The sequence below is a fragment of the Schistocerca cancellata genome, chromosome 2 (assembly GCF_023864275.1).
Source record: "Schistocerca cancellata isolate TAMUIC-IGC-003103 chromosome 2, iqSchCanc2.1, whole genome shotgun sequence".
Lineage (NCBI taxonomy): Eukaryota > Metazoa > Arthropoda > Insecta > Orthoptera > Acrididae > Schistocerca > Schistocerca cancellata.
The window spans coordinates 388975232-389047320 of NC_064627.1; the positions used below are offsets into that span (position 1 = coordinate 388975232).

Below are 72089 nucleotides of genomic sequence, written 5' to 3' on the forward strand. Positions count from 1 at the left end.
ATTTGAGAGAGAGCTGTTCTGTACCGAAGCAGATGTTTGTAAGTTCCAGCCACTGGGTGCCTCAGTATCATGCAGGCAGTCCACAGACACATGTACATTGTGTACATACTACCTCAGGAGAAATGAAACAATAATATTAGAAAACTTAGATTCACTGCATGATAATAACACTGAACAGTAACTGATCACTCAATCAATATTACACTGTCACTTGTCTGCAGTCGTGGCTCCCACTTATTTCATCACTTACAACACAGTTCATGTAATCTCATGTTAACTGCATCATCAGGCCACTTGGGACAAAGAATTTAAAAACCAGCTACTGCTTATGCCACCAAATAGAATTGTACAGAGGCTAACATCTGCAGCTGGTTGATGGGCACAGAAGCAATAAGGTTGCAAAGCATGTGGTAAAAAATAGAGCCATTCTTTTCTCATTGTGATTAGGTTTCATTAGCTACAAATTTTATGCCATGTATGGGTGCTCCCATATAACCATTTGGTCTAGTATCAGATTACTTATCAAGATAGCAAAGATGCTTATCAACAACATAGTTTACCCACTCATCATGTGCACACATACAGAGGGTAACTGTTCACATCTGTCAAGTGCAAGTAGTGTAAAAGAGGGTGAAGTCGACCAAATTTTATGATTTTTTTTATTGATTTTGAGGTTATGTTACAAAGTCAATGGGTTAGAAATTTAATATTGTATTACAGTATTCTTTCTTTATCAGGTGCCTTAAAGAAAAACAGAATTGCTGTTTTCAAAGAGTTTAATTCGTATCTTTAAATGTGATCAAAGTTATCTGCCTAAGTATGGTAAATTCAATCACAGATTAAATGTAATTGGAGATAGACTTTAGAATATTATAAAAGTAAAGTCAATCAGTAAAATTTAAAAACTGAATAAATATATTATTTATCTATATTTTATAAGTTTCATTATATGTAGTTTATTAATTATTTAATTGAAGTCAAGTACAAAAACAATATTTGAATGTTTATTTTAATACAGAGGACACTGTTACAACTATTATTCATATAGTTAATGTGAAGTTAGCATTTGTTGTCATTAATAAAATGAACAAAAAATTGTTAGTTGCTAATGCTTTACACACTATACAAACAATGACTGTTAATGTAAATGAAATGATGGGCACAGAAGCAATAAGGTTGCTTTTTTTTATTCAACATCTTTTAAATTAAGCTTAGAAATTAATTCAACTCTTCCTCGTCTTACATCCCTAGCTACCACTCGTAACACTATCACTTGGGTTGACAATTGCATCAATTGACATGAGTTAGGACAAAATATGTTCCCTTATGAAGATAGCAAAGATGCTTATCAACAACATAGTTTAACCCTCTCATCATGTGCACACATACAGAGGGTAACTGTTCACATCTGTCAAGTGCAAGTAGCGTAAAAGAGGGTGAAGTCAATCAAATTTTACGATTTTTTTTAAATTGATTTTGAGGTTATGTTACAAAGTCAATGGATTAGAAATTTAATATTGTATTACAGTATTCTTTCTTTATCAGGTGCCTTAAAGAAAAACAGAATTGCTGTTTTCAAAGAGTGTGATTTCTTTCTTTAAATGTGATCGAAGTTATCCGCCTAAGTAGGGTAAAGTCAATCACAGATTAAATTTAATGGGAGATAGACTTTAGAATATTATAAAACTAAAGTCAATCAGTAAAATTTAAAAAAGTGAATAAATATATTATTTATCTATATTTTATAATTTTCATTCTATGTAGTTTATTAATTATTTAATTGAAGTCACAGTACAAAAAGAATATTTGAATGTTTATTTTAATACAGAGGACACTGATACAACTATTATTCATATAATTAATGTGAAGTTAGCATGTGTTGTCATTAATAAAATGAACAAAAAATTGTTAGTTGCTAATACTTTACACAATATACAAAAAATGACTGTTAATGTAAATTAAATGAACGTGAAAATTTTTTTATTCAACATATTTTAAATTAATCTTAGAAATTACAATGAAATGAACACCCTTAGCTGCTTACAGGCAGCATATGTCAACAGGGACAGATGAAAATGTGTGCCCCGACCGGGACTCGAACCCTGGATCTCATGCTTACATGGTAGACACTCTATCCATCTGAGCCACTGAGGACACAGAGGATAGTGTGACTGCATGGATTTATCTCTGGCACGCCGCCCGCGAAACCCATATTCTTGACGTATTGTCCCGCACTACATTTGTAGTGCCCCCCGCCCATTATACTCATTACTTGCGGTGCATTGCCGATTCCCATAAGAGTTCGGGCACTGTTTGTGCATTCGCTTAGAAGAAAAAGAAGATGGTTACGAGGCCGGTGAGCCTTAACTATATATATACTAAGATGGTAACTCTTCTTTCGGACATGTCCGAAAGAACAGATACCATCGGTGATCATGCAGCTCGTTAGAATGAAATTACAACGAAATGAACACCCTTAGCTGCTTACAGGCATTGACATACGTCAGCAGGGACAGATGAAAATGTGTGCCCTGACCGAGACTCGAACCCAGGATCTCCTGCTTACATTGCAGATGCTTTATCCATCTGAGCCACCGAGGACACAGAGGATAGTGCGACTGCAGGGATTTATCTCTGGCACGCTTCCCTCGAAACCCACATTCTAAACGTATTGTCCCTCTAACAAGTTGCATGATCCCCGATGGTGTCTGTTCTTTCGGATATGTCCGAAATACAGATACCATCTTAGTATATATATATAGTTAAGGCTCACTGGCCACTTGACCATTTTATTTCAGTCTCTCCGTTTTGGGTTTTAATGTGACCAAAACCAAAATGCCAACCTTGTACATATTTTTGTTCTGTGGTTCTTGATTTTTGTTCTGTGGTTCTTGATTTCCTTCCGCATCACTGGAATCTTGACTTTTGCTTCCTTCATCTGTTGCCTCTGAAAACTGTTTATCACCAGGTTCCAACCGCAGAGGGCTCCCAATTCTTCCATCTTCTCTGTTTTCGACATCAAAACCTTAGACATATTTTCCTGGAACAACATTGAATCCCTTTTTTTTATGTTTTTTTTTCGGCTTCTCTTCAGATGCTCAGTAAAGATTCCTAATCAGGAAGAGTCTGCAGAGCTTTCCTTTCCCTCATCACCAGGAATTTTACTTAACACCTTGTCTGGATTGAAGGGTACTATACCAGATCCACGAAATCCAGGCTTCACATTTTCTTGAGTTCTGGTATCAACTTCATCAAAGGCTGATCTCAGCTTGTGAGGGAACTTGGTCTTTGGCAGTGTCCTTCTGTTCTTCTTCCAAGTGTTCAAAGCTTTCTGCTATGCAGTCTTCAAAGGGAAAAAAAGGCAACATAAAGGGGTTGGCAAATATGTGTTGTGTTTGGCAGAAGTAGCACAAAACTTGTGTAGTTTCCTTCGCAGGATTCTATGTCAATGGACATGTGGCTTCATAAGTTATCACTAGAGACTGGATTATATGCATCATAAAAACATTAAAATATGCATGCAAATGTGCATGAAAAATGCTTAAAATGCATGAAAAGTGTCGAAATATGCAAGATCAAGTAATAAAAAAAAACATAGTAGTTACTGCGTGCATTATATCTCAAAGTCAAACCTGGCATATCAATTACGAGGAAGAACATCGGCCACATGAAAAATCAGTATATTTAGAATGCTGATATCATTTTCTGAATACTTTCTGGCAGAGGTTAGGAAGGGGGTCTTTCTGGGATTATTTTCTACAAATTTGCAACATGGGGGACGCATACCGTGTTTCAACAATTACTCCTTCTTTGCTATTGCTGAGAGACATCACACGCAGAGGGGCACACTCAAAAACTCCATAATATTTTATTTAAAAACATACAATCATGAATTGTTTTGAACAGCAATAACTTTTAATTAATACTATTGGACCAAAGCAACATTTACAATTTATTTTACATTTTTCTACTATTGCAAACACAAATGACCAAGTACTATTCCAAATGTTTGGTAGTAAGATTATGTCTTTGATCACTCAAAACATTTTTATAAACAGAAAAGGACCATACTACATCAACTGAGGTAAGTGGGCAGTATTCGAATTTGGGTGCTATGTTAGCACTTATTGTTTCTGGTAAAAGTTCACCTGTCCCATTAATAAAACTTTGGCGTGCAGTGTAGCTGTTTTACTAACGGCGTGGCAGAGTTGCAGGACCTAATTCATTTACACTGCGGCTGAAGTGGTAACCCCAATGTGATATCAACATGCAACCTTTTGACTGTAGTCGCAGTGTTAATGAATTAGGTCCTGCTGTGCTGTTAGTAAAACAGCTACACTGCACGCCAAAATGCCTGCTAGATTGCCATTCTCCCATCAGCCGACAGCACATCCAAGGGGCATTTTGGTGCACAGTGTAGCTGTTAGTGAGCATTTTAGCACATAGTATAGCTGTTTTACTAAAAGCATGGCACAGTTGCAGGACCTAATTCATTTACACTGCAGCTAAAAAACTATCAGTCTGGCACAAGGATTCAAAGGCTGGGTTATTTTTTGAGGTGTTTCCAAATTTTTTAAAAGTTTTCTTGGGAATACTCTGATGATGAGTTCAGTAGAATAATTTTATTCATTGACTGAATAGATTCATTCAACACCAAACCTTGCGTTTCAAGCTTTTGAATACTTGCAGGTATATGAGAAAAATGAGTGCTAATCAGAGCAATGTCTTTTTTATACTGGAATCATTAAAAGCTTTCTTGCACTGGCAAACTACCAAAGCCTCTGCACTGTCAAAGTTGTTTACTATCCCTCTAATGGTGTCAAAATGATCATTGTATAAACAACACAGCTTCACCCCAGGTACCCCAACGAGTTACCACTGGTTCAGGAGGTAAAGGCACATAATGTAGTGCCCCCAGAATTTTACGAAAGTCTGGAGACACTTGTGTTCCAGCCGCTTCGAACACGCATTATTTTAAAGCAGGGTGTAAGGATGAGCATGGGATACTGCACCCATTTATTGTTTGTGCAGGCGAAACTGGAAGGGAGATAATTTGTCGGCACTGGCAAGTGTTCAGCGCGACCTGCCAAGAATAAACACATACGGCCCGGAAGCTCTGTGGCCGGCTGAAAAAAGTAATGTAGCTTTGTATTGTTGAAAAACAAATGGAGTGACTCAAGATAGTGACTGTTTTAGTAGACGTTGAACTGCTGTTGAGAGTACGTGGACTGGACGTGGATAGTCAGCCACAATAAAAGCTTATGTGTTAATTGTGTTAAAAAATGTGTAATTAACTGATCTTGGGTGCCCGGTAATGTGTGGGATTGTCATAAAGTTTAGTTGTTTTTTTTTTGTACAAAGTGGAAATAAATATGTTCTGGTGCATTGAATGATATTCCACGATTGCTGTATTTTTAAATAAGGTTTTTAAATAAGGGGGGGGGGAGAGAGAGAGAGAGAGAGAGAGAGAGAGAGAGAGAGAGAGAGAAAATTTCCCCTTCCTAGCAGTGAAATCTTCAGAGAAGTGTCCAGTGTTAGTAGCAGAAGACATTGGCGCTGCAAGAAAGCAGAAACAGCATTCTTCAACAAGTAAGTCCACGAAAATGCTTAAGCTGTATAGAAGGAGCTTAATATTACACCGGGCCACCGCACTATCCCTCTAATGGTGTCAAAATGTTCATTGTTAAAACAACACAGCTTCAACCTATGTACCCCAACGAGTTACCACTGCTTCAGGAGGTAAAGTCACATTTGGTAGTTGTGTCGGTCTTGATGCAAGCAGGAGCCTTTAGGAACAATTTCTTTGTGGATGAAATCAGTTTATTTACATTCACAAATGTGGAATGTTCTTCTTCAGCAAGCCAATGTACTCCATGAGAAAAACATGTCACATGAGTCAAATTGAGATAAAATACTCGGGAGAGCTTTTCCTGCTTTGACCATGTATCTGAAATAAACACAAACTCCCTTTCATCTTCAGAAGATTCTGGAAATATTTTTCTAATGCCCTCATTCACAAATCTGGCCATCGTAGAACGATTTACTTTTTCAAATTCTTTGCAGGCCACAAAAGAGGAAAAAGAAGGCTCTTCTTTTAAAGCATCAATGATTAAATTTGCAATGTAACAGCCACAAGTGCCTGTAGTTTTGTCAACTGAAAGCCAGATAATGCTGTCCATGAGTTCATTGCATATTTCTTCCAGAACATTTATGTAAATTGTCAGTATGTAACTTTTATGCAATGCTGATTCATCTGGTATATTTTGATTTAAGCAATATCTCTGCAGGAAGTCTTTGAGGATAAGGTTTGTAAGTTTGTGAAGAGGAATATTGCTTGCAACGAACACTTCACATAGATCTGTGTTAAACCAATTTTTTTTTTAGTTACCTTTGGGCAAATCCCTGTACTGTGTTATGAAGACTTGTCTTGACATGCTGGTCTATTTGAAACTTTTTTTGCATGAAACGTTTTTCTCAAAAACAAGTCTGTCATGTGTAAATGTTCCAAAATGGTCAGCTATCCATGAAACGATATTTCTTTTTTAGGGCAGCATGGTGCACAACATGTTCAACTGTGTGCAAGTAAAAAGAAAGCTAAACTGAAACAATGGATGTGGAACTAAAAGCTTGCATAGTTTAATTGAATTGTTGCCAATGAGTACGGTATGACAGCGGAGGGGATTAACCAAGGGCACAGGCATAGAAGCATTGACTCTGTCTGCCTGTTCCTGTTGCTCTTCTGGAATGATTTCACTAGGCAGTGGCCTCTCGGTTAGCAACTGCATGCAGTTCTAGGTCACGATCAAAACTAGATGGTACTAGAGACCACCCGTGTAAATTTTTAAAATACAGTGTGTTTGAAAAAGAACTCCCTAGTTTAATGTGTCCTAGAATCTGTACAAAGTGACATCCACTGTTCTAATTTCTGGTGTTTGACTCATCAACTCTGCAACTTTGGTTCTCCTGCAGTTGGCAGGTCTGCTTGATCTTGAGACAGCACCAGTGCTGTTTTTTTTCTTTTGTTCCCTCAGTTCAGTCCAGGCATGGCATGTGTGCAGTGGAGAGCAACTCAACAACAATGTGTACTCTGCAACGGAAAGCGCAGTGTGTTATTTGGCTTGTGAAAACTGAGTCAGTTATAACAGCGCAACATAATTTTAGATGTCAGTATGGTGGTGAATCACCTACAGCAAAAACTATCTATCATTTGCTTAAGTCTTTCAAGGAAACCAGTAGTGTTTTAAAAGAAAAATCACCAGGTAGACCAATAACTTCTGAAGATGATGTTGAACAGATCTGTGGTTTCGTGTGTTTGGAGCCCGAAGAAGTCATTGGCCAGACCTAGTCACTCAATTGAAGGTTAGGCATGCACAACTACTCGCCAGTTGCACTGCACACATTCTTAGTTCTTCTGAGCATCCGAATTGCCGTCTCCTTTTCCCATCCATGGCGGTTCATATCCCACATCAGAGGCCCAGGTCAGGGCTTAAGATTGCGGTTCGCATCCAATCTCTTCTGTCTGAAGATCTCAAGCCCTAATCTGGGCCTCTGATGTGGGATATGAACCGCCATGGATGGGAAAAGAAGACGGCAATTTGGATGCTCAGAAGAACTATGAATGTGTCCAACGTAACTGGTGAGTAGTTGTGCATGCCTACCTTCAATTGAGGGACTCTGGCCTCCACCGGTACGCTGGTCACTGGACTTGTCCTAAAAGCTCCTGTTGCCAGTCAAACGCCACAGTGGTGCACTGGTTCGAGTAAACGCAATGCTGAGGGCACCGCCGAACCATAAAACAGACTCCCATAGTCAAGGCGGGTATGAACAAGGGCTCTGCTGAGCTGCATCAGTGTAGAGCAATCTGCACTCCAATTGGTGTTGCTCAGGCAGCAGAGGGCATTGGGGTACTGCCAGCACTTCCACTTCATCTGATGAAGATGGGGAAGCCATGTCAATCGGGCGTCTAAGACCAGTCCCAAGAATAGATATGTCTCCACTTCAGTGAGTGGATCGTAATTAAGGTAAAGTTCTGGTTCCAGATGAACGGTACAACGCCGACAGAAGGGTATGACACACAACTTCGTGCCTGAAAACTGGAAGCTGTGGGCTAGAGCACATGACAGCGCCTTGTGGATGGCTCCCTGTAGGCACCGCTTGGCAACACGAGCACTGGCGGAGCAGTACAAAATACAGAAGTCATCTGCATAGAGAGAAGGTGAGATGGACGGCCCGACAGCTGCTGCTAGGCCGTTAATGGCCAATAGAAATAGAGATACACTCAATACAGAGCCCTGTGGGACCCCACCCTCCTGAATATAGGGGGAACTATGGAAGGCAACAACTTAGAAATGGAAAGTACGTAGCGACAGGAATTTTTGAAAAAAAATCAGGAGCGGGACCTGGAGACCCCACTCGTATAATGTGGAAGGATATGATCTCGCCCGGTTCTGTCATAAGCTTTTCGTAAATCAAAAAAGACAGCAACCCAGTGTTGGCATCTGAGAAGGCTCTTTGGATGGCACACTCGAGGGAAACTAGATTATCAGTGGTAGAGCGACCCTGATGGAAACCGCCCTGGCATGGAGCCAGTGGACCACGTGACTCCAGGATCCAACACAACTGCTGACACACCATAAGTTTCGACTTTGGTGAGGCTGGTGGTCCGACAGATATCCACATCAACTGGGTTTTAACACTGAAATGATGGTGCTCTCCCGCCATTGCGACGGAAAGACACTATTGCACCAGATTCAGTTGAAGATGATGATGATGATGATGATGATATGCCGCTTGTAGTCGGACAAGAGATGTTTGATCATCTGACTGTGGATCCAATCTGGCCCAGTACCTGTGTCAGGGCAATGTGCAAGGACGCTGAGGAGCTCCCACTTTGTAAATGGAACATTATACAGTTAACTGTGATGTTCAGTAAATGAGAGGGCTTTCCTTCCCATCCACTGTTTCAGGGTGCGAAATGCTGGGGCATAATTCTCTGATGCAGAGCCTCGAGCAAAGTGCTTGGCAATTGTGTTTGCTTCAGTAGATAACACGCCATTGATACTAATGCCACTAACACCTGTCGGGGTCTGGTACCCACAAACACATCTGATCTTCATCCAGACTTGGGAAGGTGATGTATGGCACCCAATGGTCGAGACGTACCTCTCCCAACACGTCTGTTTCCATCTTTTTATAAGCTGGTGAATGCGGGCACGGTGCCATTTAAAAACTATTACGTGCTCTAAGGCAGGGTGCGACTTATGTCGCTGTAGAGCTCGTCGATGTTCTTTAATGCCCTCAGCGATTTCTGGTGACCACCAAGGTACTGACTTCCACCGGGGGCACCGTAAAGAACAAGGGATCATGTTTTCTGCTGCAGAAACAATCGTTCTAGTCACCTGCTCCACTACCACATCAATGGCACCATGTGGGGGTGATTCATTGGTGACAGCAGAGGTGAAAGTTCCCCAGTCCACCTTGTTTAAAGCCCATCTTGGTAGACGTCTGGGGAAATGGCACTGGGGGACTGACAGGAAGATGGGCAAGTGGTCACTTCCACACAAGTCATCGTGGGCTTTCCAGTTGACAGATGGGAGAAGTCCTGGGCTGCAGAGGGATAAATCAATGGCTGAGTATGTGCCATGAGCCACACTGAAATGTGTGAGGGCTCCAGTATTTAAGAGGCACAGGTTGAGTTGAGACAGGAAAGTTTCAACATCTCTGCCTCGGCCAGTAAGCACAGCGCCACCCCACAAGGGGTTATTGGCGTTAAAATCTCCCAAAAGTAAAAAAGGTTTAGAGAGTTAACGAATCAGTGCCGCCAATGCGTTCAGGGATACTGCACCATCTGGAGGAATATATGCATTGGGTTGGGGTTGATTTGGGGGAAGAGACCAAACTGCGAGGTCATCGGTCTCATCGGATTAGGGAAGGAAGTCGGCCGTGCCCTTTCAAAGGAACCATCCCGGCATTTGCCTGAAGCAATTTAGAGAAATCACGGAAAACCTAAATCAGGATGGCCAGATGCGGTATTGAACCGTCGTCCTCCCGAATGCGAGTCCAGTGTGTGAACCACTGTGCCACCTCGCTCGGTAAAGATATGCACTGCAGACAGTTATTTCCTGTGTAGTCCTTATCCTGATAGCCACAGCTTCAAGAGTTTCACTGTATACTGAGTTCAGGACATAGACACAGACTCCACATGACACTCTATTATAGACACTATGGGTCTTGTAATATCCCCTATTCCGCAAAGGGCAGGGGTCCGCTTTGCCAGGTATCAGGTTTCCTGGAGGCCAATACAGAAAGCAGGTGTAAAGCTTAACATTTGCTGTAGCTCAGCCAGGTGGTGGAAAAAACCGCAGCAATTCCACTGGAATATGACATCGTGAGGCTGGGAAGGCATGAAGAATGCGAGGAGGGAGGGTATGCCTCAGGGTCACCATTCCTATTGCGGATGAGGCATCAGTGAGATCCAGGTCCTCAAAGGACGCTGAGATTTCCACCTCATCCGCAGGTGCAGAATTGATAGGGAGTGGTGGTTTTGGGGCCACTGGAGGGTCCTTTTTCTTAGCAGACTTCTTTGCTTGCCCTCTCGCTTTTTTTATGGGGCTTGCTGGGAGGACTTCTCTGAAGTAGCTTCAGGCACGGAGAAAGACCGTGAAGCTCTCCATCCAGCAGCTTTGGGCTCCTTTAACCAGTGGCGAGTGTCCACTGTGATATTAGTGGAGACCTTGGGAGAGAGGGTCCCAAGGGACCCCTTCCACATGAGAGGAGCCAGAGGAGGCTGTTGCTTCCCGAGCTGGGGGGAGGGGAGAGATGTCCCCTTGTGGGGGGCGGGGGTGGCTTGCTCCTGAAGTAGGTACTCTGGGAGCAATGGAAGAAAATTTCCCCGCCACCACCAAGGGGGCAGATGTATTCTAAGAGGCCGGGAGCATCCATTGTTCATGGTACAGTGTGTGGTACGACTGGTGTGATGGCAATGGTAATGTAGCTGCAGTGTATGTGGACGTCAACCGAACAGGGTGTAATCATTCAAATTTATGTTTAGCCTCTTGGTAAGTCAACCCGGCTAGCACTCCGTGATTTTCCGCTGCTTTTGGAGTACTGTGCAGTCTGGCGAGCAGGGGGAGTGCTGCTCTCCCTAGTTGATACAAGTGGGAGGAGGTGCACAGGGAGTATCTGGATGCAGTAATGTCCGCAGTCTTGACATGTGGCGTTGGAAGTGCAGCAGGTAGACATGTGCCCGAATTTCCAGCACTTAAAACACTGCATAGGGGGAGGAATGTATGGTTTAACGTCATAATGGTAAACCATCACCTTGACCTATTCAGGCAATGAATCACCCTCAAAGGCCAAGATGAAGGCAACGGTAGCAACCCTGTTGTCTTTGGGTTCCCTGTAAATTTCCCGGATGAAATGGACACCACACCGTTCTAGATTGGTGCAGAGCTCGTCCTCAGACTGCAAGAAGAAGTCATGATGGAAAATAATCCCCTGGACCATGTTCAGGCTTTTATGGGGAGTGACGGAAACAGGAATATCATCCAGCTAGTCACAAGTGAGTAACGTCTGGGATTGGGCTGGGGATGCTGTCTGAATCAAGACTGCATCACTTCTCATCTTGGACAGCACTGTCACTTCTCCAAACTTATCCTCAAGAAGTTCAACAAAAAATTGAGGCTTCATAGGTAGAAAGGGGTCCCCGTCCATTCTGCTACAGACTAAATACCGAGGCAAATGTGGCTCTCTTCTTTCTGTAGCCCTCTGTTCCTCTCATGGTGTAGCGAGGGAGGGAGACAATTTAGGATCATATCTGTCAGCTTTGTACTCGATCTTGCCCTTCTTAGAGAGTGCTGGCGCCGTACGGTCACCAGTAGATGATGACTTAGTCTGCTTCATTGCAGGTCATCCGCCTGATGGCACTCACTCTGATCGGGGGCTCTCACCATGGGCACCACGCAGCCACAGCAAAGGCCACCTGGCATGATGGCCGTTGCTGGGAGTCCTGATGACAGGCATCTACTCCTTGGCATATGTGGGGAGTTTACAGCTCATACGTCAGCAATGCGATCCCTGTGTTGTCAGGGGGCTACCACCAAATGGGTACATAAACAGCCCCACCACAATGGACTGGCTACCGTGCTGGATTCGGACGCAGAGAAATCCAGTACTGTCAAGGGGGCAAAAGAGGACAGGAGACAACGGAAGAAGATGACATACCCCGGAAAGTGTCCTTGCCCAAATAGTTGAATTGCTGGTGGAGATGCAAAGCCATACCAAGAGGTTCAGGAAATCGAACCAAAGGGCGCTATGGATAACTCATGCACTACGTTAGGCGTCCTTCCCCATATGGCCCACACTTCTGTAGAATTTGGAAAGTGGCACACCAAACCTTAAAATGGGGCCTGAACTTTTAGAACCGAAAAGTGAGACTCCTTTTAGTCGCCTCTTACGACAGGCAAGGATACCTCAGGCCTATTCTATCTCCTGAACCCACAGGGGGACCTCTGAAGGTCTTGCTCTATGGCGGTACAACATGCAAAGTGTGGTTTTCATGAGCAGTAAAAAGGGCGGAAATGATGTTTATGTTGATCTCTATTCCAATTTTCTGTACAGGTTCTGGAACTCTTGGAACCGAGGTGATGCAAAACTTTTTTTATTTGTGTGTGATACTTTACAGTTGTCTTGCTCCACAATGGAAAGTGTACCCCAAATTGTCTAGAAGAATTCAAGGAGCCATGTGCACAAATCTGAAAATAGATATGAGCAAAGAGCCTACTGTCTTGGCATTGCAATACAACCGTTGTTGCTCCAAGTTGACTATGATAGCAGCAGCGAAACATCGAACAGCCTGAAAGCGATTAAGGTAGGCTTCACTTCATAAATAATTCTTTCCTGCGAACCTATTCAAGCTAATCGATTTTCCATTTATTATTAGAATGTTTCTAGAATTTGTAGACTTAGAGAAAGCTTTTGATAATGTTGACTGGAATACTCTCTTTCAAATTCTGAAGTTGGCACGGGTAAAATACAGGAAGCGAAAGGCTATTTACAATTTGTACAGAAACCAGGTGGCAGTTATAAGAGTCGAGGGACATGAAAGGGAAGCAGTGGTTGGGAAGGGAGTGAGACAGGGTTGTAGCCTCTCCTCGATGTGATTTAATCTGTATATTGAGCAAGCAGTGAAGGAAACAAAAGAAAAATTCAGAGTAGGTATTAAAATCCATGGAGAAGAAAAAAAACCTTTAAGGTTCGCCGACGACATTGTAATTATGTCAGAGACAGCAAAGGACTTGGAAGAGCAGTTGAATGGAATGGATAGTGTCTTGAAAGGAGGGTATAAGATGAACATCAACAAAAGCAAAACAAGGATAATGGAATGTAGTCGAATTAAGTCGGGTGATGCGAGGGAATTAGATTACGAAATGAGACAGTAAAGTAATAAAGGAATTTTGCTATTTGGGGAGCAAAATAACTGATGATGGTCAAAGCAGACTGGCAATGGCAACGAAAGTATTTCTGAAGAAGAGAAATTTATTAACATCGAGTATAGATTTAAGTGTCAGGAAGTCATTTCTGAAAGTATTTGTATGGAGTGTGGCCATGTATCTAAGTAAAACATGGATGATAAATGGTTTGGACAAGAAGAGAATAGAAGCTTTTGAAATGTGGTGCTACAGAAGAATGTTGAAAATTAGATGGGTAGATCACATAACTAATGAGGAAGTATTGAATAGGATTGGGGAGAAGAGAAGTTTGTGGCACAACTTGACTAGAAGAAGGGATCGGTTGGTAGGACATGTGTTGAGGCATCAAGGGATCACCAATTTAGTATCGGAGGGCAGCGTGGAGAGTAAAAATCATAGAGGGAGACCAAGAGATGAATACACTAAGCAGATTCAGAAGGATGTAGGTTGCAGTAGGTACTGGGAGACGAAGAAGCTTGCACAGGATAGAGTAGCATGGAGGGCTGCATCAAACCAGTCTCAGGACTGAAGACCACAACAACAACAACAGTACCTTTTGCTGTTCACTTACTGAAAGCTGCTTGTATGTCAAGAGTTCACTTAGAATTTCTCAGTCTGTTGCCTCCTACCTGCAACAACTGAATGTAGCAACGCTGTATTGGAGTATTAGTACGAAGCTGCCATCCCTCACTAGTGAATAGGCCCTTTCACATAGTACAACAAAAGCAGTATACTGATATGACAACAACCCACCACCAAAGCCTCATATACGTTGCAGTTACTAATGCAACTGCTTTACAAACTCTTTAAATGACAAACACAGGGATTACTCAATGGTAATGACATAAAACACAACTAACGAGAAAAGTTCATGATTTACACCCGTGCTTTCTACGCCACATAGCTACAATAGTGAGATCAATTGCAGTGTCTTGTGTTTGACATTATTGCAATGAAATGACCAATTACAAAATAATGAAAATCTGCCTGCAAACAGAAAAAGGTTGTATCTCAAAAGTGTGGAAAGGAAATTTTTCTCCTACTTATTATGGTCTGGTTTCTGTGACTCCCCAAAGTTGACATTTGTCAAGAAAATGCTCAAAAAAGCATGATTTATCTTAAATATTACCCTGAACATCGCTCACTCTTCAACTAAAATAAGAGTTTTGTATACCAAGTTAAAATAGACATATTCACAATTCTGGCAAGGTACAACACAACGATGTTCATCTTGCAGTGTAACCAGAATATGAGCTCACAGTCAGGGGTCAATGATCATTAAAGGATAGTAACAATGGTACAAGGTACACTCTCGTTATATTGTGGCTTGCAGAATATGTTTGTATATGCGCTATATTTACTCACCATATTCATAGCCGAATGGTTAGTGTCACTGACTTTGATGTGGGAGGACCTGGGTTCGATTCCCAGTACCTCCTCAGATTTCTTCAGAGTATTGTAAGTGGTCTACTTTAACAACAGGGCAACATGTACAAAGTCAGTAGTAATGGATTTTGGAAATAGTGTTGCAAATGCTTGTCAATTTCCTGGAGGATGCACATAGTACAGAAACAGATCACACAAAATATATCTGGAGCACTAAATTTTCTGTGACCACCTGCAGAATCAAAGTTGCAGGACTGATAGTAAAATTCTCAGCTTTTATCAAGGAAGAAATTACTCTGGTTATGTGGACATCTTATAATGCAGTACTGAAATCTTGTGCTGATCTCATAAATAACCTTCTTCAGACACTGTTACTATCAGTGATGTATGAGTAATAACAAAACACAAGTAAAAAATCCTTAATATCATACGAACTGATCACAACTTTTTGCATAATCACAACATGGCAGATGATGTGAATCTGTTGGTCTGAGGGAGCATGTAAGTTCTATGCTCCAAGACCACGGTATTACAGAGACCAATAGTTGGAAATGATTATTTGATCAGTACGACACAGCTAATATCGACTATGTAATGACTACTGTTTAAAGAACCTGTAGTCACAGATGGCTCAAATTTCTCTGACCCTAAATCAATGGGGATAGTGATAGCACACAGAAATTTGCATTGGCAATTATTGTCAGATACAAACTCAAGAACTTGTTGTTTTTTTCCCCACCTCAAAAGAGGGTAAGAATTAGTTCAAGGAGCTATGGTCTTTCTTTCGTAAAACTTTTAATATTTTTCTGCACTACCCTAGAGAGTAATCAGTTTCTTTTTCTTTAGTTCCCTCTGCAATATGGAAATAAACATTGTCAAACTGACTGACCAGTCAAGACTTTACTGTAATGATTGAAGTGCTCAACAGAAACATTGCTAGCCTCTACCAAGACTCCATATCTTATGTAGTTCTTGTACAACCACTGTGTGGAAGGTGTCTAAAAAGTTGCCTACTTTTGACTCATTTCATGCCTCTAGATCGTGTGGTCCTGAGTTTGATTCTCGGCCAGGTTAGAGAGTTTCTTTGTGTGGGGACTGGGAGTTTGTGCTGTCCTAATCATCTCATCTACTTTACAAAGACATACAATTCACCAAAGTAGTGTCAAATAAAAACACTTGCACCAGGCAGTCAAACAACCACTGGTGGAGTCTCCTAATCAATAATGGTTGTTATGGGGGAAAAGACCAAACAGCGAGGTCATCGGTCTCATCGGATTAGGGAAGGATGGGGAAGGAAGTCGGCCGTGCCCTTTCAAAGGAACCATCCCAGCATTTGCCTTGAGTGATTTAGGGAAATCACGGAAAACCTAAATCAGGATGGCCGGACGCGGGATTGAACCGTCGTCCTCCTGAATGCGAGTCCAGTGTGCTATCACTGCGCCACCTCGCTCGGTCCCTAATCAATAATGCCACATGATCATTTCATTTCAAAAGGAAATTAGCGTACGTAATGCATCCTCAAAGCTTATGGTAAGGAGACAGGCAGCAGTAAACAGCCTTTCCCTTTCAGGAAGCCTCTTTTCACCACACTTGTGCCCAGCCATTACTGGGTCCTGATAACAATGTTGTATGTTCTAATGTAATGGGATAGATAAGAAAAATCTGCTCACCAAGTTGTGGCAGAAGAACACACATATAAAGGTATTAAAGTTTGCAAGCTTTTGGAGCCAGTGGCTCCTTCTGGCAGAAGGACTGAAAGAGAGGGAACAGAGGTGAACAAAAAGGACTGGTAAGGTTTAGGAAAATGGGTAGTGTTCAGAAAAGTTGCGCATTATCCTCGGTCAGGGGAGACTTACTGGATGGGAAGAGATTCTTTCTTTCTCATCCCGTCCAGTAAATCTCCCCTGACCTGGGGTTCTGGATGACTTTCCCGAACTCTACCCCTTTTCCTAAACCTCACCAGTCCTTTTCCTTCATCCCTCTTCCTTTCCCTTTGACCCTTCTGCCCAAAGGAGCCACCGGCTCCAAAAGCTTGCAAGCATTAATACCTTTATATGATTGTTCTCCTGCCACTGCTTGATGAGTAGATTTTTTATCTATTCTATTAGATTATATTTTCAAAAATTGATATATTATATATTCTATTTGCTTGCATGTCTAAAGAACTTTGCATCATTAACATATTAATTAAAATTGCAGACTTGTATATAAAAACGTAAATGGTGATTCTGCAATATCATTACAGGAAAAAGATTGGTATGTGTTCTTTGTTGTAAACCCTAAATTGCTATACAAGGAAGGATGGCAGGACAATGAAATAAATGATTAAAACAAATAGTACGCCAATTTACTTTCCGGTTCACTGGTCAGTATAATCAATACAGAAAAACAAGTCAATGCACCTTTCTTCTGCTGCTCAAAGAAAAAGTAACATTTTAGCACCAGTCTTCTAATGTTCCGTATTAACATTAAATTACCTTACAATGTTAAGGTAACCTGGAAAAACATCACTCTGATTTTCTCTTCTTTTTCTTTTTCTGGTGCACATCTATTACTGGAGAATGATCAGCATAACTTGTCTCTTGCTTCAAAAGACTGTTGTTGGGTGTGTGCTTGAAAAACTTACTATGAGTCAAATTTTCTCCTGAAGATTCAGCTGAGTATCCTGTCTCTTCAAACTTTCTTCTTTCTTCTTTGTGTAGTTTTTTTCTATTATCATCAAAATAATCAAAGTCAGCACCTGTATCATCAGACACACTCTTCTTTGTGTCTGTAGCATCAAAACTCAGCTGCCCTAAATGTCTGTCACTATTCTCAGTTTTCAGTTTCTTCTTTTTCTTGGTAGACATAAAATTTATATCTGAATTTGTTTTGATATTAGGACTGACCACTGATTCAGTGTCATTCTCTTTGATTTTCTTCTTTTTCTTCTTGCCAGTATGCAACAAACCATCTGTACCAGGATCCAAAGTCATTTCTTCAGAATATATAGCTAATTCATCTGATTTGTTATTCACATTCTCTATATTTTTCCTTTGAAAGTCTCTCTCATATTTATGATGTTTCTTCTTTTTTGGTGAAACAAGGTCTGAACTCTCTCCAACACTTTCACTTGGCTCAATAGTCCTTTCACTAGTGAAATACACATCATATGAAGTATTGCTTGCATCCTCATATTTCTGTTTCTTCCTTTTTTGTGATAATATATTTTCTGCTTCATCTGAAGTTCCTCCTGCCACCATTCTATCATTTTCAAAGGAGCACTCCAAATGCTTGTGCTTTCTCTTCTTTGATGGGGTAGCATAGGCTAATTCAGGATGAAGATTTGTAATTACTGGTGAAACTGCTTCTCCTGGTTCATGTTTGACCTTCCTGTGTTTCTTTTGTTGTAGCTCTGACTGAACATAGTCATCAATGACAAATCCATTTATGTTTTGTTCACTTTTGATTCTGGGGCTATTACCTGAATGGAACGAGGGGTGTAAACTATGACTTTTGGTATCTGAATCTTGATTAAAAGCCACTGTTTCCTCATCCAAGTGCTTTCTTTTCTTCTTTTTCTTCTTGATATGGCTTGATGAATCATCAAGGCTATTAGCAAATTTGGGTCCATTTTCTGCTTCTGGCATTTCATTTTCATCCTCACAAAATGTAGATCCTAAATCAGACACATCTTGTTTTTTCTTCTTTTTCTTCTTCTTTCTTTTCTGTAGTTGTGAAGACAATTTTTGTACCAACGAAAGGTCAGCACCAAATAATGGATGACGTTCTTTCAGCCCAGTTGGCAGGGATGTTAAATTATCTTCATTACATACGGGATGAACAATGTATGAAGCCATTTCCTGAAACATTTGAAGAAATATTTACTGCTATTTTCACAGAATGGTGCATAATTAAACAGTACATTAAATTGCAATTCAAAATAAGTGACCTCTGTTCATTTTCTAACAGTAAACGAAAGATTTGTCAACAGATTATGTCAATCAATAGTTCAAATGAAATAAAATAAAAATGTTAATATTTATTTACTTTAGCAAAAATAACAGAAATAATGTCTCACATAGAAATAGTAAACTACAATAAAAACCCTCATAATTAGAGGTTGGTCCCTAGCGAGGCACCATGGAAGGACAGTTCCCCAACCAAAACCAGTTTGTTTTGTAAAGTAATATTTCTCATTTTTTGGGAGTGTAAGAAATATATCAAACAACTGAGAAATGTGGGAAAAAATGTTGGTTTGCAGTAAAGATGGCAGGGAATTCAAGACAGTGGAATAAATGAAGGGAAGCATACAGTGCCACAAAGTTAAAGCACTAACTGTTAACATTCAAATTCTGAGTGTCACACACTGCTGGAACTAGTGAAATACAGAACTGCATAACACAACTAGTGTGTCACCATAGTATAAGACTGCATAAGAAACAGGAAAAATTATGCTGAACACATCGGAAACACTTCTCAGGAGTGCAGTTGTGTCAATTGCTGACTGCTCCATGCTCAAAACTACACAACAGGTAATACCTGCAACTGCTACTGCAGTTATTGTTTTTGGCACAACTGAATCAGGTGTAGGTCGAAAGCATTCAGTTTTTTAACATGACCCATTTGTAGCAAGTTATAACTTGTCTCTTTGTTATATGCCACCGTCTTACGAAACTATTTTTGTTAAAATTCCTTTTGATCTCATTATGTGTCTATAATCGCCATTAATGGCCCATACCTCCAAATGGAAGATTCAACTAGCATCACACAAGCACTTTCTTTGGCATCTCAGGAGCCTAATGTAAGAGCCCACTTGGCATGCCACTGGTGTGGCACGTGTATACCACACCAAATGAAGGGTTTGCCAGAGACATTTGTCTATACACTTGTTTCACAACTAAATCGTTGAGCCAGGTGCCATCATGTAACTTGCTGCTTTCCTTGATGAGTTTTCTCCATCTGCTTTGGTTTTCAATGAGCTCTTCCCGTTTGTTGCATCCAGTATTAAATGCAATAAAATAGCATCTGATGCAATCTATAAAGTGCAAAGCAGGTCTTCCAGGTGGTCTCTTGGCACGTGCTACCTCACTATGTGGCGTGCTTCTAAGACGGCAGGAGTGGCCCATGTGATGTAAGTGTCCTCACCACCACAGGCAACATACCTTGAGAGGGGTGTTGATACTTGATAGCTTTGCAGCATTCAAGACCACCTCATTTGTCACATGCTCTCTCCATGTAATGCCCAGAATGTTTCATAAGCACAACAGATGAAAGATGTTGAGTTTTCATTCCTGTTTGGCGTACGATGTCCAGACCTCACCACCATACGTGGAGGTGCTCACAGTATGCATGCTTGATAGGCAAGAATTTTTGTGGTCACTGTAGGGTGTTTGTCATTCCAGATTCTTCGTGCAGAGCTTCCTGAAAGTGTTCTCCACTTTGCCAATTCTTGCATTTATTTCATCATCTAGAGAAAGATATTCTATCATTAGTGAACCAAAGTAGCAGAATATATCAACTACAATCAACAAGAAGCCATCTCATCTTATGGCAGCCATACTGGTATGTTGGGTTGGGTCATTTGGGGGAGGAGACCACACGGGAAGGTCATCGGCCTCATCGAATTAGGGAAGGAAGTCGGCCGTGCCCTTTCAAAGGAACCATCCCGGCATTTGCCTGGAGCGATTTAGCGAAAACAGGGAAAACTTAAGTCAGGATGGCCGGAGGCGGGATTGAACCATTGTCCTCCCGAATGCAATCCCAGTGTGCCAACCACTGCGCCACCTTGCTCGGTCATATTGGTGTGTCCTTGCACCATAGTAACGATCTTCTTTACATTCACAGACATGGACAAGAACTTGACCACAAGCCTTTGATGGTTGTCTTGAGTATGTGCTATGAATGCTGTGTTGTCAGTGAATAAAAGATTACTTAAAGATAAGTCCTCACGATAGAACTTAATTTGAGTAACAAGACAATGTAAAGTTTCCCATTAGCCATGGTATGGAGATGGATGCCCATGTTTGTTTCGCCAAAAGCAACTTTGAGGAGTTATACCAAACAAGGTAGAGGGCAGTACACAGCTTTGACAAATTCCTCTTTGCACAAGAAATAGATCTGATGTGCTTCCTCCAAATATCACAGCACCCTCCATCATCACGATAAGCTCTGCTGGTTTTCAAGAGCTTTGAATGGCACCCTATCTTCACTAGTGAAGTACACAGTCCCTCCCTGCTGACTGTGTCAGATGCCTTGTTTAAGTTGATAGAAACAATAAACAATGGGGTCTTCTGCTAGTGGCATTCTTCCTGAATTTGTTGAAGTGTTCAGATCATATCAGTAGTAGATCACTGAGCTAAATCCACATTCAGACTTTAGATACATTTGCTAGCCAAGCCTCCTCTAGTCTACCCAGCACCACACAAGCAAACACTTTTCCAGTGATACTCATCAGTGAAATTCTGTGGTAGCAACTGCAATAACCGTGATCACCTTTAACTTTGTGCAGACTGATGATGTTGACATCATGCATATCCTGCGGCACAGTACACCCGCCCAACATTACGATAAGAGGTTGCAGAGCACTGGGAGGAGCAGAGTTAGTCTGACAAGCTTGTGCGTTTCTTTAGCAGGGCATTTCTCCCATTTAAGCCACATAACAGGTCTCTGAAACTCCTCCTTAGTAGGCACAGCGGCCAGCTCAAGGCAAGCTGATGACTGAGAAATTTCTCGTGTTGCTTTTAGGCTGATTTTGACCAGAGGAGAGTAGAGACTGGAAAAGCGTTCCAACCCTGCTTCACCTGTCATTACAATCTATGATGACCGTTCCATCAATCTCCTTAAATGGTGCAGCCTTCTCAGGGATGGGCCAAATGCCCTTTTTGATACCCAAATACACTCTGTTGATGTTTCCGGCATCGACACCCTCCTGTGTACTTGCACAAAATTTCTCCAGTTAATACAGTTATGGACTGTGTGTTGAGGAATTGCCTTTGATTTGCTTAGATCACTGAGGGCAGCATTGCGTTTGGCGTACCAGTTGATAGTTGCCTGACATTTAGAGTCAAGGTGTTTCAAGACATCAATATTCTCGAGGAATTAATCCTGTGATTTCATTTTCAAAGTGCCACATGTAGCATCGGGTATAAAAGTAAGAAGTGACTTGACTTAGAGCCAGTCTTCAGCCATGGGTGCATTTGGGTCCCAAGTATGAACTTCATTCTGAACTCAATCACCAAATATTTAAGTAAAGTAGGGTATTATTAGGAAGACCTAAATCATGATAGCCAGGCAGGGATCTGAAACTTGTTTCTCCTAAAGTGTATCCAGTGTCTTTTTAACTACTCACATGACTGCCATAAACTATCTGAATGTCACTAAGACGAAGATCTTTCAGATTAGGACTGCTTTTAAATCTGCAAAACACATCCTTTTACTTAGTAGGGTTTTTTTTCTATTTTGTTTCTTGTTAGCTGGCATATTACTATTTGTCTTATAGCTTGTATCCATATTTTTTATGACCTCGAATTTCTCTTGATATATTGTCTTCTTCATTTTGTGATATGCATGTGGGACAGAGTAATATGTTGCTCAACTCTTCTTATTTCAGCAGCAAACTGTTCTGTGATACACAATGCCTCTGTTGTAGTGTTTGTCATTGGAATTGGATGACCATATATGTGACACCCTTACGCATACTAAACACATTCATACTAAAACACACTTTTCTTCATAAGATAACCTCAATCTTCTGCATCAAGAACATTGTATCGAATTCTATCAGTTTGGAAGTCCTCAATCCAGCAATAAAGCTGGTCTTATTTCATTCACTAGGGAGGTGCTAATCAGTGTTTGACTGTCATCTGGATACTTTTGATGAACTGGTGGATATTTGTAAGATCCACTTTTTCCTACAGTGGAGATTTCCAGTTTACAAACAGGAAATCATGAACCAAGTTTATTAATTGTACAACTTATTACTGTCACCTATATAGATCTACAGTTATATGCATCTGGCCAATAACCATTTTCTGAAAAAGCAGAGCAAATTCTTTCACATAATCTATTTAAAATAATACAGGTATTCCATAATGTCAAGTCACTTTTCCTCTGTTTAGAAGTTTTAGCTGATTTCCTTTTCTGCACCCACTTATCTCAGTGTCAGTGTTTGTAATGTTGTCATATGTTTGACAGTTGCTAAGTTCTGGCAGTTTGGTCTGCTAAAACTTCCTGGTAAATTAAAACTGTGCATCAGACTGGGACTTGAACCTGATGCCCTACCTTTTGTGCGATAATACTGTTACTGAAAGAGCAACCCAGGCACAAAGCACAACCTTCACTCACAGCTTTGCTTGTCAGTACTTTCCTACAGTTTGGTCTGCTATGTTCTCTTACACATATGTATAAGGAGTAAATGAACTGTACAGAGGGCAGCACAGGGTACAATGATACAGTCTACATATCAGCTGAAACCAGGTGGAGGAAGACCTCATAAGGGGAGGCCAAAGAAACAATGGAGAGAGACACTCATTGAAAATATACATACTGAAGACATAAATCTAAAAGACGAATTGGATCAAAATGTGACGGCCGTTGATCTACAAATTGAACCATGCGATCAAGGGACAATTATGGGAAGAGGAAAAGAAAGAGATGTGTACTAATATTATAAGGACCAAAGACATCTTGGTAACACCAAGAATAATGAAGACAACAATTCACGACAACGAAAAACTATGGAACTTTTCATTCTTGTTGTTCCACACCTCATATGGTATCATGCACAGAGTTTTCACCGTTGAGCACAAAACACTGTACTTAATATCTAGCTCATTCTAGCAGCAGTTAGACAAAAGTGTGTTGTTACTCTAGGCACACATTTCACTTGGTCAAATGATGGTGTCTACACACACACACACACACACACACACACACACACACACACACCACACACCAGCATTTTCCTGGGGATGCAGTCTGACTGTGATGAGAAGAGGAGTTGTGTAGGTTGAAGTGGATGAGAGTAACAAGGAGGGGACAGGAAAGGAAGTGGTGGAAGGAAAGGAGAGTGATAGCTAGGGAAACAGAGACAGAAACAGGACAAGGCAATTGCTTTCAGAGGGCATACATCAACTCTGCTGTAGCTTCTGCACAGCCTTTCATGTGGTCATCATTGCCAACCAGCTTTTTACTGAAAGCATAAATGGGAAGTGTCCTTCCCACATATCTTTCAATTGGGCAATGCTCCTGACAATCTCTGCAAGCCTACCTGCCTCCCCACCTGTTCCCATGCCTCCTACTCCCTTCCTTCCCCACCAACTCGCCCATTTCACTTTAGCTTGATTCATTAATCTTCACCCACAATTATCTTTCTGCACTCTTCCTATTCCTCTGTTGCATCGTAACACCCCCCCCCCAACCCTCCCCCCCTCCACCCAACCCAACTCAACTCGAAGGACTTTGTGCTGTGGTTTATGAGGTGGGTTGGTGTCTGATAACTCCAGCATTCACAGAGCACTGAAAGACTTGGGAAGCTCCACTTTAACACCAGAATGAATTCTATTTAACAATTTCCAGCTAGACTAGTATTCCTTGTTGTGGGGGAGATGTTCATTTAGTAGCACCAAACCAGCAATTTGAGTGTTTCCCATCCTCCATACCCTAAAACTTGCATTTTGAGGAGATTCATTCAGATTTTTGGTTGTATTGAGAAAACTTCTAGACTTCAGTCGGTGGTGGGCTGGTTGATTTCCATAAATGACATGAGGTGAGTGATTTAAATCTCTCGTTCATGGATGCAACTTCTCTTCTCATTTCTGTTCGAGCAATTTCTCACAAACAGTACACTTTATCACAAGGTTTTGGTCTCCAGCAATCAGTGATGAACTGACATGTTTCATTTAGGGAAGTGTCAACTTGTTAACACAACTGTATCTGTATGAAATGGGACAAGTATACTCTGTGGCAGAGCAGCACAGAGACGGGGCAGTAACTTTCAGCATTTCTGGTTGGTACCCCAACTAGTTTGGAATGGATGTTATTTCTAGTTGACACTTGGTTTGCTCTTTATGAAGATTTTTTGTAAGAAGGGATACAATCCATTGTTACACCTAAATACTTAGATGCTGTGATGTGGTTTAACTGAACATCCTCTCAAGCTACATGCACTTCCCTGGAAGCCTGCTTGTTCTTTAGAGGGAAGGCACATACCAGAGTTTTTGACAGGTTAGGCAACTGGTCAACTTTATTCCTTCCCTTTTTTGAAGGCACTGAGGTCACATGACCTCATTGCCTGTTTCACCACATGCACCATCAGGATTCTTCACTTAGATCCCAGTTTCTCAGAACTCCGCAGGTAGGAATTAGCGCTACAACATGTCCTTGGTTCTCGCTACACACCTGGCCTTAATTTATGTTAATTTCTTCCATCTCAGCATATCTTCACAGTAACTAGTCTTTTCTTCACTTTTCATTTTAGTATACTGCATCTTCCATTGTCTTACCCGTTTATTTTTCACCCCCCCCCCCCCCCAAATCACTATTACATACAATGGACTTAGCTTTTCACTCTTATTAACTCATGCATGTTGGTTAAGCAGTAATCTCTGTCTTGCAGATTACCCTGTCTTCCACCTTCAAGTTCTCAGGTTTTCAAATCTCGTCCGATGCAGTCCCCAACAATCAATCTTTCCTTCTCATCCCAAGTGGTAAGTCTTCCCTGCCCAGCAGTTCTGGGTAACTTTCCCCTAACTCTAGTCCTTTTCCTAGACCTCTCCAGTCTGTTTCCTTCACCCCCTCTTTCTTCCCCTTCCAACCGTCTGCCTGAAGAAGCAGCCACTGGGTCTGAAAGCTTGCCTAATTACAACCTTCTTTTATGTGCGGTACATTTTTTATCCATCCACTTAAATTATTTCGTCAAAAATTGATTGTTTTCATTGTTATATCTCTGTATATCGCCACGCACCTGTATGGGCAAGAGCATTATCCTACGTGATGCTATCCTACAACATTTTATTTTTCATTTATCTAGTTGATCCACAAGACTTGTGTAGTATATACTATTTATCATCTTACACTTCACAAGGTAATCCACATGATTAATCCATTTCAGCATCAAAAACATTCACCACAACCTTCCCTCTTGATGAATCAACATTCTGTTTTTTATACATGACCACCACCTCCTCGCCCCGTTCCGATTGCTGTTTCGTTTATGAGATGAAGTGCTGGACCCATATCTCATCCATAAAAACAAATATATGCACATAATCACTCCATTCCTTTTCTACAGTGAACCAATCATTGTTGATAAATTCATTTTCACACATGCCTTTGATGCCTTCTTCTTGTCAAGTTGTGCCACAAACTCCTCTTCTCCCCAATTCTATTCCATACCTCCTCATTAGTTATGTGGTCTACCCATATAATCTTCAGCATTCTTCTGTAGCACCACATTTCAAAAGATTCTATTCTCTTCTTGTCTAAACTATTTATCGTCCATGTTTCACTTCCATACATGGCTACACTCCATACAAATACTTTCAGAAACGACTTCCTGACACTTAAATCTATACTCTATGTTAACAAATTTCTCTTCTTCAGAAATGCTTTCCTTGCCATTGCCAGTCTACATTTTATATCCTCTCTACTCCGACCATCATCGGTTATTTTGCTCCCCAAATACCAAAACTACTTTACTACTTTAAAAGCCTCATTTCCTAATCTAATTCCCTCAGCATCACCCGACTTAATTCGACTACATTCCATTATCCTTGTTTTGCTTTTGTTGATGTTCATCTTCTATCCTCCTTTCAAGACACTGTCCATTCCGTTCAACTGCTCTTCCAAGTCCTTTGCTGTCTCCTGACAGAATTACAATGTCATCGGCGAACCTCAAAGGTTTTATTTCTTCTCCATGGATTTTAATACCTACTCCGAATTTTTCTTTTGTTTCCTTTACTGCTTGCTCAATATACAGATTGAATAACATCAGGGAGAGGGTACAACCCTGTCTCACTCCTTTCCCAACCACTGTTTCCCTTTCATGTCCCTCGACTCTTATAACTGCAATCTGGTTTCTGTGCAAATTGTAAATAGCCTTTCGCTCCCTGTATTTTACCCCTGCCACCTTTAGAATTTGAAAGAGACTATTCCAGTCAACACTGTCAAAAGCGTTCTCTATGTCTGCAAATGCTAGAAATGTAGGTTTGCCTTTCCTTAATCTATTTTCTAAAATAAGTCGTAGGGTCAGTATTGCCTCACGTGTTCCAACATTTCTATGGAATCCAAACTGATCTTCCCCAAGGTCAGCTTCTACCAGTTTTTCCATTCATGTGTAAAGAATTCACGGTAGTATTTTGCAGCTGTGACTTATTAAACTGATAGTTCGGTGATTTTCACATCTGTCAACACCTGCTTTCTTTGGGATTGGAATTATTACATTCTTCTTGAAGTCTGAGGGTATTTCGCCTGGCTCATACATCTTTCTCACCAGATGGTAGAGTTTTGTCAGGACTGGCTCTCCCAAGGCCGTCAGTAGTTCCAATGGATTGTTGTCTACTCCCGGGACCTTGTTTTGACTCAGGTCTTTCAGTGCTCTGTCAAACTTTACACACAATATCTTGTCTCCCATTTCATCTTCATCTACATTCTCTTCCATTTCCATAATATTGTCCTCAAGCACATCGCCCTTGTATAGACCCTCTATATACTCCCTCCACCTTTCTGCTTTCCCTTCTTTGCTTAGAACTGGGTTTCCATCTGAGCTCTTGATATTCATACAAGTGGCTTTCTTTTCTCCAAAGGTCTCTTAAATTTTCCTGTAGGCAATATCTATCTTCCCCCTAGTGATATATGCCTCTACATCCTTACATTTGTCCTCCAGCCATCCCTGCTTAGCCATTTTGCACTTCCTGTCGATCTCATTTATGAGACGTTTGTATTCCTTTTTGCCTGCTTCATTTACTGTGTTTTATATTTTCTCCTTTCATCAATTAAATTCAATATTTCTCCTGTTACCCAAGGATTTCTATTAGCTATCATCTTTTTACCTACTTGATCCTCTGCTGCCTTCACTACTTCATCCCTCAGAGCTACCCATTCTTCTTCTACTGTATTTCTTTCCCACATTCCTGTCAATTGTTCCCTTATGCTCTCCCTGAAACTCTGTACAACCTCTGGTTTAGTCAGTTTATCCACGTCCCATCTCCTTAAATTGCCACTTTTTCGCAGTTTCTTCAGTTTTAATCTACAGTTCATAACCAATAGATTGTGGTCAGAGTCCGCATCTGTCCCTGGAAATGTCATACAATTTAATACCTGGTTCCTAAATCTCTGTCTTACCATTATATAATCTATCTGATACCTTCTAGTATATCCAGGATTCTTCCATGTATACAACCTTCTTTTATGATTCTTGAACCAAGTGTTAGCTATGATTAAGTTATGCTCTGTGCAAAATTCTACCAGGTGGCTTCCTCTTTCATTTCTCTCCCCCAATCCATATTCACCCACTATGTTTCCTTCTCTCCCTTTTCCTACTCTCGAATTCCAGTCACCCATGACTATTAAATTTTTGTCTCCCTTCACTACCTGAATAATTTCTTTTATCTCATCATACATTTCATCAATTTCTTCATCATCTGCAGGAGCTAGTTGGCAAATAAACTTGTACTACTGTAGTAGGCATGGGCTTCGTGTCTATCTTGGCCACAATAATGTGTTCACTATGCTGTTTTAGTAGCTTACCCGCACTCCTATTTTTTTATTCATTATCAAACCTACTCCTGCATTACCCCTATTTGATTTTGTATTTATAACCCTGTATTCACTTGACCAAATGTCTTCTTCCTCCTGCTATTGAACTTCACTAATTCCCAATATATCTAACTTTAACCTTTTTAAATTTTCTAACCTACCTGCCCGATTAAGGGATCTGACATTCCACGGTCCGATCCGTAGAAGGCCAGTTTTCTTTCTCCTGATAATGACGTCCTCTTGAGTAGTCCCTGCCCGGAGATCTGAATAGGGGACTATTTTACCTCCGGAATATTTTACCCAAGAGGACGCCATCATCATTTAACCATACAGTAAAGCTGCATGCCCTCGGGAAAAATTACGGCTGTAGTTTCCCCTTGCTTTCAGCCGTTTGCAGTACCAGCAAACCACAGATTTGTCTAGCCTCTCAACAGATACCCCCTCCATTGTGGTTGCATCTACGATATGGCCATCTGTATCGCTGAGGCACGCACACCTCCCCACCAACGGCAAGGTCCATGGTTCATGGGGGCTATGTCTGTACCAGGTTGAAAAGTTTCACCTTTCTCTTGGATTTATGCATGACCTAATCTCTCTACAGAGAATATGTTATTTTTATACAATAATTCACAAACAAAGTCTATAAAATGCGAGGCTTCTAGTGTAAGAAATAATTAATAATAGTACATAAAGTTTGAATAGACATGCTATCTTATTTTTGTTGCCCTGTCACTATAGCCAACACACACACTACTGAATATATGGTTGATGTTACAGTAAGAATTGGTAGCATTCTGCCATATTTTTGTCCTAGACACAGCTGAACAACATATCTCAAGAGGCAATCTCTCGTCACCAGGTTGTAGAACATGGCTCATGACATTAAATGGATAAAAAGTCTACAACCCAATTGCAGCATTCATAAAATAAAATACAATAAAAACTTGTTATCCTATAGGTCCTTGTCTTACATAAAAACTGTCAATGGCCGTCAAATCTCATACCACACACTTCACAAGGCTGTATCCTGCTGATCTGTTGAGCGCTCCAGGAGTGCAAAGTTGATGGTTCTGCAGAGGTCGGAGAGTTGCTGTGAACTGACATGTATGCAAAATTATTGCACAAGTGCAGCTGTTGACTCAACCATAATACTGTTCCAATGATTGCTCACATTTTTCTCTTTTTCTAAGTCTATGGTCATCAGCTACTAGCTACTTCGTCGAATAGGCATTGAAAATTTACAATTATGTATCTGGCTGAAAATAATTCTACAAAGGCTTTACAAAATCTCATTCCAGTGTAATTACCTTGTATATTCAGAATATTGACATGTTTCTCTTTATAAATGGCGATTCTCCCAGAAAGTCGAGTTGCCTTCCTTTCCTTTCTTTGAGTAATATTTCCAAGTCATCTTCTATTTCCTCATGGGTAAGGCCTGTGTCATACACGATTAGCAACAGCTGTTTTGTCATAGTTACTCAGTCTGAATGCATCTTTATTTTTCTGGTATCCAATCAAAAATGTTCTTCCTGTGTGTCTAATATACTTTACATCTCAGGATGCAACTTATTTATCTTTTTACTGACATCATGCTTAAGGTTATACCTCACCAGATGGTCTGTCTGGAATGCCACTTTCACACCATGTGGTTTAAAAATGTTGGCAATCTTTTGCGAGACATTCCATAATAGGACATATTGACACTTTTCATTTTTTCTTCACTTTTTCTTTCTGTTCTTATTACCTTTGTGCAGCAATTTATTTATAATTTCTACATTGTAACCATCATTAACTGGAATCATCATGATGTTGTGTAGTTTCGTCTCTCTATCCTTCCTGCTCAGTGGCATGTTAAGTGCCCTGTGCATTAAACTACGGAAGGAAGATTCTTTATAAGCCTGTGGGTGGCATAAGTAATTGGGAATCACAGCAGCAGTTGTTGTCAGTTACAGTAAATGATAATCACTCGCTCACTGCCCTGCCTTCAAACGTTCAATTTGTTGTGTTACAAATTAGTGCCAGTTTCATGCTTCACAGTAAACTAAATGTTTCTACGGACGTCTAACTTTTTTACTGTTTCTTCTACATCTTCCTCAGTACCATCAACATCTGTAAAAAAAACAACTTTACCTATTGGCTTGGTCAGGCTTTAAAACTATCTTCTAGACATAATCCCTGAAATGCTGGACCCCATGACTAAACAATCATTTTGAATATAAAATATATGATTAAAAGTTAAAACATGTAATCAGCTGTACAAGTTCAGTGAATTCAATTGTCTCTTGCCAATAAATTTCACTGTATCTAAGGAAATTTCTTCTGACTATTTTGATCATTTCCTTAAACAGAACATTGGGGTACAAATTCTTAATATACAGTGAAATCAAATGGGAAGAGTCAATCACTGGTTTCTCTTTAATTTCATTAATTGGAGCCACAGTATTGCTGAACAAATACTTATTCTCAATGGTGTAAGTGAATTCTGTGAAGCAGTATCGTTGTCTTTCACTACTGGAAAAACTGGATGGCATATTTTCAGCTGTGACCGTAATTAAGGTCCAGCTGGATTCATACTGAAGCATAATCTTTTTCAGCACTCATTAGGAAGAAATTCAGTAAATTTTGTATTTATGGAGCTGATGCTTAATTGGTTGGTTTTAGCCTCATTATTTTTATTTGCTTGTTCAATTCTGTTTAAACATGCTTAGCTACTTTTGGCTGACATGACTGATTTTATTATTATTTAATCTGACAACTTATGTTGTCATTTGATTGAGAATGACCATTTTCTTCACCATCCTTTTGTTAAACGGCAGCTCAGTACTAAGCTTAAGTCCTTTAGTTACCACCACCAAAAAAGAAGTACTTAAGTATGAATTCAACTGCACCTAAATTAATAGTGAATTGTAGAATCAGCCCAGCCTATAAGAAAACTATATTGCTCAAAAAATTCTTAAAAAAAACTTGCATCTTTGAGAACAACTATTTGGTGAGAAATAGTATGACTCTGATTTACAAAATTAAGGAGAAATCAGTCACCGACTCAAATCAGTCACCGACTCTTCCTATTTGGTTTCAATGGATGTTAAGAATTTAAATTCCAATATTTGGTTTAAGGAAACAATCAAAATTATCATAAATTTTTTTTCTTAAATACAGCAAAATTACATGGCAAGAGACCATTTCCATTCACTGAATTTTTACAGATCATTACAGTTTTAACTATTTCATTTTTAATCATAAGTTTTGAATATAAAACTCTTTTCTGATAGTATTTGTATGGACTGTAGCCTTGTATGGAAGTGAAACATGGACAATAAACAGTTTACACAAATCAAGAAGAGAAGTTTTTGAAATGTAGTGCTACTGAAGAATGTCGAACATTAGATGGGTAGATCGTGTAACTAATGAGGAGATACCGAATAGAATTGGGAAGAAAAGAAATTTGTGACACAACCTGACTCAATGAAGTGATTAGTTGATATGATGCATTCTGAGACATCACAAGTTTTTGAGGTAAAAATCACAGAGGGAGATCAGGAGATGAATAAAGTAAGCAGATTCAGAAGGCTGTAGGTTGTAGTAGTTATTTGGAGATGAAGTGGCTTGCACAGGATAAAGTAGCATGCACAGATGCATCAAATAGTCTTTGGACTATAGGTCACAAAAAAAACCATACTCAAAACATGGTTTACCTTTGGGTTCCACCATTTCAGGGACTATTTCTATTTTTATCAACGACCTCAATGATGAAGTTTTATTGTGCAACCAAGCCATTGGCATGAAATTGTTTCTTTACAAACATTACACCACACACAATACTTTGTTGTTGGACGTTGGTTCTTTGAGGGGGGGGGGGGGGGGGGGCGGAGGAAAGAAAGGAAGAAAGAAAAGTTCAGTGTGGCACCTAGAAACATTAAGTTTACTGTGGAGCATAACACTGACACCAATTTGAAATAACTTGATTTGAACATTTAAAGGCACGGCAATAAGCAAGCATTTGCATTTTACTGGAAACACAACAACTCATGCTGTGATTCCTGATTAATCATGTCATCCACAGGCTTATAAAGAAGTTACCTTCTGTAGTTTAGTGCACAGGGCTGTCAACATGCCACTGAGCAGGAAGGATAGAGAGAACTAAACACCATCAAGATGATACTGGTTAATAACAGTTACAATGCAGAAATTGTAAATAAATTTCTGTGCAAAGGTAATAAGAACGGAGAGGAAAAGTGAAGAAAATATGAAAAGTGGTATAGTAACACTCTTCACATTCTAAACCACACAGTGTTGAAATAGTATTCCAGCCAAACAATCAAGCAAGATACAACCTGAAACATGACATTAGTAAAAAGATAGATAACTTGCATCCTGTGATGCAAAGTATATTGGACAGATGGGAAGAACATTTCTGATCAGATACCAGAAAATAAAGATGCAGTCAGAATGAGTAACTATGAGAAATCAACTGTAGTGTAGCATGTATGTGACACAGGCCGTACCCTTGGGGAAACGGAAGATGACTTGGAAATTTCACACAGAAAAGAAAGGGAGGAAACTCGAATTGCTGGAAGAATCACCATTTATTAAGAAAAGCATGTCAATATTCTGAATGTGCAAGATAATGACACTGGAATGAGATTTATTAAAGCCTTTGCAGAATTATTTTCAGGCAGGTACATAGTTACAAATTTTCAATGCCTCTCAGACGAAAAAGGTAGAGGTTGATGACCGCAGACTTAAGAAAAGAGGAAAATGTGGGCAACCAACAGAACAGCATTATGGTTGAGCCAACAGTTACACTTACGCTTACGCAAAAATACCGCAGACATGTCAGTTCACGACAACCACCCCCCGACTTTTACAGAAGTATCAACTTTGCACTCCTGGAGCACTCAGCAGATCAGCAGGATGTGGCCTGGTGCAGTGTGCGGTTTGAGATGGGACAGCCGCTGACAGCAGTTGTCAGTTTTAATCTAAGACAAGGAACCATAGTGCAGTTCATTTCTGTTCCATTTTATTTTATCAGTGCTACAACTGTTTTTTGGATTTTTGGCCTTTTACTTCATGAGTTTTACAACCTGATTATGGAAGCACTGTCTCTCAAATAACGTTGCTGAGCTGTGTGTAGGACAAAAGTATGGTTTAATGCTGCCAATTATTACACTGAAAACATAACAACTGTTTGCAGTTTTCTGTATTTATTTTAAATATGGTTTTTTGGATCTGCCACAAAGTCACAGTGTGTAAGTCTCACAATATTTCACTGAGACTACATGAACTTTCCAGCAGTCACCAGCACAACTAACCTAAGACATTGAGTAGTTGTCTCAGTGCAGTACTGTATGATTTACACAATGCCAGCTTGCAACAAATCCAAGAGCCACATGTTCAACAAATCTACTGAGAAAAATTTAACTGACAGATAAGTTACTGCCAGTGTCTTCAAATTAATTGGCTGATCAGATGCACAGCACAAAATGCATGATAACTTCTCATAAACATAGAATAACTGCAAATAACAAAGGTATTTGGTCTAGGGAGGTAAGAAAGAAGAATTTGAACCACTTCATTATTAATTCTGTTACTCGAACTTAAATCGTATGCTTAAATTTTGCATGTTTGAGAACTACTTCATTTACATTTCTTGTGTTGGGCAGGCAAACCCAGACGCAAACGGAACTGTCTTGGAGGCGAAACATAGTTCAAATGTTCAGCAAAAAATCATTACAGAAGAAAACTTATTTGTTGTCTGAGACTGAAAGAAGAGGATATCATATGTCCCTACCTGCAAGTACTCATGGTTACAATGATACATCAGAATTTTCAGAAAATAAATGCTCAGCATTTTAAGCTTGCTGGGTTTACTTTCAGAAAAAATGCTCTTAAAAAGCTAAAAAATGAGGTTTTAACCTGAAGATAATGGACAGTCACATTTTCTGAACCCTCCCACTACGCCCATAAAATGTGAAGGAAGCTAGGGGTGTGGCTAAAAGTTTGGTGTGCACTTAGATCAAAGAGAGTACATATATTAAGTCACTAAAATCACTATGGAATATGCAACATATTGGAAAACTGGTGGACACTTCTCTCTGGTTTACAAACAATTCTGGGGAAGCATAAAAAAAAAACCAAGCACTTTCAGAATTTTGTTCACCATAAGAACATGCCTATTTACATTATGGGAAAATGGCAATGTCTTGAGAAGTGGGTCATGCTAAATCAACATAGTTCTATTTCACTCTATATCCAATTTCTACATCAATACAATTTATCTCTCTTCTCAAAGATGGATTAGTCAACATCCCACAAAAATACGAAGATGTACTAACAAACTGAAGGTGCCATCATTGGATATGAATGTAGCTTAACTTTTATAAACCATTTGTATATAACGATACATGAGGCAGACCAGCTGATACAAAATCATTGTCACAAAAAATAAAAAACAACTGCTCTCATGGTCATTCTTTTCCATAAGATATGTAAAACCGAAATCACAAGATAAAACTATTTGGTAACGCCCCACTACGCACTACATATTCACTGCAAAAAAGAGTCACTTGTGGATATCATTTTGAGACCTCAGAAAAGGCTGAGTCTGCCTTTGAGCCATTCCTGAACAGTATTGCCAATGAGATATACTTGGAACCTTAACTAAACAGCATTGTACGTCCAAGCCATGGAATCTCCCCAAATGGCCTAACCATCCCTCTCTGAATGCCACACTTCCTCTCACAATGAACTTCAGATTTTCATTCTGACAGTCTGTGACCCTAACTTACTTGATACTACAGAAACAAACCTCCATGATACAGTTATCTCTGGATGACATCTGCTCCTTCAGCAAGATACTGTTACTGTGCAATCCCAACTACCAAAACCATATATCCCAAATTGAAACTCTCACTCTTCAACATCTGGAAGAGCACTGCAGATATCACTTCCAAACATTATAAGACTTATTGACAATCTATTCCCACCTTGGAGCACCACTACTCATCAATACCTATTCCACCCTCCCTCTTCTCCTCAGTGAATCCCCTAGTCAAACCCTCACAGCACCCAGACACAGTCTACCTCTTCTTTTCTGCCAAAGCCCTAAAATTCCCAACACTTCACAAAATGCAGACCCTAAACAAACCTAAAATGGTGTTTTCAACCTATCCACCAAAAAGCTTCAATCTTACATAAGTTTTAGGGTTATTCAAAGGCATCACCTTCAGCCACACTCAAAAATTCACTCGTGCTGGACTCAGACCTAATCTCCTCCTTCCCGTATCCTACATAGTGGAAACACGTTTTGCTATCAGACCTTCCAACAAAAACCAACCTAATCCTGACACTTAACCTTGCCTCTTCCAATTCATACCAGTACCCAACCTTGACCCTCCCCCTCTCCTACCAAAAGTCCAACATAACCTTTAATCCCTACTCAAATTTGTAGGGCCATCTCCAAATATTTATGGCAAAACTATTTCCCTGCCCACTCAAATGACCTTCCCCATAGTCACCTACTTGCTTCCCAAAATCCAAAAACCTAATAATCCTGGACACCCCATTGTAGCTGGTTACTGTGAAAGAATCTCCACTCTTGTCAACCAACACTTCAAAACAAATGTGTGTAGCCTAGCTTCTAATATTAAAGAACCAAAACATTTCCTTCACTGGCTCTCCACCCTCTTCATCCCATTACCACCAGATCCCTATTAATAACTGCTGATGTTGCCTCACTACACACAAACATCCCCCATGCCCATGGTCCTTCTGCTATCAAAAACAACCTCTCCCACTGTCCTTCTGGTCCCAAATCTATCACCTCATTCCTCATGCATCTAACTATTATATCATCACACAAACAACTTCTCTTCTGAGGGTAAATACACAGCCACTGTGGCATCTCCATAGGCACCCGCATAGCAACCTCCTAAGGTCGTCTAGAGGAAGCCTTCCTTATAATATCTCAAAACCACACAAACCTTTTCTGCTTCAAGTTCATAGGTGATATCTTCATGATCTGGACCTGAGGCCCAGACACACTATCCTCATTCCTTCACAGTCCTAACAGTTTCTCACTCATATGCTTCATCTGGTTCTCCTCAACCCCAAGAGACACATTCCTCCACACTGACTTTCACCTTTCTGGTGGCTCCATCCATACCTCTGTCCAAATCAAGCCCACTAACCACCAACAATACATAGATTTTGACAACTGTCATCTCTCCCACACCTAAAAATTACTCCCATACTCTGACTTTCTATGGCAGTGCACCTGCAGATATGAGAATTCCCCTACACAGTATGCTGAAGGTCTCACTAAGGCCTTCACAGACTGACAGTATTCCTCACACCTAGTCCACAGGCAAATTTTCTGCATCAGGTCCTCACACACTCTCAATCCTTGCACTACCTTCAAGAAATAGCTGAAAAGGAGCACCTCCATCAGCCAGTACAATCCTGTACTGGAACATCTGAAACCACATCCTTTGACAGAGCTTCAACTGTCTACCATCACGCTTGTAAACATGGAATGTGCTACCCACAATCCTTCCCAGCCTCCCAAAGTATCATTCTGCATCCACTCAAATATAGGTAATAATCTGGCCTGTTCCTATGCCACAGCCACTCCCAGCTCCTAGAGATCTCAGAGAGAAGAGAAGACAGATGACAGAGGGTGGGGGGGGGGGGGGAGTGGAAAGAACAGAGAGAAGTGGAAGGAGGAGATGAACAAAGAGCGAGAAAGAGATGGAGAGAGACAGGGGCATGAGGAGATTGACAGAGAGACAGGAGAGAAGGTGATGGATATAGATAGAGAGATAGAGATAGGTAGAGAGAGAGAGAGAGAGAGAGAGAGAGAGAGAGAGAGAGAGAGAGAGAGAGAGAGAGAGAGAGAGAGAGAGAGAGAGGGGGGGGGGGGGAGGATTAGGATGTACATCCAATTTCCATACATATTTAGGTAGGCCTACCTGTAAAGCACAGTGGATTCACTAGTTAATCACAAATAACACTATGGAGCAAATGGATTGACAGCAAGACATAAGAATCCCAAAATCTCTAAAGACATTTCTGCATATTCAGTTATAAGCTTTACATAATATTGTTACTGCATATTTCTCTAAAGTACTTGGATAAAGACGAATAGGCCTATTTGAAATGAGTCATCAACTTTGGTCTGTGCTGCAGGAAACATGAGGCACACACCATAAGCAACATGGTGACCATAAAGTGTTATCAGTGCCATATTTTTCAAACATTCTAAGCTACAGATCAGTCAGTCACTACGACCAGGGTACTTATTTATTTATTTACATGTCAAGTTCCATAGGACCAAATTGAGGAGCAAATCTCCAAGGTCATGGAACATGTCAGTACATTAAATTACAACATAAAAGTAATAACAGATAAAAATAAATGTTCATGAACCTGAAAGAAAATCAGTCCATAAGTTTAAGCAAACGCTATCAGCAATACAATGAGAACCAGCTTAATTCTTCAAGGAACTCCTCGACAGAATAGGAGTGACCCATGAGGAAACTCTTCGGTTTCGATTTGAAAGCACGTGGAAGATTTTTGAATTCAAGTGGCAGCTTATTGAAAATGGATGCAGCAGTATACTGCACACCTTTTTGCACAGGAGTTAAGGAAGTCCGATCCAAATGGAGGTTTGATTTCTGCCGAGTATTAACCGAGTGAAAGCTGCTTATTGTTGGAAATAAACTAATACTGGTAACAAGAAACGACAATAAGGAATATACATATACCCAGGCTCGTGAACAGAGGTCGACAAGAGGATTGTGAACTCACACCACTTATTGCCCAAACCGCCCGTTTCTGAGCCAAAAATATCCTTCTAGAATGGGAAGAGTTACCCCAAAACATAATACCATATGACATAAGTGAATGAAAATAAGCAAAGTAGACTAATTTACGTGTCGAAGTATCACTCACTTTCGATATCGTTCGAATAGTGAAAATGGCAGTATTAAGTCTTTGAACAAGATCCTGAATGTGGGCTTTCCACAACAGCTTACTATCTATCTGAACACCTAGGAATTTGAACTGTTCAGTTTCACTAATCATATGCCTGTTCTGTGAGATTAAAACGTCAGGTTTTGTTGAATTGTGTGTCAGAAACTGTAAAAACTGAGTCTTACTGTGATTTAACGTTAGTTTATTTTCTACAAGCCATGAACTGAGGTCATGTACTGCACTACTTGAAACACAACGTCCTTTACTACCAAGCTAGTGTCATCAGCAAACAGAAATATTTTAGAGCTACCCATAATACTAGAGGGCATATCATTTATATAAATAAGGAACAGGAGCGGCCCCAACACAATGTACCTACATGTATAATTTGATGTTGATACCTAAATGAGAATATTTTTTTATCTTAAGATGGCAGTAGATGAAACAATCAATTGTGAAGTGTAAAAGTGTGTGTGATCAAGCTGGACCTGTAAAATAAAGTGCCACAATACCCCCATTGGTTTCGCCAACTCACAATCAAGCTGCCAGCTTCCAACCATAATAGTTTCACAACATATAAGCTGGAAGCAATTTTTACTCAGTTTCCTACACATTATTATCACAGTCCCTAGAAAACATTTTAATTGTGTACTGTTACTAATTGCCATGTACTGCCTCGGATCTTTGCAATCAAGTTACCTAACTTTAATGATTCTAATGCTAAACCAACAACACTGCCTGCATTTTGAGCAAAAGAATAACATACGAAAAAATGCAAATGGATTATTGTTAAAAAACAGTTAACTATTCCACTGTGACTTTATATGCCATATTATAATTATCAACACACACAATTATCACTATAATAATATTCTGGGACAGTAACATCAAGAAGTGCTATTTTTATTCATACAGTACCTTCTCTTTAAAAATGATGTGTCCTGCTGGCGTTAGACTTGTAAGTTTCAATGGACTTTTAGGCAGCAGGAGATTCATTGGCTTTGTATTAGCAGTCACTAACACACTGCCTTCAAACTGTTCTGCACAAGAAATTCCATTAAAATTCAATGTTTTTCCTTTCAACGTTGCTTCTGACATTTCATTAGGGCACTGCACAATCCATACATCTTCATTATCACCAATATCTAACGACAATGGTTGTACAGTGTCTAAGAGAACACCTTCTATCAATGGGACATGCTTGTCTCCTTTTGTAGTCTGCTGTGTTGTTCCTGACTCTGATTTAACCCTCAACCTTGTTTTCAAAGGTGAAGAATCAACTTCACTGTCGTCTGACAATACGTGTGAACGTCTCTCCTTCTTAACTAGTAGACTTTTTGTAAATGGTTTCAGTTCCTTTTTGTCACTGTCATCACTAGATTCGCTTCCAGATTCCGCAGAAGCACTGTTTTCTGAAGTTTCATGGTTACTTGAGTTATTAGTTTCATGGTGTTTTAATTGGTCCCCGTTTACATTCAATGGATTATTTCCTTTTGACCTTATTGCATCTTTCACTACAGGTCTGTTGTCAAATTCTAGGTCAAACTGTGTACTGTCAGAATCCTCACTAACGTCATTTTTAACTCGCCCTTGTGATATGTTGGTGGATACTGGATCGTTTCTTTTCTGGTTCTCTTTTTGCTCTCGTTCATGTTTTAGTACGGGCCTGTTCTTACTTTCAGAGTCAAACTGTGTATTGTCAGAATCATCACTAGAATCGTCTTCAGTTTCTGAAATCCTCTCTTCAACTGTATTAGTTTTCTTGGACGCAGCAGGTTCTATATCTTCCATATCTACCCATCCGAAGCTGCTGTCATCACTGCTCCAACACGCATCAGATAAATTTCTCGGCATCACTTAACATTGCTTCTTGAACAAATAACAACAAAATAAGGCTTCTTCACGAAAACAGCGGTTCACACATTGCAGCTAGGATGCAAATACAGAAATTATATATTAATTTGGCCTACTATTTTTTATGTAACCTTGTGTTTACATTTATGTAATTTGTAAAACTAACCCTACACTTATTTTCGTTTCTAACCACAAGAAACGAACAAAAACACAAGATACTTTTGCACTGTTTTCGCGCTCGGTTGCACTCCATAACTGTGACAACACGTGAAATTGTTTTCAATATTCTGCCTAGAATTGATCGATATTTACGATCGATATAACGCTGTGGTATCGTTCTATGTAGTCGATATTTCATTTGCTTTCTACAAATGCACAAAAAACATCTTATTTTATTTTATTCATTGCGGGTTCCGTTGATCTCAATAAGCACTATAAATAAATACTATCACAATATTTACAGTACAGAAGAGTTCAATATGGGCGCTCCATGATACAAATCGTAGCAACCATCATCTTCAACTTCTGTAGTCCTGTCTTCCTCAGTTGCGTGTAATATTACGGTATATTGATAATTTTTACATTATGGACCATCTGACACTTATAAGAAGAGGAACAACACCAAAACCGGAACAGGAGCGTAGTAGATAGAAAATTGTCAACGCAACCTGTAAGTACAGTTTAAAACATTACTACATAATATCAAAAACCAGTCACCAGAACTGTTTATAATCTATTGGCACATTGAAAGAATGTAAACTAAATAGCAAAAATATGACCATATTCCCGGCCACTGAAGATGTCTTGCAGAAAATAAAGGCGAAACGCGCATGGCACGAAAATTGCCTTTCATTCAGTTGTAGTCAGACGGCCCATAAACTAAAAATTATAAATATACCGTAAAGTTAGGAACTAATGTTACGTCAACACAGGGACAGGTATAATAATTTTTATGCATATGTTGTGAGTCATTCATATTCGAGAGAGTCTACATTTAATAGCTGCATTAAAAAGCTCATTCATTAATACAGTAAAAACCTACAAGAATATTTGCTCATTTGTACTAAAAAATCATTAATTGATTAAAATTAATTTTGTATTACGTACTCCTTCAATTTGCTCTTGAATTTTGGTGTTTTATATGGAATGAGTCGTACTATCGCAACATTTACATTACAATACAGCACAATATTGTTCATTCATGACAAAAATCGTAGCAACTAATACTACTTCGTAATATAAGAGCAGAAAAAATATTTATACATACTTTGTGAGTCATTGATATTAGGAATAGTTAACATTTATGCTTACACGAATGGCTCTCTGGTTTATACAGTAAAAAGCTACATAAATACTTGCTCATTTGAACTAAAAAGTCATTAATTGGATAGAATGAGTTTTGTATCTGCTACTCCTTCATTTTGCTCTTGAATTTTGGTGTTTCAAGAGCAAGACTTCTGATATTTCTAGGTGGGGTATTGCAAATTTTGTTGCCTGAATAGTTTACTCCTTTTTGTACAGTAGTAAAATTTGACTATTTATTATGTAAGTCCTCTTTTGACATTATATTGTAGCTATGATATTCACTACTGGTTTTGAAGAAAGGGATGTTTTTATCGATGGAACATGCAAGAGAGAATATATACTGAGATGTGATTGTAAAAACTTGGTGTTTCTGGAACAGATTCCCGCACAGGTGTCGTGGATGCACACCTCTTGCAAAGCGTATCGCTCTCTTCTGAGTGATGAAACTTTTTTTACCTCTGTAGATGATACTGTAAGACAAAAGTGCTTGTCTCTGAACAATATCCATCTCTCTTCTACATAATAAAAGAGAACTGTTCTAGCATTTTTCAGTGTTTTAATAAATTTCAAGAGGGTATTCAGCCCTCCCTTGTTAGAGCATATCTTGTAAATGACCCACCCCTTTGGATAACCAGCAGAGGGAGTCATCCCTCAACATAATAATTATATTTTGGTGTGTAAAAACGAGTAACATTACACTATTGACGTTTGCTGTGAGACCTTTACTAGTGAACATCTTATGGTTGTTTATGAAACTGGTGTGCCACGGTATGACACATTGCATGCTGCAGTCAGACGCAATAAGATGCTGTCGATATTCGAAAAATCGTTGCCGTGTTGACCTGTCATAGAACAGTCTACAGCTACTCACTTAGATGGTCGAGCAACTCACTTCTCTGTGAGTCATTCAGTCAACAAAAGTACATGAATAGGGATACTGCACTTCCACATCTTGTTTTGTATGTACACTCATGCTCATAAATTAAGGATAATTGCAGAATGCGGTGCCACACAACGTGGCACTACACAAAACTGGCGCTAATAGCATAGGCACATAGGGAACACACACGACACGGTATTGGTGATAAGTTGAGAAAACCATCCCGAAACACGTATGCTACAAAACGCAATTGTTTCCTGTGCCTGTACCTCGACATCAGTATGGGATATGATCACCATGGATACGTACACAGGCCACACAATGGGTTGGCATACTCTGGATCAGGTGGTCGAGCAGGTGCTGGGGTATAGTCTCCCACTCTTGCACCAGTGCCTGTCAGAGCTGCGTAGTAGGAGTTTGAAGATGTGCAGCGATACGTCGATCGAGAGCATCCCAGACGTGCTCGATGGGGTTAGGTCTAGAGAACTGGCAGGCCACTCCATTCGCTTGATATCTTCTGTTTCGAGGCACTCCTCCACGCTGGCAGCTCGGTGCGGTCGTGCGTTACCATCCATCAGGAGGAAGGTGGGACCCGCTGCACATCTGAAAAGGCAGACATACTGGTGCAAATTGACATCCTGATACACTTGACCTGTTACAGTTCTTCTGTCAAAGACACACAGGGGTGTATGTGCACCAATCATAATCCCATCCCACACCATCAAACCATGACCTCCATACAGGTCCCTTTCAAGGACATTAAGGGGTTGGTATCTGGTTCCTGGTTCACGCCGGATGAAAACCCGGCGAGAATCACTTTTCAGATTACACCTGGACTCGTCTGTGAACGTAACATGGGACCACTGTTCCAATGACTATGTACTGTCCTCTTGACACTAGGTTTTATGGGCTCTTCTGTGACCAGGGATCAGTGAAATTCACCTTGCAGGTCTCCATGCGAATAAACCATGTCTGTTCAGTCGTATGTAGACTGTGTGTCTGGAGACAACTGTTCCAGTAGCTGCAGTAAGGTCCCGAGCAAGGCTACCTGCAGCTCTCCGTGGCCATCTACGGGCACTGAAGGTGAGATATCGATAACGTTTGCTGTTTGCTGTAATCCTTGCCATATTCTTGAAATCACACTTTGTAGCACACAGAGGGCCCATGATACGACCTGTTGTGTTTGACCAGCCTCTAGTCGCCCTAGTATTCTACCCCTCATAATGTCATCAATATGTGTTTTTTGAGCCATTTTAAACACACAGTCACCATTAGCACGTCTGAAAACGGCTGCACCGTACTCTGATATGGACCAACACACCTCTCTCTGCGTATGTGGACTGCTGCCAGTGCCACCGTCCGACGACCACAGGTCAAATGCACCACATGGTCATACTCCGAGGTGAATTAGAGCCACAAACCGCCCACCAGAGAGTTTCCTCACCACATATCAGCATTATACTTAATTTATGAGCAGGAGTATATTTTGTATAGTGATGTTGTAGATGTTATCTTTCTTGATACAGGCAAAGTGTCCAGCATAGTTATGAGGGGTGATGACCCTGTAGTCCCCAAGCACAAGAGACCCCCGTTGGAAGGTGTGGGTTGTCCAGCACACATTTAACATAACACTGTCTATATAAAAGTTAATTGTGGTGAAACTTTTTAGCTGCTGTTCCATGCACACAGTCAGAACTTCAAAACTTGCTGGATTTTGTGAATTTGTGGATGCATGCTATAGAGAACTTTTGTCACGCTCTGAAACTAGATATTTGTCTTTAATGTCTGCAGTCAAGAGAATCTTACAACTGGGGGAAGCTCTGAAGTCTTGTTTCATGTCAGTACAAAAACCATTAGAGATCTTGGTAGAATTTTTCTTTGTTCCCAATCATCTTTTCCAACATTAACAATTTTTAATTTGTGGCAAGCTTTCGACAATGAAGTGGCAAAAACAACAGAAACTTACGATTCTAAGACTATGGCTGTAATTGAAATGAATGGACAAATACATTTATGATTGGTTGCTCAGGAGGTATGGTGATCCTCTGTTGTGGTGGGAACAAAGGAGACTTTTTACCCACATTTATATTCTTTGGTCCTAAGTAGACTGTGCGTACCAGTGAGTTCAGTACTTACAGAGAGAGTATTTTCGAAAGCAGGACAAACACTGATTGAAAAAAGGAGTCGATTGGGGCCTCAAAAGTTTCAGAAAGTATATTTATCAATGGCAATGTTTAAGTTCGTATGTATGTCTTCTACAAGCTTTTAAAATAATAAAATTTTAAAATGAAGTGAAATGAAGTTATCTAAATAGTCCCCTGTACCATTTTCACATTCCAGTTTTCGTTGGTACTCCTTTGGATTACTTTGAGTTAATTCTAATATCATTTTCGTTTGCTCAAGCCACCAATTTTTTTTCGTTTTTTATAGCTTATGATTTCTGATCCCACATGACTTTAGAGAAAGTAAAATATTTATTGAAACATTACAATTTTTGTATTACCTGTAATACTTTTTTGTTGAAAATGAGTCTGTGTCATGATAAAGTGACATTTACGAATTGAAATTTTAAGAAGTTGCTTCTATAATTTTTATCCAATACTCTAAAATGCAGGACTTGTAGGGTGCAATAGTGTTAGTCATGAGTGTCCACAAAAATTTTTCAGGGAGGGAAGCCAAGACAGTAAAATAGCCATTTTTGGTCTAAATTAAATGATCGCTTTTGAGATGTGTCTTGCCACAAGAACTAATTGTTGGACACCACACAAAGAATTCATTATCTCTCTGAGCAACGATGGATATCCACTCAATATTTGTACTTCTTATAGGCACCCTACTTTCATACTTTTTAAGATAGATTTATGACTATATTTTTTGAACTAAATTTTTCTGTGTTATTAAAATTGTTCTGAATGTGGAAGTTGATACTGCAAATTTATATCATTTTACTACTACATTTTACATGTATTCAAGAAAATGACCAATAAGTTAGGAAATAAAACAGCAAAATATTTAGAAAAGATGTTTTTATCACGTAATGTTAAACTGATACCGAAAGTGAAACATCTGAAGTAAGAAACGATCAGAAATGAGAATACTAATGGTTACAAAGAAAATGAATCAGTCATAAAGAGACTTTGACAAATTTTTCTTGAAAGTGACAAAGCAGAAAACAAATTTTAAGACATAGCAGAATGCTCATAGCACTCTGTTAAATAAAATAATGCTCCAGGAAGTGCTACCTTTCGCTATTGCTGATTATATCAAGAAGTCAGTGACGGGGAATTTGATTTCACAACAGTAGGGAAATACCTTATACCCAACAAAACACTTATACTTCGAAGAAGGCAGTAAAGGAAGTCAGCGCAGCACACAAGAGCGGCTATTTTCCGTCTTTTTTCGTCCAAGGTAAAGTAGCATATTCACTGTTATGGAAGGTAGACTGACGTAACGAATGAAGCCCATGCTCCATGATTGAGTGTCTGGTGTCATATTTTGTAAAGAGAATATGATAAGTTCTGTAGTATTATTTCAGTACAAGATGGCACACGAAAAATCGGCTCTGAATACTAGACTGTTCTCTGTTGGCCACCAATTTCATCTATTTTTTCGAAGCTGTTGCTTGCATTAGCTTGTTATTTATTTACCGCCTAATTATTACGTATTTATCTATTTGCTGTTGTATGTGCTCGTGGCAGGCAACAATCATGCGTAATTGGCGAGCAGTCTGTGCTTGGAGTCCGTTTTTGGTGCGTAACCCTGTATTATTTCACTGCAATCAGCCATATAATGCTACAATACCTAAACGAGAGATTTTGCAGAATCACAGCAATTACTTCTACTAGTGTGTGAGAATTACAGAAATTACTTCTACAAGTGTGTGAGAATTCTGTAATGAATAAAAACTCTACACTCCAAATCTCCAGGGGGAGGCAAGTGCTCCCTTTTGGCGCCCTGCATCGTCCAATCACCTATGCTACTAATTTTAAATTTTTCTTATAAACCATATATCATGCACAAACGATCGGTAAAAAAGTAAAAATGAGTAGTTCCCAGAAAAGAACGATTACCAGTGAACTAGTTCCCAAGGATGAACAAGTTTGCCCACCTCTAATTTACAGCACCCACTGTGTCATTGTTGATGTGAAAATAAATGATGTTCTACCACAAATTCTGTTTTATCAAATTCTGTTTTATTTCAACTCAAATACGAGTTTTAAAGTTCATGAAGATGGGCAGCGATTGGAGCTCAGAATGTAAGGTATTTGATATGAACAAAATAGTCACTACCAAACGGAATAAGCTACAGTGGCAGACCATTTTTTAAATAAAACAAAAAAATTAGATGGAGAAAACTTATCTTATTTGTTCTTGCATTTTACAGCCTTCAAATCGCATTTCAATAGGAGGAGGTCCATTAATTTGACATTGCACATTCAAAACATAATGTTTAAACAAGGCTCATACTTATAAATAAGCACATGACTCGGAAACACATGGGGTAGCCATCAAAAGCTGTGTAAAATATGACATAGCAATGGTATCAATGGTCTATAAAACAAATAATAGTCAACTACATTCAAACTTTGAGTCCTTTCTGGAAGTTTCAAATAAATGTCAAGAAGTACCTTACACACATTTTTAGAGTGAAGCCACTCAAACAGGGAATATTCGTCTTCCTCTTCGCCCTTCATGTCAAAATTCATAGTCCTCTTGCTGCAGCATCGAGATATGTTCAGGAATCATTATTTACAGAATCCTCAGAATGTCTGGACACAGTAGATTTCTTGAAAACACCATAGTTGTGCAGTCATCATTCTCCCTCAGTAGTGAGTTAATGAAAGTGTTCAAAGTACAGTCTGATGCTTCAGTATTCAGAATTTGTGGTATGCTTTCACTACCCTTACTTAAATTAAGAATTAACATTATCACTCTACATTTATCAGGTTTAGCATCAAGTATTATACCTTTGTTCATAATGGCATGAGCGACAGCTTTAAAGTATGTGAAGAGCCCAGCATACTCTTCTTGAGTACCTGAAAGCAGAGAATGTATACCAGAGAGCAGAAATGATGTAGACACTGATACTCATGAGCACTGGCTGAAGAAATGTCCACCCAGTCGAATAAGAGGTCTCAGAGGGTGAACATGTCAGCAGCAATATGTAGATATTAGTGATGCCTGTTGTATAATGTGGTAACAGAAATATATATGTAATCCATATTCATTTGTCTACACAGGTATGGAAAACTATCTGACATGAAGGTAATGTTGTTTAATGCAACAATTATTTTGAGCACTAGTGACAGGAAACGCATCAGAGTGGGGACGATGTTCGGTCATGAGTTTTACCCTCTGCTGGTTTTCAAAAATCCATACATAGCGATACAAAACTCATATTACCCACAGACGAGTGGACTCATTTATGCAGTGCTTCAATGCACACTGCAGCCATGTTTATTGGATTTGCTCAAGCTTGTCGCAAGTTGTGTGTGCTGTACTTGCGATCTCGTTATCGTGTTCTTGTTGGCAGCGAGAATAAGATACGCATGACGTATAATTCTGTTCAACACTTTCTTTAGACAAGAAGTTTATTTTTAGCTCACGTAACAGCAGGAAAAATATTACGAAACATTTCCAGTGCAACGAATATTACCAGTTTTTCGGCAACTAAGTGAGGAAACAGTAACAGAAATACTAAAAAGTCAAAGCAAATTATTAAATTTGTGGGGCGCGCGCTGCAGCAAGAAGGAAGTAGAGAGCCTGTATACAGAGAGAGTGGCCACAGGTGAAGTTGCCTGTGATTGGCTGATTAACTTTGGCGCCACTTTTCTGCCAAACGTCTCTCGCGCTTCCTATGTTCGCCGTGCTTTTGAGTTGAATTTAAGTTCAGAGGACTTTTGGAAACGATTAAAATGTCTTTGAATTATTGAGAGACTTGTTATGCATTGTGCAAGCATGTTCGATTTAGTTGTATATCGTTTTTTAGTACGTAATTAGCGTTTGCGATCTTAAATACGAGTGGAAATAATGAAGCGTTTTGTGATGAAGTCGGTAGGCCTACATGTTTGAAGTAAACACGTTAGTAATTGTACAGTATTGTTTTTGACATCTGTAATTCGTTCTGCAGACGTTCGTAAACGATGCCAGGTTGTGCTGCATTTGGTTGTTCCGAATCCAAACACTAGCTGTTATTTTGGTTTCAGTATTATTGCCTGACTGTTGACAGTGCAGGCAAGTTGTAAGCACGTTTTCCGCAGTTGTGGTAGCTGAAACATTGTTCGTAGTAAATAATTGTAGGTACTCTTGGAGACAGTTTTTAGTAGGCCTACCACTTGTATGAACATCAAGAGCTCAGATGGAAACCCAGTTCTAAGCAAAGAAGGGAAAGCAGAAAGGTGGAAGGAGTATATAGAGGGTCTATACAAGGACGATGAACTTGAGGACAATATTATGGAAATGGAAGAGGATGTAGATGAAGACGAAATGGGAGATACGATACTGCGTGAAGAGTTTGACAGAGCACTGAAAGACCCGAGTCGAAACAAGGCCCCCGGAATAGACAATATTCCATTGGAACTACTGACGGCCTTGGGAGAGCCAGTCCTGACAAAACTCTACCATCTGGTGAGCAAGATGTATGAAACAGGCGAAATACCCTCAGACTTCAAGAAGAATATAATAATTCCAATCCCAAAGAAAGCAGGTGTTGACAGATGTGAAAATTACCGAACAATCAGTTTAATAAGCCACAGCTGCAAAATACTAGCACGAATTCTTTACAGACGAATAGAAAAACTGGTAGAAGCCGACCTCGGGGAAGATCAGTTTGGATTCCGTAGAAATGTTGGAACACGTGAGGCAATACTGACCTTACGACTTATCTTAGAAGAAAGATTAAGGAAAGGCAAACCTACGTTACTAGCATTTGTAGACTTAGAGAAAGCTTTTGACAATGTTGACTGGAATACTCTCTTTCAAATTCTAAAGGTGGCAGGGGTAAAATACAGGGAGCGAAAGGCTATTTACAATTTGTACAGAAACCAGATGGCAGTTATAAGAGTCGAGGGACATGAAAGGGAAGCAGTGGTTAAGAAGGGAGTAAGACAGGGTTGTAGCCTCTCCCCAATGTTATTCAATCTGTATATTGAGCAAGCAGTAAAGGAAACAAAAGAAAAATTCGGAGTAGGTATTAAAATCCATGGAGAAGAAGTAAAAACGTTGAGGTTCGCCGATGACATTGTAATTGTGTCAGAGACAGCAAAGGACTTGGAAGAGCAGTTGAATGGAATGGATGGTGTCTTGAAGGGAGGATATAAGATGAACATCAACAAAAGCAAAACGAGGATAATGGAATGTAGTCGAATTAGTCTGGTGATATTGAGGGTATTAGATTAGGAAATGAGACACTTAAAGTAGTAAAGGAGTTTTGCTATTTGGGGAGCAAAATAACTGATGATGGTCGAAGTAGAGAGGATATAAAATGTAGACTGGCAACGGCAAGGAAAGCGTTTCTGAAGAAGAGAAATTTGTTAACATCGAGTATAGATTTAAGTGTCAGGAAGTCATTTCTGAAAGTATTTGTATGGAGTGTAGCCATGTATGGAAGTGAAACATGGGCGGTAAATAGTTTGGACAAGAAGAGAATAGAATCTTTCGAAATGTGGTGCTACAGAAGAATGCTGAAGATTAGATGGGTAGATCACATAACTAATGAGGAAGTATTGAATAGGATTGGGGAGAAGAGAAGTTTGTGGCACAACTTGACCAGAAGAAGGGATCGGTTGGTAGGACATGTTCTGAGACATCAAGGGATCACCAATTTAGTATTGGAGGGCAGCGTGGAGGGTAAAAATCGTAGGGGGAGACCAAGAGATGAATACACTAAGCAGATTCAGAAGGATGTAGGTTGCAGTAGGTACTGGGAGATGAAGAAGCTTGCACAGGATAGAGTAGCATGGAGAGCTGCATCAAACCAGTCTCAGGACTGAAGACCATAACAACAACAACTTACTGTGGGGTAGAAGGGATACGGTAGTTTTCTTGTTATATTTGATCGTTATTACAGTAGCCTACATTTAACATTACCTGATTTTTGTAATCTTTTTCGTTTGTTATTTATATATGAAAGAAAGTCGTAAGCAGTTGTTTACTTGTGACATGTAAAAAGTTTGTGGATGTGACGAGAAGTACTAATACATCTCACAGTTTTTGCATGTCACAAGTAAACAACTGCTTTCGACTTTCATTCATCTGACATAATACAGGTACGTTAAATCTTTAGCATTATGCACTTCCGATACAAAACAAATGCTATACACAATATTTTTTTATTTGTGTTACTTTCATTGCAATATGTCTAGTAAACGAACTTTAAAGGAGATAAATGCACGTAACGAATAATTTTTACAGCCACTGTATCAAATTTTCCTGTGCTGTAGGTAGTAGGCTACTATGAGTATATTATAGCTGTAAAGAAAGGCATTTAACTAATGATTTCGCCATATTGCCTTGTGCTTTTGATTCGGTGAGTGTGTACTCCACTGCTCCACTACTGGCCATTCGAAAGCCACGCCCGCAGTTTGGCAGAAAAATGGCCGCCGTATTGTCCGGTTGGCCACTCTCTCCCTATACAGGCTCTCGATAAGGAAGCATCTCACAGCGCTCCTGATGGTCAGCGCGCGAATCCTATTGACATGCGCCGGTCTATCAGCTCAGGGGGGCGCAGAAAGCGATGCGCAGAAAGCAATGTGTTTTCTCAGTTGTGCGCATGACGTCACGGTGGAAGTAGCTGTGCCAAACAGCACACATTCGAATTGTGCGTGATTGTTTTTCTTGTGTTGTTTTGTGTTTGAAGGAGTATTTTGATTGAGTTCTTTCTTCTGAGGTACTCAGTCAACAGCGGAAACATTCGGAATTCGGGAGTGTTAACGGTTTTTGCTGTAATTGATATTTGATTCGGAACTGAAATAGTTAGCGATAGTGGACAGCGGGATCAACATTGTATTCGCCAGCTCTATAGTTTATGGTTCGTCCTGTGAAATTCTTATTGGAGAATCTACAAGTGAGTGAGAAAATTAATTTTTACAATGCCAGGCTGTTCTGTTACGGGCTGTTTTTCCAACAACTGGAGCACAAAGGGAAAATGTATCACAGTTTCCCGCGTAATGAAACATTACAAAAACTATGGTTGTCGAAATGTTGTAGGAAAGACAGTGTAAATGTTGCGCATGCACGAATATGTTCTCGCCATTTCGCAGAAACAGATTACTTATGGGATTTACAGTCTGAATTGCTTAATTTGCCCCAAAAAAGAATGCTCAAGCCAGATAGAGTTCCTTTGTGCAATTTGCCATGCAGTAGTGCGACTGTCAATGTGTCACCCACAACAGAAGACAGAACCAAATGGTATAAGAAACGAAAACTACATAAGAGATCTCTGGAAACTCTGGAAAAGCTGTCACCAAATAAGAAACATCATAATAAGAGCACGTGTACAGATGACAGTTCTTTTTTTTCAGGCACAGATAAAGTTACTTTGATGAATACTATAGCAGCTTTAGAAAGAAGGAATGCTGTTCTTACAAACAAGTGTGTGCAACTTCGAGCTCTTAAGTAAATTCATTTCAATACGATTAAATGAATAGTTTCTGATTTATTTGAGCCGAGGTTTCGAATTTCAAGTGTGTGTCAGTGTGGTTGTGATCTGATATTTTACCGATGCGTGAGGCATAAGCTGCGAAAGAATATAATTCATCAGTTTTAACTGTAATATTTTAGCAGCAGAAAAGCAGTTTAGACATCTCAATTCTGGTATAAACAAAATCTTTCGCCAAAAACTTGACGTAAACGCTCATGCCGTGTCGTCTGCTTGTGAGCACTTGCTTCCACGCTGACATCACTAAGCCAGCCAATGGCAGAGCAGAGCGCTTACTGCCCAACCTTATTATTTAGTAACCTTGTATCAGCTGATAACTGACATCCGTTTGGGCTGACGCCCGACATAGCTACACTAGCCCCCCTGGGGAAAGCGGAGGGCCGTCCTTGGATGATGCCGGAAGTGATGTCCCTGAAGCGTGCTGGGAAGTGTACCCGTCGTCCGGAACGCGTTTGCCGTTTAATTGGAGCCGGTGAGGTTGCTGGGTGGCGGGCGGAGGTTTTGCCTGATTGCGTTGCAGACGTGAATGTGAAGAGTCCAGTAGGACGAACGCTGGTTTCACCCTATCAATGGAAACACTATTCAAATGGTACAAATGGCTCTGAGCACTATGGGACTTAACATATGAGGTCATCAGTCCCCTAGAACTTAGAACTACTTAAACCTAACTAACCTAAGGACATCACACACATCCTTGCCTGAGGCAGGATTCGAACCTGCGACCGTAGCAGGCGCGCGGTTCCGGGATGAAGCGCCTAGAACCGCTCGGCCACCACGGCCGGTGAAACAGCATTCATCTTGTGGTTGTGTCACCTCTAATGACGACACGATGTGGACTAGTATATGGCGGTGTGAGTGGCGGCTCGACGTCCTCTACTCACAACATTACATGTATACAGGTTCGTAACTCTCGGTGTATGAATGTTTGCGATGTACCATGGCGCGATGCTTGTCACGGTCGGATCTGCGCCAGCGTTTCTCTGAGATGGGCAACAAATACTGGTGCCTTAACATCGTCCAACGAAATTGTGTGTGGGTCCACGAACTCCATGGGAAGCCTAAGCGGTCGTTGCCAACGTTCAATCATGCTGTTACTGGCACGATGGTAACTTGTTGTTGTGTGATGCACAGCAAAATTTACTTAGCTGGGCAAATCGGTCAGATTCGAAATGGCGTCTTTTGTCCGTCGTTATATGAAGTGGACAACCGAAACGGACGATCCAGTGTGACACAAATGCAGTGGCTAGCATCTCAGAAATGTTATCTACTGGTATGGCTTTTTTCCAGCGTGTGAATCGGTCCATTATTGTCAGTAGGTAACGTTGTCCTTCTGAAGGGGGCAGCGGATCTTCTACATCAATATGAATAGGGGCAAACCGTGTTGTTGCGCCTGGAAGTTTGCCCACCGGTGCAGAGACATGGCGAGAATTCTTGCTGCGCTGGCACTGTTCGTATGCGCGAACCCATGTGCGACAGTCTTTTTTTATTCCAGGCCACACAAATCTGCTAGCTATTAGTCTAATTGTTGCCTTCACACCGGGGTGACGTAAATTATGCAGACTTTCGAAGGTTTGCTTACATAGCGCAGTAGGAACGAATGGACGAATTTTCCCAGTTGAAACCTCGCAATATAGCTTTGCGTTTTTAGCTGGCTGAAGCTGAAGGCCAGACGTGGCATCTTGTAAACAATCTCGAAGTTCCAGGTCAGACTCCTGTGCTTGGGCTAGCTGTGCGAATTCTAATCTTCGTGATACTGCTCACCCGAGATAGACAGTCTGCAACGACATTGTAGATTCTCGATATATGCCATACATCAGAAGTGAATTGTGCGATGAACTCCAGATGATTATATTGTCTCGAAGAACATTTGTCATTATTTTGCCGAAAGGAATGGGTGAGGGGTTTATGGTCTGTAAAAATGACAAAAACTCTAGCTTCCAACTGTGTACACAAATATTTAATGGACTCATAAATCGCCAACAATTTGCGGTCGTACGCGCTCCATTGTTGCTGCGCAGGAGATAGCTTTCGCGAAAAGAAAGCGAGAGGCCGCCAGGCACCGTCTACATATTGTTGCAAGGCGGCACCGCCATCTGGCTAGCGTCTACTGCCAGCATGAGAGGTGCTTCCAAAGCCGAATGTTCCAGATGGGCTGCCTCTGCTATACTTTTCTCGGCCGCTTCCAACACGTTTTCCATCGACTGTGTCCACAATATCGGCGTTTTGCCTTTAATCTTAGGACTAGCTAAAGCTGCGGTAAGAGGCTCTTGGAGTTCTGCCGCTTGAGGTAGGTGACGTCAATAGAAATTAAGGACCCTCAAGAATCGTCGCAGTTCTTCAGCAGTTTCTGGCCGTGGAATACTCAATACAGCCTCTACTTTCTCCGGTATTGGCAGTGATCCCTTTGATGAAATCCGATGGCCTAAAAAGGTAGCCTCTATCTGGCCAAAAATACACTTTGAGGTGTTCAACACTACTCCATGTTCGTCAAGGCGTTTAAATACATCAATTAGGTGCTGTTTGTGTTCTTCTTGGGTCGCTGAGAAGATGAGTATATCATCAAGACACGCAAAACAACACTGCAACCCTTGCAAAACGGAATCTGTAAATCTATGCCTTGTCTGGGAAGCATTTCTCAATCCGAACGTCATAAACAGGATTTTGAACAGACCAAATGGCGTTATGTTGGCCGTTTTCGGAATGTCTCTTTCGGCAACAGGAATCTGTGTAAATGCCTTTGCACATTCTAATACACTAAACACCTTTTCTCCACATAGTGCGTAAGGGGAACAGGGTTTCGATCTGGTATTGTCCTAGCATTCAAGGCTCGGTAATCACCACAAGGACGCAATGCACCGTTTTTATTTGGCACTAAGTGGGGGGAGGGGGGGCGGGGGCGTGGGGCTAGACGGGCGAATGAGGCCTTCCTTCAACATTGTATTAAATTCCTCCTTGGAGACAGCGTATCGGTCAGGGGCAAGACGCCTGGGTCTACACGAAATCGGAGGGCCTCCGATAGTATTGGTATAGTGTACAGTGTTGTGACATATCTTTTGTGGGGCCCCAGGAGGCCTTGTCATAGCTGGGAATTGTCCTGGAAGTCAGGCGTGGTCATCGCTCTTCGAGTGGATCAATTTGGCGTCGTATGCTGCCGCGCTACGTCAGAACCCATCGGCAGATACTCCCGTGGCGCTGTCTATTAAGCCTAGTTTACACGACGACACTAGGTTGCAGGCAACTGCGCTATCGGCCACTGCGCATGCGCGCCGCGCGTTTGCGCAACTCGTTGGTGAAGCTAAACACTTTCGGTGTGTTCCAACTTTGGGGACACTAGTTCCTTGAGTTTTTGAGGTTATGTGTGTTCGTAGAGTGTAGACAAACTGAAATATGAAGTGGGGAACGGAGAATAGTGTTCGGTTTTTGGATATCTATGCTTTGAATAGGTGTTTGTGGGAGTTCAGTGATGCTGATTGCAAAAATAAGCAACATATTGCTGCCGCTGAGACCATCATGTGCGATCATAACATAGATGCTTTGACAATATCTGAGCTTCAGGGCAAAATTTATTGAGTTAGGATCACATATACAACTGAATTAAGAAAAAATACAGGCAAGTGTACTTTTAGCTGTGGCAATGCTCTCGTCTACAAGACTGAAATGCCATCGTTCGATTTGCCAAAGTCTTTGTTAAGCAATGTTGTTGACAGGAAGGTAGGCTATAAAAATTCAAGAAGCTGCATTCTTTATTCAAGATTCATCTATTTAAAACGTCGCTGCAGTGCTCCCCATTCACATATGTTAGAATTTTGAAATATTACCACTGTTCAGAACTATCTTCAAGAGAGTAGTTTGCAAACCGTTCTTTTATTAATGCGGCCTGCTTCGAGTAATTATTACTGTTAATGTTAATAATTATTACTGTTAATGTTAATAATTGTTGGTGTTAATGAAAAAGCGTCGTCACCAACTTACACCGCATTTTATAGCATGCCGAGTGTTCTCGATTGCAATCCACGCAATATGATATGTAATTTCAGCTCTGTCTACAGTGCTTCATGCCTTACAGTACCTTTATTCCTTATCGCATAATTAACTCTATTTAGAAGAAACGTGAACAAAATGGTTCAAATGGCTCTGAGCACTATGGGACTTAACATCTGAGGTCATCAGTCTCCTAGACTTAGAACTACTTAAACCTAACTAGCCTAAGGACATCACACACATCCATGAATGAGGCAGGACTCGAACCTGCGACCGTAGCAGCAGCGCGGTTCTGGACTGAAGCGCCTAGAACCGCTCGGCCACACCGGCTGGCCAGAAACGTGAACAGTTCTTGTGACATTCTAAGATAATTAAAAGAACTTCTTGGATCTTCCATTATAAATTATTTCAGTAAGGATGCTGAGCAACCGAGCTGACGTCTTTTCTTCATCCAGTCACAAATCGAAATACGTTTCTAATTTTTTTTTCTTATGCAGCGATTCCACGCAACAATCTTTAACTCCAACAAAACTCGTGCGACGTGCAGCTTCCAAAATTTTCATTTCAGACACGACTCAGGGACCGACAAAACGACGAAACCGATGTCTATACTGGTACCGCCGTGTCTACAGTCATATACGAAACCACTTGCGTGCAACTCATTCCACGGAAGGAGTGGCGCAACCCAATGTCGTCGTGTAAACTAGGCTTTAAGCGGGCGTTGGCGACGTCCGGCAGCAGTCGATAATGCGCTAAGAAATCGGCTCCGATTGTAGGCTCGCTTACGTCCGCCACGGTGAAATTCCACTTCAAGGGCCGACGTAATCCCAGGTCCAACTCGATGGACTGCATTCCATACGTCGCGATGTTTGAATTATTAGCCGCGGAAAGGCAAAACGAGGTGGCTAGTCGATACCAGTGTAACTGGGTCCGTGGCAAAATACTTAAGACGGAACCCGTGTCCACCAAAAACTTGCGCCCTGTCTTGCGATCTGTCATAAAGAGACGCAAGGACGGCGACCGACAGTCCGAAGCGATTGCTTCCGCCTGTCGCTTACAACTGGGAAAGGTACACGGCGAAGTACATTCGTGCACCTGATTTCCGAATTTCCTGTGGTACCAACACGTCGGGGTCACCACTGCCGCAAGTTGTGTGCGCTGTACTTGCGATCTCGTTATCATGTTCTTTTTCGCAGCGAGAATGAGATGCGCGCGACGCATAATTCTGTTCGACACTTTATTTAGACAAGAAGTTTATTTTTAGCTCACATAACAGCAGTAAAAACATTACAAAACATTCCCAGTGTAACGAATATTAACAGTTTTTCGGTAACTAAGTGAAGAAACGTAACAGTAACAGGAATACTAAAAAGTCAAAGAAAATTAAATTCACAGAGCGCGCGCTGCAACAAGGATAACGCGTCTCACAGCGCTCCTAGTGGTCAGTGCGCGAACGCTGTTGACATGTGCCGGCCGATCTGCTGATTAACTGACATCCGTTTCAGCTGAAGCCTGACGTCGCTACAAGTAATATTAGGCAATCATACAGTCTCTGCAGGGGAATTCCTATGAACAATTAATTTTTTAGTGAGAGATGCTGCACCCATCTGCAAGAGAATATATTCATAAACGTATTGTATGCAAGTGATACAAGCAGACCCTGCCACACCGTTTGTTTAAAAAAGTACTGAGTATTCGAGTCTATTTGAAAAGTATACTTACATGAATGAAGTTTCCTAATTTCCGAAATACGTCTGCATAGAGACGCGAAATTTAAGAATGTAAGGCTCTTTCCTGACAAGCTGGAGAGAGTTTACATCGAGTTATTTGCATTTGATAATTACATGAAACTTTTAAAGTAGCAGACAGTACGATTATTATTTAATTCACGTCATTTTCCTGTCAGGTCCTCTTTGCTTTTTGCCGATTACTGTGTACATTTTGCACGCTTACTTTTGTTTAGCACAGTATTGTCTACACTCGAATTTTGGTATGATTAGTTGTAATAACCCATATCACTTTAAACACCATAGGAATTTCATTCGCACACTGATAGCACCTCTGAAAGTGGTTGAGATTACAACATTTGATCAACGATTTGACCATTTACGAAGTATAATCACCACCTGACAACACATGTTAAGTATCTAAACGCAGTTATTCGACCTACCTCTGATTCATACTTAATATATATTTGATTGCCTTGGTAACCTGGAAAACGAACGTTCAAAATTATACACACTGACAGTATTTCCACACTATTTATCCTAGGCCTATATTGCACGATTTCCAGGACACTATACATTTTTCAAATGAGTTGGAAATTCAAATACTGTCGGTATAGCATCGTCCTTCAGTTGACATCTATTTACATAATTTTCCATGTAACAATTCTCTTCAAAATGAAGAGAGGACAGCAAACAATTTTCTGTCGGTTGGAAGTTCTCTCTCCGAGTAGCAACCATCCATCTCCGATTTAGAAAATCATTTGTAAGGGGAAACCTAAACAAAAACAAACGCTCATGATATATTATTTCTCCATGAAAATACCATACACAAGAAATAGAAAGTAACAAGCAACCAGAAATGACTGACCTGTGAAATGTAACATTGTTTCCGTCTTTGTCTTTGCTTCCATTATACTGTTACAATTAAAAGTGGCGCACCAACGAACCATGTTTACGCACAGTTTCCCTGCAAATGGCGGCTTCTATCACGCTCAATGTGGGGACGCGACACTAGCGCCAATGCGCGGTCTAGTTTTTATTTAGTAAGTCTATGTGATACAATCCCACATACTCTACAGGAATGACTACACTGGCAGTCATATGTGAATAGATTCTTTGAGGCGATGTGGACCAGGCCAATGGAGTTTGTGCATGAAGCTAAGCATCCAGCAGAAGTCACTGCTCAACATTATGACTACTGCAGTGGATCAGTTCGTACAAATATATATGAACCAAACATGCAATAAGGAGGAATATAGTTACATTCCTGTTTAAGCATGTACATATTCCCTACAATCTATAAAAGTAAACTGCGTCCGAACAGGCCTCATACGACCCAACGGCACTAACAGACTGCTGTGTTATCATCAGCCTACTGGCGTCACCGATTGCGGACATGAAGGGGCATGTCGTCAGCAGACTGTTCTCCCAGCCGCTGTTAACTTTTGTGACCGATCTATCCAAGTGCTATCCAAACCCATCAGCGCTTAACTTCAGTGACCTGGCGGCAACCCATGTTACCACTGCGAAAAGTCTGGCTGTAATCTGTAAGACTTTATAAATTAAAATTTATAGAGATATTTTTGCTATAAAACCACCAGCATATTAATATTATCACATAATCGTCACCTTGCCTGAGTAGTTAAACACTCTTGACACAAGGACTACGAAGTAACTGGTCCTGCCAATACTGCAGAAGACTGGAAGGAGAAAAAGAATGGGGTACTTCTCCCTCATTATATAAGAGTGATAATTGTAGGTCCATCTGACTGCAGGAAGATGAATATTATCAAGTCATTACTAATAAACCCAGATGACTGCTTTGAGCATATGTATGTATTTTCAAAAACGCTATTTCAACCAAAATAACTTTTACAGGATATGCTGATGGCATAGATGGTGGAACATACATCACATTCAGCGAAAGCAACGATATCCCACCACCAGAAAGAGTAAAGATAAACATCGTGTTTATATTTGATGATGTTGCAGTGGAAAAACCAAGATCAAATACGGAAATATTTACGTTTTGGTCGTCATACGGGAGTGGATGTCTTTTATTTGAGTCAGATATGTTCTAGGATTCTGAAGCTTTTGGTGAGGGATAATGCTAACCTTATTACTGCCTTCACACTATAAAGTTTGAAAGTAAAACATATGCACTGAAATGCCAAAGAAACTGGTGTAGGTATGCATATTCAGATGAAGAGATATGTAAACAGGCAGAATACGCCGTTGCGGTCGGCAACGCCTATATAAGACAAGAGTTTGGCGCAGTTGTTAGATCCGTTACTGCTGCTACAATGGCCGGTTATCAAGATTTATGTGTGTTTGAACGTGGTGTTACAGTCCGCGCACGAGCGGACATTACCGAGATAGTCGTGGAGATTTTCCTGTACGACCGTTTCACGAAGGTACTGTGAATATCAGGAATCCGGCAAAACTTCAGATCTCAGTGATCGCTGCGGCCAGAAAAAAATCCTGCAAGAACAGGACCAACGACCAACGACGACTGAATAGATTCGTTCAATGTGACATAAGTGCAACCCTTTCGTGATTGCTTTCAGTGCCGGGCCATCAGCGAGTGTCAGCGTGCGAACCATTGAACGAAACATCATCGATATGATCGTGTACCCTTGATGATGGTTGCATGACACAAAGCTTTTCGCCTCGCCTGCGTCTGTCAACATTAGCGCTGGACTGTTGATAACTGGAAACATGTTGCCTGGTCGGACGAGTCTCGTTTCAAATTGTATGGAGTGAATGGACGTGTACAGGTATGGAGACAACCTCAGGAATCCGTGACTCCTACATGTCAGCAGGGGATTATTCAAGCTGGTGGAGGCTCTGTAATGGTGGGGGGGGCATGTGCAGTTGGAGTGATATGGGACCCTGATAAGTCTAGATACGACTCTGACAGGTGAAACGTACATAAGCATCCTTTCTGATCACCTGAATCCATTCATGTCCAATGAGCATTCCGACGTACTTGCGCAATTTCAGCAGGACAATGCTACACTCCACAAGTCCAAAATTGCTACAGAGTGGCTCCAGGAACACTCTTCTGAGTTTAAACACTTCCGCTGGCCACCAAACTCCCCAGACATGACGATTATTGAATATATCTGGGACGCCCTTGCAATGTGCTGTTCAGAAGAGATCTCCATTCCCTCGTTCTATTACGGATTTATGGACAGCACTGTAGGATTCATAGTGTCAATTTCCTCCAGCACTACTTCAGTCATTAGTTAAGTCCACGACACGTCGTGTTGTGGCACTTTTGTGTGCTCGTGGGGGGGCCTACACTATATTAGACAGGTGTAACAGTTTCTTTGGCTCCTCAGTGTATGTAGAGCACTTGTAGGAACTGGAATGACATTCAATGAATTTGTAAAGACCTGCAGGGATTGCTGGAATCACACTTAGGAGGTATTTCTGGTTAGTGATGGCAAACTGAATGATGGCCAATGTAGACGAAACTTCCAGGAATTTCTCTTGTATATCAGCGAAGGGGGTATCTACATTAGTACAAATTACATCATGGACGAATTCGCACACTTATCAGGAGTTCAGTCTGAGAGAAGAGGGACGTATGGACAGAACATTTCTCCATATGTGAATATGAAAGTTGGGAATAGCAACAAAAGTATTAAACAGTTCACCATGAAAATTCAGTCGATCAGCAAAACTCATACTGTTAGAACTGCAGCGTTTAGTGATGGTATTGAACCCCTCAGTGGGAACCAGAAAGATATTGCTATGAATATACAAATGTTCAATGAAGTTCTCAGGAACCATACTGGCTAGATTACTTTGCTCAATGAAAGACTTGCTGTGAAGGATAGACAAGATATTACCAGTAGTATTACCTTTGTGAGGCATGCAAATGAGGCAACTAAGAAGCAGTTTGAATTTGGAAAAACACTTGAAGTTATAATTAATATTAGGTATGTTAGAGGTGTTTTAAAGTCAATCGAGGTATTAAATGCAAGGGTTAAAGATATTGTTGCAGTCTTAGATATACAAGAAAAAATTAAATAAGCTGTATGCTATTTTGAAGTCAATTAAGTATGCAGCAACAGTTTGACAAAACATGTAGTCATCAAAGAATGCCAATTTATGGAAATTACGATTGTTGAGGACAGGGCATTTGGAGCGACATAATTCTCTCAGAAAACAGTTTAAGCCTGCTCCTGAGTTCATTGAGTGACTATCAAACATGCCCATCAAGACAGATAAGAAGAAACAGAAGAAGTAGGAGGCAGCGCTATTTCCAATTTCACTAGCCATTATGTTAATAGAGAGATAGATCGAATGTATGGCGTCAGCCAGGAAGAACCATATATGTCTTGTAGGCAGCCTATAAGCTTGACCAAACATGAATTATGTGTTGGGAATCAGGAATTAGAAACAACACTTGGTTTAGTCGATCTAGTATTCCTAAAAACCTAAAACCCCCAACAACTATACACTCAAATATCTAAAAATATATAGTGAAATATTACGTATGACTAATGCACACAGGAAAAATAGACAAATAAAAATCCCTAACAGTAATAAATACATAAACATTATTAAGCAAATATTATTCAGAAGTGACAGTAAAGGTACTAACATTCATTATAAAGAATGAACGATCAACCTCTGGAGTATATGTATTGTGTAATTCACTTCACCCCACTGGCTTTTTTCATGCTGAATGTAACTGATGGAGTGCAACTTGGCTGCTAATTGTCCTTCTTCTGGCAGTGTCGCGGCAACGACTTGTATAGATGGTAGAGCTCTGACAGTGGATGTCCTCGTCTTCTTCTGGGTGGGCTCGAGCAGTGGATGACAGTAGCAAATAACGACAGTATTGGCCAGTCAAACCAATCCTATAGCTATTCAGCTGGGTCCTGGGGCAAGGAAATAACGTTCACAGATCGCATATATAGTTGGTATGTGAGGGATGAAGTTGATTCAAGAACAAAAACTGAGACATCTGTTATAGGTTTACTGAAACAAATCTGGCACTAAAGCTGTCCAAAAACTGTGGTTTCATAGCATGGAGCAGCCTTCTGCCTGCGCCAGATAGAGATAAATACTTGTCACTCACCGCCTCTGAGTCCATTCAGCTGCTAGGCCCACTCAAGGCAGGATGTAATGTCCCCACAGCAAATACCCTCTACCACGCATCAATTAATCATTTTCAATCAAACCATCCACATTCATTCACTTTGGAAAAGTTATCTGATCTGATACATGCGGCGACAGCTCGACGACGCCAAAGTATTTTCTAGTGCGTTTATTCTTTGAAATAACAGAGATGCATATATGCATTCTCCATTGTTGTTAGAGTGGTAACTAGGAGAGCTTCTGGAGTATCTGTTGAGGGATTGACGTGTTTCTGAGAGATACATATTCTGCTTTTCTTCTCGCTAAAGCGAGCCAATTAACATTTGGGCCGCCAGCGGTTTGTTTGAGGAGAAAGAGACTGTAAAAGGAAAATAATTAAGGCGTGGAATCACCGGAGATCTGGACATGTAATGGAGATGGATTTAATACACAATTTCCTCCACAAATAAGGTTTGTGACTTTTTTGTTCTGGAGTGAATGAACGAATGAGTTTTTTCTGAATCATTTGATGATCACATTGGCTCTGTAATTAGTGGGGAAGTTTCAGCTGTGTCGAAGAGAGCCTGCAATCACTGAGTCTGTGTTAAATCGTCCAAAAAGTCTTTGTAGACATCTGGAATTCGCAATCTTTCATAAAAGGAACAAATTGTCCAAACGATTGATTCTCCCGACTGACTGCAGTGTTTAACAGTAATAATAAATGTAAAGATCTCTTATAGCAAGCCAGCCGCTGATTACCAAGACGAAGGACTTTATTGATTCTATTTGGCTGATTTCACGTACTGAAATATTATATTAAAAACTGTACATACATAAAGGAGGGAAAGAGAGAGAGCGAATGAAAATAGAGATAATACTAATAATCCTCCATTAGTCTAAATTTTCGCCTGTCTTATCACGGATCAGCCAAGAACTGGGAGGGCCTTATTTTACTGTATAGATTTATGTGTGATGGTGAAGGGATCTTAAAGGCAACAGATACACGTCTATACAGACAAGACATTACACAGAGATAGCGGCTAGCTGCATGCATCATCTATTCTTAGATAAAGAGACGGCAACTTATTATCCGAACATTAAAAATGTTAAAAGGAGATACACAATATATCTCATCAGCCGACGTCCAGAAACAGCGCCTGCTGAATAGATCGACTTTAGTTAATTTTTCAGCCAAATATAAACTAATTTTAAAAATCCAAAATGCTAACACAATTCACATGGAAAGGGCTGTCTACAAAAAAATATAATGAATAAAATCAGATATCATCCACTAATTAAGATTTTTCAGTAAGTATTCTGTGTTGAGAGTTCCATCTCAGATTTTTCTTACCACACATGACTATGTAGAGAAGTATGTCTCTTGGTACCTTATCGTTAAATGTACCCACCAATTTCACTGTTTTCTTTTGACTTGCAAAAGTATTTTTTCTACGTGTCATGTTAATCACACATGTAGGATAAATTGTTATGAAATTATAAGGATTATGTCAAGATCTCCATTCAGTTGAGTAACTCGTTTAAAATCGAGAAAAGCGTCATAAGCCTTCAAATAATTACATGGTCGTTAAAATTCTACTCTAGTTGAGGAAATGTTTTGTTCCTTCCATTTTGGAAATACAGATTATGCATATTTATGTGATCATATGATGATCAGTCAGTCAACTGGTTATTTTTTCGATTAGTTTGAAACAGAACAAAACAAAATAAAACATATAAAATCCTATTAAATTGTACCAATTTGTGAAATCTAGCTTGAAATTTTGTTGTTACTAAACCAGCAACTTCCACAGTTTGTAGGTCATAGAAAGATATTGGACTTTTAGGATTTTTCTGTGTCTTTTCTCACTGTTAAAACTGATAATTCATTTCATACTTAACAATAGGTACTCGAATTTCCATAGAGTCTACCACAGTTTTACCTTCTTCTGAAAGTGTATCTTTTATTTCAACTCTAGCTTCATTGTAGTCACGCTATCTAAGAAGAGCACCTCCAGCACTGGAATTCCAAGTAAAAAATACAGTAAGATACCCTTCCCATAAAATTTCTTTATAGTTCCTAAAGAAACCATCAAGCATGTTCAGTGGATGAAGCAATTTATTTTTATTGCTCTTTACTTTAGCATTACTAAGTATATGTCCTTCCATATGTAGTTTACCATTATGAGACAAAGTCAAATGCCACAAAAGTAATGATGAAATAAAAGTATGCTCTATTCTAGTCATAACATTATTTCCTTTCTTTATAGTTATAAAATCAAATAGCTTTGTCACATAATTGTCAAGTAATTGTTTATTAGATTTTCCATCATAAGTTGGATAACCTGTTCCATTAGCAACAATAATACTGAAGATCATGTACAAGTGACATGATTATGGTGAAGCTATCTATCTCCTAATTTTATCTTAATTACTGTGTGCTTGTTAGCAATATGTAGATTATTTTTTGATTCCTCATTCACATGGAATGAGTAGAACTGGTAGCTCTCTACATTGTCCGTTATTTATTAAAAATAAAAATTTATTAACCCATTTTTAAAATAACTGTTACAGTAGCGCCATTGAAACCAGTCAAATTATAATTGCATCAGATGAAGTTATTTCTAATTCCTGTATAGTATCATAAATTGGAATATATGAAGGATATGTGATTTGTGAATTATTGGTCCACCAGATTCAGCATTAGGCTTGAATGAAGCAATAATATTAGTTTCCCAATTAAAATGATCAGTATGTTTCATAAACAGTCCCTCATATAAATTAAAATTTATGCAGATTAATTCAAATGAAGTAAATCTAGGAACATTATTAGCAACTCGTTTTTCATTAGCTTCAATAGTTTGACCACTACACCCAAGCACACTTTTTTCAATACTATCTTTTATATCCCTACATAGTTTAACATCTCTCTCAATAATAATTCTGTTTAAAATTTCATCCACTTTAATATGTAAATTAGACTTGTTTGAATGAATAGTTTTTCAAACTAAACTGGCGAACAGGAATTTCTATTGTTTCTCTGTCACAATATAATTCATTTTTTTGTATAATATTTGAAGTTAGAAATGTATAAAAACCAACTAGTGCAACACTGCTATAACTTTCTCATGCAGGCACAGTCAATCTTTTTTTGAGACACATGACTCACCACTCAGTTGAAATAGGTGACTAACTAAATATTAACAAAAATTTATTTAATTAAACAGAAACTGATTGGGAACCAAAAATAAGAATTCCAGAGAACAGACCATAACTTAAACATGCTAAGCTTTTACCAAATTCTATCTGTTGCGTAATAATAGGACCAAGTGGCTGTGCAAAAACAACATTAATGATCGATAGTTACATTCTTGTTCCAGGATGGTTAAATTGCAATAAGATAAAACACTTGTATCTTTATTCAAAAAGTTTAGATCAACTGAAATATCAAGAATTTATAAAAAGGTGTAAAAAGTTGAAGATAAAAATAATGAGAAGATTACTACACTTATTTAAAAAATAAGATGAAATTATACCCCTAGATCAGTGCAAAAATAATTTACTTATAGTATTCGATAATTTCATTGTTGTCCACATCTTGTGGTCTTGCGGTAGCATTCTTGCTTTCGGCGTACGTGGTCCCGGGTTCGATTCCCAGAGGGGTCAGGGATTTTCTCTGCCTCGTGATGACTGGGTGTTTTGTGTTCTTCATCATCATTGACTCGCAATTCGCCGAATTGCATCAACTAAAAAGGACTTGCAATACGGCGGCCGTACTTCCCCACATGGGGCCTCCTGGCCAACAATGCCATACGATCATTTCATTTATTTCATTGTCGAAAATCAAGATGTAGTTAGAGAACGTTTTACTAGAGGAAGACATAAAGGAATATATTGTTTCCCCCCCATGAACCATGGACCTTGCCGTTGGTGGGGAGGCTTGCGTGCCTCAGCGATACAGATGGCCGTACCGTAGGTGCAACCACAACGGAGGGGTATCTGTTGAGAGGCCAGACAAACATGTGGTTCCTGAAGAGGGGCAGCAGCCTTTTCAGTAGTTGTAGGGGCAACAGTCTGGATGATTGACTGATCTGGCCTTGTAACATTAACCAAAACGGCCTTGCTGTGCTGGTACTGCGAACGGCTGAAAGCAAGGGGAAACTACAGCCGTAATTTTTCCCGAGGACATGCAGCTCTACTGTATGATTAAATGATGATGGCGTCCTCTTGGGTAAAATATTCCGGAGGTAAAATAGTCCCCCATTCGGATCTCCGGGCGGGGACTACTCAAGAGGAGGTCGTTATCAGGAGAAAGAAAACTGGCGTTCTACGGATCGGAGCGTGGAATGTCAGATCACTTAATCGGGCAGGTAGGTTAGAAAATTTAAAAAGGGAGATGGATAGGTTAAAGTTAGATATAGTGGGAATTAGTGAAGTTCGGTGGCAGGAGGAACAAGACTTTTGGTCAGGTGATTACAGGGTTATAAATACAAAATCAAATAGGGGTAATGCAGGAGTAGGTTTAATAATGAATAAAAAAATAGGAGTGCGGGTTAGCTACTACAAACAGCATAGTGAACGCATTATTGTGGCCAAGATAGACACAAAGCCCATGCCTACTACAGTAGTACAAGTTTATATGCCAACTAGCTCTGCAGATGATGAAGAAATAGATGAAATGTATGACGAGATAAAAGAAATTATTCAGGTAGTGAAGGGAGACGAAAATTTAATAGTCATGGGTGACTGGAATTCGTCAGTAGGAAAAGGGAGAGAAGGAAACATAGTAGGTGAATATGGATTGGGGGGAAGGAATGAAAGAGGAAGCCGCCTTGTAGAATTTTGCACAGAGCATAACTTAATCGTAGCTAACACTTGGTTTAAGAATCATGAAAGGAGGCTGTATACATGGAAGAAGCCTGGAGATACTGACAGGTTTCAGATAGATTATATAATGGTAAGACAGAGATTTAGGAACCAGGTTTTAAATTGTAAGACATTTCCAGGGGCAGATGTGGATTCTGACCACAATCTATTGGTTATGAACTGCAGATTGAAACTGAAGAAACTGCAAAAAGGTGGGAATTTAAGGAGATGGGACCTGGATAAACTGAAAGAACCAGAGGTTGTAGAGAGTTTCAGGAAGAGCATTAGGGAACAATTGACAGGAATGGGGGAAAGAAATACAGTAGAAGAAGAATGGGTAGCTCTGAGGGATGAAGTGGTGAAGGCAGCAGACGATCAAGTAGGTAAAAAGACGCGGGCTAATAGAAATCCTTGGGTAACAGAAGAAATATTGAATTTAATTGATGAAAGGAGAAAATATAAAAATGCAGTAAATGAAGCAGGCAAAAAGGAATATAAACGTCTCAAAAATGAAATCGACAGGAAGTGCAAAATGGCTAAGCAGGGATGGCTAGAGGACAAATGTAAAGATGTAGAGGCTTGTCTCACTAGGGGTAAGATAGATACTGCCTACAGGAAAATTAAAGAGACCTTTGGAGAGAAGAGAACCACTTGTATGAATATCAAGAGCTCAGATGGCAACCCAGTTCTAAGCAAAGAAGGGAAAGCAGAAAGGTGGAAGGAGTATATAGAGGGTTTATACAAGGGCGATGCACTTGAGGACAATATTATGGAAATGGAAGAGGATGTAGATGAAGATGAAATGGGAGATAAGATACTGCGTGAAGAGTTTGACAGAGCACTGAAAGACCTGAGTCAAAACAAGGCCCCGGGAGTAGACAACATTCCATTAGAACTACTGATGGCCTCAGGAGAGCCAGTCATGACAAAACTCTACCATCTGGTGAGCACGATGTATGAGACAGGCGAAATACCCTCAGACTTTAAGAAGAATATAATAATTCCAATCCCAAAGAAAGCAGGTGTTGACAGATGTGAAAGTTACCGAACTATCAGTTTAATAAGTCACAGCTGCAAAATACTAACGCGAATTCTTTACAGACGAATGGAAAAACTGGTAGAAGCCGACCTCGGGGAAGATCAGTTTGGATTCCGTAGAAATGTTGGAACACGTGAGGCAATACTGACCTTACGACTTATCTTGGAAGAAAGATTAAGAAAAGGCAAACCTACGTTTCTAGCATTTGTAGACTTAGAGAAAGCTTTTGACAATGTTGACTGGAATACTCTCTTTCAAATTCTGAAGGTGGCAGGGGTAAAATACAGGGAGCGAAAGGCTATTTACAATTTGTACAGAAACCAGATGGCAGTTATAAGAGTCGAGGGGCATGAAAGGGAAGCAGTGGTTGGGAAAGGAGTGAGACAGGGTTGTAGCCTCTCCCCGATGTTATTCAATCTGTATATTGAGCAAGCAGTAAAGGAAACAAAAGAAAAATTCGGAGTAGGTATTAAAATTCATGGAGAAGAAGTAAAAACTTTGAGGTTCGCCGATGACATTGTAATTCTGTCAGAGACAGCAAAGGACTTGGAAGAGCAGTTGAACGGAATGGACAGTGTCTTGAAAGGAGGATATAAGATGAACATCAACAAAAGCAAAACGAGGATAATGGAATGTAGTCAAATTAAGTCGGGTGATGCTGAGGGAATTAGATTAGGAAATGAGACACTTAAAGTAGTAAAGGAGTTTTGCTATTTAGGGAGTAAAATAACCGATGATGGTCGAAGTAGAGAGGATATAAAATGTAGACTGGCAATGGCAAGGAAAGCGTTTCTCAAGAAGAGAAATTTGTTAACATCGAATATAGATTTAGGTGTCAGGAAGTCGTTTCTGAAAGTATTTGTATGGAGTGTAGCCATGTATGGAAGTGAGACATGGACGATAACTAGTTTGGACAAGAAGAGAATAGAAGCTTTCGAAATGTGGTGCTACAGAAGAATGCTGAAGATAAGGTGGGTAGATCACGTAACTAATGAGGAGGTATTGAATAGGATTGGGGAGAAGAGGAGCTTGTGGCACAACTTGACTAGAAGAAGGGATCGGTTGGTAGGACATGTTCTGAGGCATCGAGGGATCACAAATTTAGCATTGGAGGGCAGCGTGGAGGGTAAAAATCGTAGAGGGAGACCAAGAGATGAATACACTAAGCAGATTCAGAAGGATGTAGGTTGCAGTAGGTACTGGGAGATGAAGAAGCTTGCACAGGATAGAGTAGCATGGAGAGCTGCATCAAACCAGTCTCAGGACTGAAGACCACAACAACAATTGTTTTCATTTAGCTAAGACATATTAAAAAATAGTAAAGGAAATCGTAAGGGACAAACTAAATTTTTTAATATCTTTAGCTGAGATGATACAAATTTAAATCACATATATCATGAGTTTGTGGGCTGTGATTTAAGATTTGCTGAATTTTAAGAAAATGTTGGAATGATGAGTTTGGACATTTTACAGTAGGTATGACTAGGAAATCTAATGATGGGAAATACAGCTGTTCCATAAAAGATTTCCTTATTGAATGAGTTCTTTGAAAGATGTAACTGCAAATCTATTAGACCATGATATTAGTATTTTACTTGAACATATAAATTACTTTAAAAAAAAACTCGTGTCTATATAACTGAAAATGAAAAATTAGAAAAAATTGGTCACCATTATACTAACTGTTCTTGCGCTAGCAGAGAAGCTAAATGTGGACTAGATACACGTTGTTGCCTTTTTTGGGGGGAAATTTAAAAGCAGAATGCATTATCTTACTAATTTTTATAAATCCATAGATTAAATTATATTTCATTAAGATTTTTTATTTTTAATAAATGTTTTTGAAATATGACCCAGAGGTTGTTAGAAAAGTAAACGAAATAGAAAAAACTGAATAGTTGAAAGAAGGATTTAGATTTTGGAAAAAACAACCATGATCAGAACATGAAAAATTTAAAACCCAAGATCAACCTGTTACTGGTGCTAAATGCTAGGTGATAATGTACTGAAATCTACTGAAGAAAGTAGAGAGCCTGAAAAACAAATGATTACATATTGTCATAGACATTTAGAAGAATCTGAAGATATACCAGGATATGAAAGTGCCAAGTATGAATGGTCTGATTATCAGTCTAATAAGTATGACATTTTTTAAGTTAATGAGAAATACAGAATATGTTGAGTAAATGTGAAGAAGAGATTAAAGACAGAAAAGGATAGCTCAAGCTGAAGGTGAAACTAGACAAATAAATGTAAGTGAAAGAAGTTTAAAGTATATTAATCACAATGTAGATAAAGTCTTTGGATTGAAAGCTTTGGTACATTTTAACATATTGGTAATTTAACCGTAAAATTTGAGTTAGGTAAATTAACTATTAGTGGAAAATAATATGATAGGATATTGGATTAATGAATCTATCCATTAAAAACATATTACTGTTAATGAGACAGATGAAAAATTTGATGCTGTTGATTTATCAAATAATGCAGATACATTATTTAATTCAGGAGCATTATATTCTGATATGAATCCAAATAAAATAAGATTACATATAGCTTAAAAATGTGTAAGCTTGATAAAAGAAATAGCTGAAGATTATTTTCCAAAATTAAGACAACCACTTTCAACTTCAGGTTTTTCAGGTGCAGAAATAGATGAAGGCTTAATAAAAAACACACAGAAAAAATAATTGAATATATTTGGAGGATGATGTTAGAGATTTAATTGACAGATTAACAGTCATTCATGGAGGAACAACAGCTGGAAACAAAAATTATCATAATGAAAAATTGGCGATAACATAAATTTTAGCAAATAAATTTAATGATTTTACTATCAGCAATCCGAAAGGAACTCCATATTGGATTAGATTTTTCAAAATGTGCCACACACATTCTGGGAAAGTGAAAATTATGGAAGATGACTGATTAACATGTTAATTACTAAATTATATTTTGAAATGCATTAACCTGGCTATGGATTTTGTGGTCTGGGGCGCAAAATCAGATGAAAGATTAGCTAAAGGAGATCAAGGAATAAATCCACTAGATGAAGCTGGCAAAAAACATGACATTGCACATAGAGATAATATAGATTTACTGAAAAGATATAAAACAAATAAAC

At 39.8% G+C, this 72089-nt stretch overlaps 1 protein-coding gene across 1 annotated transcript; it reads right to left on the reverse strand.

The window, feature by feature from the left end:
• Positions 1-17180: 17180 nt before the first annotated feature.
• On the reverse strand, positions 17181-40703 carry LOC126161803 (uncharacterized). Its single transcript, XM_049917894.1, has 2 exons — positions 39483-40703; positions 17181-18697 (listed from the first exon to the last, which is right to left on the reverse strand). The coding sequence occupies exons 1-2, from the start codon at positions 40416-40418 to the stop codon at positions 17363-17365; spliced, it is 2271 nt and encodes a 756-aa protein (XP_049773851.1). The 5' UTR covers positions 40419-40703; the 3' UTR covers positions 17181-17362.
• Between the last annotated feature and the right edge of the window lie 31386 nt (positions 40704-72089).

Excerpts from the sequence above, each read along its gene's own strand:
- LOC126161803 (XM_049917894.1), bottom strand. The coding sequence starts at position 40,418 with ATGCCGAGAAATTTATCTGATGCGTGTTGGAGCAGTGATGACAGCAGC. Across the intron at positions 18,698-39,482 it reads ACATCATTTTTAAAGAGAAG|GAAATGGCTTCATACATTGT; the intron begins GTACTGTATGAA and ends CAAATGTTTCAG.